At 48.3% G+C, this 72,089-nt stretch overlaps 2 pseudogenes across 1 annotated transcript; one reads left to right on the top strand and one right to left on the bottom strand.

Annotated features, from left to right (window-relative positions):
- Nucleotides 1–14,862: 14,862 nt before the first annotated feature.
- LOC148477783 (uncharacterized) lies at nucleotides 14,863–50,726 on the bottom strand (annotated as a pseudogene). The gene is made up of 10 exons (XR_015872471.1): nucleotides 50,465–50,726; nucleotides 41,447–41,532; nucleotides 38,155–38,295; nucleotides 24,296–24,487; nucleotides 23,709–23,832; nucleotides 23,494–23,591; nucleotides 23,232–23,343; nucleotides 22,378–22,475; nucleotides 22,110–22,221; nucleotides 14,863–16,081 (listed from the first exon to the last, which is right to left on the bottom strand). The product of XR_015872471.1 is annotated as an uncharacterized LOC148477783 (transcript).
- LOC148477782 (uncharacterized) lies at nucleotides 44,338–64,313 on the top strand (annotated as a pseudogene).
- Nucleotides 64,314–72,089: the final 7,776 nt, after the last annotated feature.

The following is a 72,089-nucleotide window of genomic DNA, read 5'->3' as shown; positions in this document are numbered from 1 at the left end:
CCTTTGGCCTTGCCCTGAACCCGAAAGGACCGAAAAGCAGAGCTCCGAACCTTGGTAGGTGCAGAAGCCGAAGGGAGGAAGGCTGATTTAGATTTAGCCAGAGTGTCCATAATTTTGTCCAAGTCTGGACCAAAAAGCAACTCCCCATTATAAGGTAAGGCCTCCAGCCCCTTTTTGGAGTCAGCGTCAGCTCTCCAAGACCTCAGCCACAAGGACCGACGCGCCGACACAGCTGCAGCCGACACCCGAGAGGTCAGCAGGCTTGCATCTAACGATGCTTCCCCAATGTAGGAAGCCGCATCCCTCATTTGACCTATCAACGCTCTCTGGATCTCTGGAGCATCTTCCGGAAAGGTATCCTCCAAAGCATTGGCCCAACTCTCGATGGCCTTAGCCACCCAAGAGATGGCCATGGACGGACGGGCCACCGCCCCCGAGAGAGTAGATAGACTTCAAACAAGTCTCCACCTTCCTGTCCGTGGGATCTTTCAGGGAGGAGACTGACGGCAAAGGCAGCGTAGCGCTTTTGATTAAGCGGGTAACGTGGGAATCCACCGCGGGAGGAGTTTCCCACTTCCTGTAATGAGCCTCCGGAAACGGATAGTTCGAAGCCAACCGCTTCTGCGGTTGCAACCTCTTGCTGGGCAACTGCCAGGCCCCTGCCATATGATCCGTCAACTGATCGGACAGGGGAAAAACCGACGAAGCTACTCTGGCCTTTTTACAATTTGGGTACTTTGACCTGGGGGCCGGCACATCCTCCTCAATGTGAAGGATGGCCCGCACCGCCCTAACCAATGCCGGCACATTAATGGAAGACTTAGCCTCCACCTCCTGGGCCCTGGCATCCGAGTCAGAGTCTTCATGGATCTCCCCGTCATCCGAAGACACGTCCGTGTCCGTGAACTGAGCCGCCAGTGAAGCCGGAACGGAACACTTGGACGCCCGAGGGGACAAATCACTGTGCAACATAGTTTGAAAAGCCGATGACGAAGCCGCCAGGCTCTGAACAGAGCTGGAGAGGACGTCCACCCAAGGCGGGGGTACTGCCTGAGGATAGCCCTGAAAAGGTACCATCGACTGCTGCGGCACCGTGGGGGATTGCACGTATACCGGCAAACCCGCATAAGGACCCACAGTCTGAGACCTGGGAGGAGACTGCACCAGACGCGTCACACCCGGGGAACGGGGGATGGTAGGCTGGGGCAACGCCCTAGAAGGGGCCACAGTCGGGACCGCAAGTCGGTCCGCGATCGACGCCAGCACTTGCGTAAACATCGCCCACGGAGGATCCTGCGCCACCGGGGGTTTAGAAGGTCCAGGTACCAACTGGCACCGCCCACACAGACCGTCCTGAGACAAATCCGCCCCGTCAACTCCTGCCGAACAGCGTCTCCTCATCAGACATGACACAAACTTTTTTGCAATAAAAGTGTCTCACCGAAACGAGGTAAGGCGTATAACACCCACGCACTCCCAAGTATGCAACCCGAAGAGCCCACAAACTGGTACTGAGGAGCACACCGCAGTATGTGACGGACCTCACAAATACGTAGATTTATATAAGCGAGGTTACACAGAAAGAACACCCCTCCCCCACGCACCTGCGGGCCGTAGGAGAAGGAAAGGGATAGGTAAAAAGCTGACAGTAAGTAGAAAAAAAGCACAGACAGCAGCACTAGCAATAGTCACATACCATGCAGAGAAGTTATAGTCACTGCACCTTCCGCTACAATCAACCTCCCAGATTTAGTGTCTGGGAGGGCTATAGCGCTGCGAACACTGTCCTGATCAGGGGAGAGGTACGCAGGGGGACTGGTCCACTGGAAGCCTGCCTGGGAGCTCTGCGATGCTGCCTGAAGATGGCCGCCGGAGAGCACTGAGGAGGAGTGGCCAGGAGGTAACAGCCCAGCGACACCAGCACGCTTGAGAGAAGGCGCGCTGGGCTGAGGGGAGGAGCACTGAAGCAGGGAAGGCTGCCTCCCCTGCTAGTATGAAAACCCCCAGGGAAGCCGGTTCCCTGCCGGTCTTACACCCTGGAGGTCAGCAGACACGCGGGGTATGCCACATAGTGGGGGAGCCCGCCGCCGCTACTAGCGCCGCCGGTCTGTCCCCAGAGACCGGCGGCATGAAGACTGCATTAGCTTTCCCCGCGCGCAGCGCTGCACGCGGCTTACCGGGCCCCTTCAGTCCGGCAGCAGTCAGTGGGAGCTCCCGGAGCCACGCTAGCACTGACTCCGGGGTCCCGCTGCGATCCCCGGATCAGTACCGGCGTCGCAGCGCCAGCGTGGACGTCCAGATGGACAGTCTGATGCTGCCGCTCTGAAGATAGTAAAAATAAAATAATAAAATCTTCTTTTAAAAAATAAAGCTTAAGGGCTGCTTATGCAGCCCCACTGCGCAGGGTGACCCGACTCCGGCCGGGCACCAACTAAAACTGAGGTGCTGTGGCTCGGGGGCGGGGTATAGAGGACGGACCCAAGTGCATCCTGGGAGCAGCAAAGCTTTAACTGCGTGGTGCCCGTGGATCCAGATCCAGCTATACCCCAAGGTCAACCCTGTGGACCCCCTATGGACCCTGAAGTAGAAATGGGAGTTTCCTCCTCCAGTTGAAGTGCATATTGCTTTTCTATAGATTGAAAACGGCTTCCCTTAAGGATCCGACTGATAGGAAGTTGGAAAATGTATGCTCATGGAGGTGCTATCGCACGTCCAGCCTTTGCATCTGCGTGGGCGGCAAGGCAATTGGCTCTTGGGCGCATGCCCTGGAGGAGTCTTTTGTCATAGGCCCATGGCAACTAGCTATTACCTCTGGAGGCACATATTAAGCAGGCCGCTTCCTATATTGAAGAAGCGGCTCTTGACACCTGTATCTTAACCTCTAAGGGGTCAACTTCTTCTGTGTCGGCCAGAAGGGCCTTCTGGCTGTGCGCCTGGTGCTCTGATTCAGACTCTAAGAAGGCCCTTCCTTATTCCGGTGATGTTCTCTTTGGGCCAGAATTGTATAAAATAGTAGCCACTGTTTCTGCATTTCTTCCTTTGGCAACAGCCCCTAGAGCTCAAGCTCGCTAGGGAAGGCCAAGCTTTCCCAAGTCCTAGAATTCTTCCTCTAAAGACCTCCAAACCCAGCAGCAAGCAGTCCTGGCCTACCAGACGACTGGCTGCTAAGCCAGCTGACAAGTCTACCGATTGACGGGAAGGGTCTCTCCCTGGTGGACCCCAGTGTGGATGGCCGGCTTCTGCTCTTCTCCGGCATCTGGATGGTGACCACGCCGGAGGTCTGGGTTTGAGGCGTAGTCTCGCAGGGATACGCTGACTTTCAGGATGCGTCCACCGGCATGGTTTTTTACCACGGGCCTTCCGGGGGATCTGGGAAAAGCAAATGCACTGCGGGAGTTAATTCACTCACTGCTAGCCTCCAAGGTAATAGTTCCTGTCCCACCGGTTCAGAAAGGCTCGGGCTTCTACACCAATCTCTTCTAGGGTGAGAAGGGAATGGTTCATTCCGCCCAATCCTCAACCTCAAGTCCCGCAACAAGTATTTGTGGGTTCCCAAGATCCATATGGAGTCTTTGTTCTCCTTCATTTCGCTTTGGAACCGGGAGATTTCATGGCCTCCTTGGACATCCAGGACACTTATTTACATGTGCCTAATTCGACTCAAGTCACTAGGGCTTCCTCTGGTTTGCAGTCCGGGAGGAGCACTACCAGTTTCGGGCCTTGCCCTTTGGTCTTTTCTCAGCTCCTCGTGTGTTCACGAAGGTCATGGCAGCTCACTTGCGGCACAAGGGTATCTGAATTCTCCCTTACCTAGATGATCTACTTATCCTGGCCAGATCTCCAGACATGCTCAAGGAGCACCTTCATCTGACAATAGAACTTCTCCAATCACATGGATGGGTCATCAGTTGGACTCAGGAGATGCTCCATCTAGAGGCCTTTTTAGATTCAAGAGTTCAAAGAGTGTTCCTTCCAGTAGACAAGATTTGGGATCTGCAGGACAGGATTCGAGGGTTCTTACTTCATCCCCATCTGCCCTGCATGCGGGTCCTGGGGTCTCTACATTCGACATTGTGGAGTACGCCCAGTTCCAGCCCTGGCCTCTGCAGGAGCAGATTCTGGCTCGTTGGAATGGACCCCATCTCCAGATCAAGCTGCAATCGTCTTTTCTTGGGTGGCTTGTCTCTCCCTTGCATGGTGGCTCCAGAGGTCCCATTTGGACATGGGTCGCCCCTTCTGGATTCTGGACTGGGTCCTTCTCACCAAGGATGCCAGTCTTCGCGAGTGGGGAGCTGTGACCTGCCAGCAGTCCTTCTAGGGTCTCCCATCAATGTCCTGGAACTTCGAGCTGTTTTCAGGGCTTTCAGTCAGGCTCAGCAATTCCTTCAGCATCGCCCAGTCCACGTACAGTCCAACAACGCGACGGCCGTTGCTTACAGAAACCATCAGGACGGCACTCGCAGTTGCGGCGCCACGAAAAGGGTGAGTCACATTCTCCGTTGGGCAGAGCGTCATGTTTCAGCTCTGTCAGCGGTTTTCATTACAGGGGTCCAAAATTGGGAAGCGGATATTCTAAGTCGCCAGGACGACCACTCAGGCTAGTGGGCCCTTCATCCGGACGTCTTTCAGCTTCTAGTTCATCGTTGGGGCCTGCCAGACGTCAATCTGATGGCGTCTCGGTACAACCACAAGGTACCAAAGTGGCCCTTCATCCGGACGTCTTTCAGCTTCTAGTTCATTGTTGGGGCCTGCCAGACGTCGATCTGATGGTATCTCGGTATGGATCTTGCACCACAGACCCGGGTGGACGCCTTGGCGGTACGGTGGACTTTCAATATCATGTACATATTTCTTTCGATCTTGCTTCTGTCGAGGGCTCTGTGCAAGTTGAAGATCTTCTGAGCCTCTCCATCAACGCTCCGCTGCATCTTACTCCACAGCCGGATCCTCTGTCTCAGGGCCCATGCTTCCACCCGGACCTGATTCGCCTCACTTTGGTGGGGTGGCTGAGACATCCGTCTTGAGAGCTAAAGGTTTTTCGTCGTCATTCGCACCATGTTGAATGCGCGGAAGCCTTCATCCGCTATAGTTTATCATCGGATTTGGCGGTCATACTTCTCCTGGTGTTCTTCCAGGGGTCTTGACCCCAGATCCTTCGGACTTCCATGAGTTCTCTCATTTCCACAGGCCGATCTGGATTTCGGTCTTCGTCTGTTTTCCTTTAAAAGTGCTGGTCTCGGCTTCTTCGCTTCTCTTTCAGAGACAGATTGCCTTTATTCCGGATGTTTGTACCTTCTTTCAGGAAGTTCTCCACATGCAGCCTCCGTTTGTTCATACGGTGGATCAGTGGGACTTCTCCCTGGTGCTTCATGCTCTTCAGTCCACTCCCTTCGGGCCTTTGAATTCAGTGGGCCTTCGTTGGCTCATGTGGAAGACCATTTTCCTTCTGGCTATTGCTTCAGCTCGGAGTGTCAGCATTGAGCGCACGTGTCGTTCTCCTTTTCTGGTCTTTCACTCAAACCGGGCCGTTCTTCGGACTCGACTAGGCTACCTTCTGAAAGTGGTTTCCAAATTCCACCTCAATCAGGAGATTGTGGTCCCGGCTTTTCAGTCTCCAGAGGATTCATCGGAGGACTCTTTAGATGTTGTAAGGGCCCTCCGCATCTATGTAGAACGTACCGGGGATATCCAGAAGTCGGATTCCCATTTCATCCTCTATGGTTTCCACAAACATGGCCTGCCAGCTACGAAGCTCATACTTCTGTCCGCTTTTATTTGATATCTTCGCCTCTGCAGATGCGGCCTTTGGGCGACGGGTACTCAGAGCAGCTCAGAAGCATCCCGTCCCTTAGGGGAATTGCTTTGGGACATCCCAGCGTACTCAGTGTCCCCTTACGGACTGTGGGGAAGAAAAGGAGACTTATGTCTTACCTGTTAAGTCCTTTTTTTCGAACTCCATAGGGGACACGGGGTGCCTGACTGGCGGGGTTTTCTCCTCATTTTCTGGTTTCCTGGTCTCTTCGGGAGTTTGTGTCTGCACGTGTGCCGGTCTTCCTTCTCCTTCTTCCAGCTCCTGCCTTGGGCTTGCTAAATTGACTGGCCTACTTGGGCTGGGGTATAGGGAATTAGGAGCCTGGGCTGCACAACTCTGAAGATTTTAACTGTTTGGTGCCCAGACTCCATCTGCCAACCTATAGCCCAGTTTACACCCTGTGTTCCCTACGGAGTTTGAGGTAAAACAAAAAGCTTCATTTTATTCCCTACTGCCTATGTCTAAATATCCACATTTATATACAAAAACCACTATCTATTGGTCTAGTGTTTAAATGGGTCACTATGCAGGTTCATTTGTACAGTGTTTTATATCACTCATTAAAGCTTTGTTGATGTCTTAGACCACGAGTAATGGGACACCAGGATTACACTTACTATGTGTCGCCTGTTAGTATGTCATGAATATGTAATGGGTGTATGTGTACAGCACTGGCCACTTAGCGTCAGAGAGATGCATCTACACTGTGGGAACACATCATTGTGCAGCTATAACCCCCAGGGGCTCATGTGGAGTTGGGCAGAAGTTGCGTCTAACTCAAATGCAAAATGTGCTCCATAAAAGGTGCCAGGTGCTGGGCTGCTCCCCTATAGTGAGGAGGTGTACACAATAAATGCGCCTCAGTCGGCATGGCTACACCTACATACAGTCAGGTGCATAAATATTGGGACATTGACAGAATTTTCATATTTTGGCCTCTATTCACCACCACAGTGGCTTTGAAATGAAACAAACAAGATGTGCTTTAACTACAGACTTTCAGATTTAATTTGAGGGTAATTACATCCAAATCAGGTGAACGGTGTAGGAATTACAACGGTTTCTATATGTGCCTCCCACACAAGGGGCCAAAAGTAATGGGACTATCAACTCAAAAGCTATTTCATGGACAGGTGTGGGCTATTCCCTCGTTATTTCATTATCAATTAAGCAGGTAACAGGTCTGGAGTTGATTCTAGGTGTGACATTTGCATTTGGAATCAGTTGCTGTCGACTCTCAATATGAGATCCAAAGAGCTGTCACTATCAGTGAAGCAAGCCATCATTAGGCTGAAAAATCAAAACAAACCCATCAGAGAGATAGCAAAAACATTAGATGTGGCCAAATCAACTGTTTGGAACATTCTTAAAAAGAGAGAACGCACCGGAGAGCTCAGCAACACCAAAAGACCCGGAAGACCACGGAAAACAACTGTGGTGGATGACTGAAGAAGTATTTCCCTGGTGAAGAAAAACCCCTTCACAACCGTTGGCCAAATCAAGAACACTCTCCAGGAGGTAGGTGTATATGTGTCAAAGTCAACAATCAAGAGAAGACTTCACAAGAGTGAATATAGAGGGTTCACCACAAGATGTAAACCATTGGTGAGCCTCAAAAACAGGAAGACCAGATTAGAGTTTGACAAACATCTAAAAACAGGATTTTGGTACTTACCGATAAATCAGTTTCTCCGATTCCACAGGGGACACTGGAGTTCAAGACAGTGGGGTATAGACGGTGGTAGAGCAGAGCCTGGCACTTTAAATAATTTAGAAGTGTGACTGGCTCCTCCCCCTCTATGCCCCATCAGCCCCAGTTTAAGAACTGAGCCCGAGAGGAGACGGAGGACAACAGAAAAACGAGAAGGAGAAGACCACAGAACGGAACAAGACCGACTGAAGGAGAACAAAGGAACCCATTGCAGGGAACCCATGCAGTCACACGACCATAGAAGGAACCAAACAAAGCAGCAGATACGCAGCGCTGGGCGGGCGTCCAGTGTCCCCTGTGGAATCGGAGAAAGGGATTTATTGGTAAGTACCAAAATCCTGTTTTCTCCTTCATCCACTAGGGGACACTGGAGTTCAAGACAGTGGGGACGTCCCAAAGCCAACCTCCTGGGTGGGAAGCGCGGAGAACTTGCTGACCCCTCGGCCAATCCGAAACAGGGCCCGCCAAGAACCTTAGGCCCAGCGGAAGCTGAGGATTAAGTGTCGTAGAGCACAGGAGACAAAACACCACTCCTCGCTAAACAGTCATGGAAACTTCCACAACGTACAGGTTAAGTCAAAAGGAACAGAACGGCTGGCGAGAGAACAAAGACAGTTGAGAAACGTCAGAACCAGTAATCTCAACTGAAAATAGGCCAAAAACGGACCATTGGTAGCAGAGAGCCCCAACAAGAATCCATAGAAGGGCCGTAAACGAGAACAAACTCGAGAAACCGTACTAGAGGCTAAACAGGAAGCAGCAACAGGTGCAGACAGCAGAATTCCAGCAGAGCTGGACATAATCGTGTATACAGAAGTATAACAATATCAATATACAGATATAGAGCTAATCCTGTCCACAGACTCCTAACAGAGAATGCAGGGAGTCAAAAGACTAGATCGAACAGTCGCCCTGAACCATCCTTGAGGTCCAACTACAACAAAGTTGTGAACCAGCGGAAGGGTTAGGCCATAGAAGTCTCCAATGAGTGGAGTTCCCACTGGGCATGAGACATAGGCGAAATAGAGAGGATTGAGACTACAATACCCTTCAGAGGGTCAGACAGCAGTACATCCCATTCTGAAAACAGGGATAAAACTGCCGTAAAAAGAAAACAACAGACAACTTCCAACATGATGGAAGTGCGTAGTCAGGACCAACTGCTGTCTCGAACCCTAGCAGTAAAAGAGCACGAATGCAACAGTCAACCAGGGAGAGCTACCAATATAGGGAAGCATCCCATCAGCAAGGCTAGAGCACTAGGACAACCATGAAGATACTTGTTAGGTACCTGTCGGAGTGATCAAATATCAACAGATATTGAACAGGAAACCCAACCAGGCCCCCAGTGTGGAACATAGTGACTGCTACACTTCTATGCAACATGTGCACTAGCCCGTAGGTGCGCTTCAGTCCCTAACTCAGATTCTAGTAGAATAGTGTCACTGATCCAATGATGTAACTATGCACCCACACACCAGGAAAACTCTAAAGTGTAGAGCCAACTGATTAAAAGAGTGGATGGCTGCTAGGACAGCAGCTAGGGTGCGTAAGGGAGAATAACACTATGTATGTCAGGTTGCATGAAATAGGAGCATCTTCCTAGGCATCAGTGAGGTAAGCTCTAATGGTGCATACACACGATCAGATTTTTTCTTCAGATATGGACGATAACGATTTAAAAATCGTTCAGTCGTTCATATCTGATGGAAAATCGTTCATATCTGACATGCCTGAACGATGGACGATCAACGATGCGCGTTCCCGTTTGTCAGATAACGATATCTGACATCTGATGGGTTTGCAGTCAGCTTTGGACGATTCCATTCATTTTAATGCAGTCAAAAATCGTTCAATCGTTCAAATCGTTCAAAACTTTGGTCAAATCGTCCAAATCGTTTAAATCGTTTAATCGTTCAGTCGTTCATCTGACAAATCTGACAAGTCTGACAAATCTGACCGTGTGTACGCTCCATTACCTGTGAGCGACCAGAAGACCTCTGGTCGCTATGTAGAATGTCACTGACCTTTTTCACCACACAGCGACCCGCCACGTTAGGAATAGAGAGTAGCTTCAGTGGGCTAAGACCAATGCTCTACAGCACAGACAGCTGTCTGGAGATGTGCAGTATAAAATATTGTGGAAACTAGCAAAATGTTAGTGGAGACAAGAAGTTCGTAGAACAGGACTCTATCTTGAGCCTGTTCCATAAGGGATGTGTATCTGTATAGCCGTGGTAGATTATACATATACCCCTAAAACGGTCTGCTAGTGTAAGTACCCTTACATAAATATTTATAATGGTGAAGTGCGTATTATGCCCACCAATCTAATACAACCCAGGCCTGACCCTGCCTATATCGGAGGGTGTCCCTAGGCCTTCATGATATGAATTGTACATAAGGGCCCCTTATAGACTAAGTTTATTGAGATATGCGACAATAATATGGAGTACCGGAATAGATACTGAGAAGGGTACCTGTACTTAAGGGTACCTGTACTTAGACATAGAACGCGTTTGTCATCCCAAGTATTCATACAAGGCTAAAAAAAAATAATACAATCTTACATTTTCGCGCTTGTCCAATATAGATGAAAACTCCAGAAGTTTTCTTTTCAGTCCATATACATAAGGGACATACAAGAAAGCCCCAGGACATGTCAGGGTCCATACTAGAAGCAATGCCTTAGGGAATTGTGACTATCACTATGTAAGCTGCAACACATCACCCTAGTTTATAGAGCCACCATATAATATTATTATGTATGAATACTACCTACAGCTTCTGGTATCCCAGGCGGCTTCCCATGCGTGGAATAATAAGTAAACCTAATGGATTGTAGAAGTATAGGCATCCTACACATATACATAAATATATATATGTATATATACACACACACGCACGCACACAACCCAATCCTCAGGGAGAGAGAGTGTAAAGCGGAGTCATGCACCAACTACCGCCTCAGGCGAGTCCAGCCTCCAATCGCAGCCTCCTTCTATCAATAAGCTAGGTACTAGACAGACTGATGAGAACAAATCCTACCCCTGCTATTACGCAAGGATAAGAAGCGATATCCACATATAGATACGCGTACCTACATACAAATTTAGTAGGTGACGAAAACTTTTAAAATTAGAACATGAGCAATAATTAAAGCCATGGAACACTCCAGCATGTATATGTTATACAGCAGGGCTAGTATAAAATACAATATACTACATAGACTGCTCATGTGCCGCGTGTGGCTGTCATTTTGCTACAGCGTAGGGGCCGGATATTCTAGCAGCGTGTTGTCCCAGACTGGTTACGATCTTAGGACCCTTCTGTTACTGGTGTACTCGCCTTATCAGGTGAACCATCTTAGCGCCAGATGAACCTGTTTATTGAAGTGGGAATCAAAAAGAAAACCTCAGTACTGCGAGGCAGCAATGCCAACAACCACACCAGCCGTGCGTCATTAACCTCTTCCTGTATGTGCTGCCAAAGGGAACACATGAGATATAAATAGATGCACATATGCATACCTTCTCTGGTAAGCATAGAAAACTGGTGAGAGGTTTTAAGACCAGCCTATAATGTAGTATATTTGCTGCCACATATATGCATGGGAAGATACTTCCCCTCAGTAAGGCGAGCCAATGTGAGGCATAAGCCTGGGGATGGGACGCAAAAATGTACTAACCCTGGGTGAAGGGTATGCTATAACCTAAAGTTCTGGCAGCAGCACCAGAACCGTGGAGTTAGTACACCATGAGGCTATGATACTTAACAGGCTAAGATATCAGGCCATTAGATTAAGCTAGGCGCCCTTTGTTACTGAACGAAGGGGAGCCTGATGTGGTAAAACCAAGCGGCGCTGCAATTGGCAGGACTGTGGCTCGTCAGCACATTGCTTCTAGACGTGATGCATCGGTTGAACCACTGGCCTCTTTCCGAACTGCCTAAAGCGGCGTTATAGTGCAAAAGGGGGATTGGGCTAGCGTCCCTAACGCTAGCAACCAGCTATCCACTGTAGCTAGCATTAAAATCCTGTGATCAAGGACAGGCATCCCTTACCTTTTGTGCTGAAGCACTCACAGCGTGGTTGTGTCTAATAAGTTTGCTACCAAGTGCACCATTGTAAATAATAATAGGTCCCCCAAACGGGCGCCGTAGATATAGAATGACGGGAACTGAACTATAACCCCCAGGAGGGTGTAAGTATGTATCTTTATATACATGTGTGGTGCAGGTAGTGCACTGAGCTATACTGCCTGTGTTATGAAATACCACGCTGTGTATGCGCGAACTGTTAAACACCAGTCAGCACAGCGCTAGTCCCCTTAATAGTGTGGAGTAGTTGAAGGTCCGGTCAGTGCCGGGAATACAGGGAGCATTCAAGGCTCCTGACGCAAAGCCACGCATTAACCAACATCTCTCCTGCAAGACAGGAGAGGGGCTAACTCACGGGAACACTGATGTGCTGATGTGGCAGCAGCGTGACGTCATACAGGCATAGGTATAACGTAAGGCTATATCTAACAGGGAAGCCTGCCCAGCCCAGCCAGGAGCTACGGGACAAGGCGTCTCCTCCTGAGATTTAGATGAGAGTAGCTAATAGCTAAGGCAGTGCTGCCAGCACAGGGAGAACATACAAACTCCACACACCAAGGGCCGTGGTGGGATCCGAGCCTTGCGCTGGTACTTAAAGGCTATTAGCCTGTTATTATAGGGATGACAGTCACTCAGCACAGCTAGGAGCTACGGGACGCGGCATCTCCTCCCGTGAGGAGAGCTGCTAATAGACAAGGCATGCAGTGATATGATGGCAAAACCGCTGTTCTAAGTCCAGCCAGTCTGCTCTGGCGGTGGCTGGTCTCAGCTGCATATATTTAGCCCGCATGTTATGTTGGGCCGCATGGACAATGCATAGCAGGAGTACAGGGTGGGCGCAGAGCAACGCTTAGCGCTGCCATCGTGCCACTCCCCATAATCAGTAACCTAGACACTGACCTCTATAAGCTGTGGTGGGTCTCTCTCAACAGCTCCCGCTAATGGTGGGCGTTCAGCGCGCCTACCCCAGCGCTACACATCCACTTTCCTTGCTGAGTGTAGGGAGGAGGACCCGGACCCAGCCGGTTTCAGCTGCGACGGGCCCCTTAATTGGCAGAAGAGGGAGAGCCCGACTACAGAAGGCGCCGCTTGATATGCAGGACGCGCCGGTAATAAGCTCCACCCCCGCTAGCCTTGGCGGATTTCAGCTGCGACGGGCCCCTTCTCTGGTATCTGGCAGCAGCGCCTGAAGAGGGAGAGCCCAACTGCCGATGGCGCCGCTAAATATGCAGGATGCGCCTTATAATTTCACCCCCGCTAGTCTTGCGGGATCGCGCTGTCCTGTCAGCATTACTAGTAACTGGCCGCTAGGGATAAGCTAAGAGACCCGGACGCTGCCTGCTGAGGGCCGCGGCGGGTCTAGTGCTCATGGAGGGAGCTATGCAACAGCCCCTGCAGCATGCCTGTTACCAGATAAGGACTCGGGTGCGTGCGGGGGGGATGGTTGGGTCTCCTAACAGTGACATGCTATGTCACTGAGCCCAGCAATGCTTCCACTGCTCCTGCCATCAGGAGCAGTGGTTATACTTACAACTGCTGCGGCCGGGATGCTGGGCTGAGGGGGCGGCGAGGAACCCGGACAAATGCAGGTGTCAGCAGTGGCGGGTCCTCGCAGGGTCCGATGACACCATGTTTGTGCCCCCTCCTCAGGGTCACCGGACACATGCTGCAGTAGACGTGTGGTGCCCTTCCCGGCGGCTCCCACGTAGCAGGCAGACTGCCACAGTAAGCAGCCTGCCTGTCCTCAGTGCTTGTTAATAAAAAACACTAAAAATAAAATGAGAAAGGCTGGAGACAGCCTGATGTGCGACCGGCTCTCTCGGGCACATTCTAAAAACTGGGGCTGATGGGGCATAGAGGGGGAGGAGCCAGTCACACTTCTAAATTATTTAAAGTGCCAGGCTCTGCTGTACCCTAGTGGATGAAGGAGAAAAAGCCATTACAGTTCTGGAACAACATCCTATGGACAGATGAGACAAAGATCAACTTGTACCAGAGTGATGGGAAAAGAAGAGTATGGAGAAGGAAAGGAACTGCTCGTGATCCAAAACATACCACCTCATCAGTGAAGCACGGTGGTGGTAGTGTCATGGCGTGGGCATGTATGGCTGCCAATGGAACTGGTTCCCATGTATTTATTGATGATGTGACTGCTGACAAAAGCAGCAGAATGAATTCTGAAGTGTTTCGGGCAATATTATATGCTCATATTCAGTCAAATGCTTCAGAACTCAGTGGACGGTACTTCACAGTGCAGATGGACAATGACCCGAAGCATACTGCAAAAGCAACCAAAGAGTTTTTTAAGGCTAAAAAGTGGAATGTTATGCAATGGCCAAGTCAATCACCTGACCTGAATCCGATTGAGCACGCATTTCACTTGATGAAGACAAAACTGAAGGGAAAATACACCAAGAACAAGCAGGAACTGAAGACATTTGCAGTAGAGGCCTGGCAGAGCATCACCAGGGATGAAACCCAGCGTCTGGTGATGTCTATGCGTTCCAGACTTCAGGCTGTAATTGCCTGCAAAGGATTTGCAACAAAGTATTAAAAAGTGACAGTTAGATTTAGGATTGTTTAGTTTGTCCCATTACTTTTGGCCCCTTAAAAAGTGGGAGGCACATATAGAAACCGTTGTAATTCCTACACCGTTCACCTGATTTGGATGTAATTACCCTCAAATTAAATCTGAAAGTCTGCAGTTAAAGCATATCTTGTTTGTTTCATTTCAAAGCCATTGTGGTGGTGAATAGAGGCCAAAATATGAAAATTCTGTCAATGTCCCAATATTTATGCACCTGACTGTATAATGCATGTATGGTAACAAAAGAAGCAAAATGCATTTGAGCCCAACTCTACATGCAGCCCTATATCTCCAGCCCATTGCAGGGATTATATACCACTTAGGGATCTATATACCAAACATGTGTCTACTATTACTGTGATACCAATATCTAATAGAATAATGAGACCGCAATACATTCCGCACCGGAGCGATCTGTTCCAGACATATACTGAGTATTCACATCCCATGTATGTTTGTGGCTGGTAATAACATTGTAACATGTTATTATACTGTGTGACTGTGGGCTAGATTTATTAAGCAGCTGCTTTTGCTGATTCTCTGCTGTTTTCACCCTGAAATATCAAACTGCAATAAATAGAAATTTAAAACCATGTTTGTTTTACATAAGCAAATTTAGTCCTGGAGCTTTTAACACCCTGAACTCAGCAATATACCTTGGAGTATAGACTCTGTAAATATAGCCATGCCTGCTTTATTATTTACTTTAATATGCAGCTTTAACAAAATTTGATGTACCAGTTTCATGTATATCAGCTCATTGAAATTGTATTTATCCTATATGATGCCTAATAAGTTGCAATTTGTATGTAAAACATTTCCCACACTTAGAGCATGAAAATGTTTTTTCACGTGTGAGTTCTCTCATGTTCAGCAAGATGGGATTTCTGTTTAAAACATTTCCCACACTCAGAGCATGGAAACGGTTTCTCACCCGAGTGACGTCTCTTATGTTTAACAAGATGTGCTTTCTGTGTAAAACATTTCCCACACTCAGAGCATGGAAACGGTTTCTCCCCTGTGTGACTTCTCTCATGTTCAACAAGAAATGATTTGTGCGTAAAAGATTTTCCACACTCAGAACATGAAAATGGTTTCTCACCTGTGTGAATTCTCTCATGTGTAACAAGACTGGATTTTGTTGAAAAACATTTCCGACACACAGAACATGAAAATGGTTTCTCCCCTGTGTGACTTCTCTCATGTGTAACCAGATGTGTTTTCTGTGTAAAACATTTCCCACACTCAGAGCATGAAAATGGTTTCTCACCTGTGTGTATTCTCTCATGTTCAACAAGAGCTGATTTACGTGTAAAACATTTCCTACACTCAGAGCATGAAAATGGTTTATCATCTGTGTGACTTCTCTGATGTATAACAAGACTGGATTTCATTGTAAAACATTTCCCACACTCATGACATGGAAATGGTTTCTCCCCTGTGTGACTTCTCTCATGTATAATGAGATGACATTTATATGTAAAACATTTTCCACACTCAGAACACGGAAATGGCTTCTTACGTGTGCGAGATTTTTGATGTGTAACAAGGCTGGATTTATGTGTAAAACATTTCCCAGACACAGAGCATAGAAACAGCTTCTCATCTATGCGAGATCTCTGAAGTCTAACAAAAACTGGCTGACATATAGAACTCTTACCAAATTCAGAACTGGATAATATTGCATCACCTTTATGAGCTGTACTTTGATTAGAGGGACCAGATGATGTATCTGCACTATGAAGTGCTGGGTATATATTTAGGGTACTAGGGTTTTCTGCTGCAGAATCTTGTCTGATGTTCTTATCTTCTATTCTATCATTTAGAGACACGGTGAGACTTCTCTCTGAGGTATTCTTGCTTGTGCCACCATCTATTGGAAACAAATGTATGGTAATAGACGTAATTGTTTAAAAAGAGGAGCAAATAAGACAGTTTTTCTTAAACTTAACATGTCTAAGACTGAGCTGATCATCTTCCAACCAACTGGAGGCAACTAAGACCCTCAACCACTCACTAGTCATCTCTAGACTGGACTACTGTAACCTCCTCCTATTTAGCCTTACCAACTCCCATCTCTCTCCACTCCAATCTCTCCTCAATGCTTCTGCCTGACTCCAAACCAACTGCTTCTAACTCCCCTTCCCTTCACAACCCAATTCAAACTTCTCACACTCACCAATAAAGCCATTAACCAATTGACTCCCCTCTACATCTCCCTCCACACTCCCACCCACTATGCTCTACCAACAACTATGTTCCTCCCATTACTGGCTCCAAGACTTTGCCCATGCTGCTCACCACTGCTGGAACTCTCGCCCTTTCAGACTCTCCACCTCCCTTCAAAGCTTCAGACAGGCTGTCAAATCCCATTTTTGTTTACTAAAGCTTTCCTGCCCTCATTCTAAACCACCTCTCTATGCTGCTTACTTACTGTTACCTCTGGTCACCCCTGTCTGTCAGCTCCACCACATGCTTCAATGCACAGGGTACTCTTCCTTTTTGTGCCCTATCTTCCCTGACTATCATATCCTCTCCAATACCAACAGTGGCACTGACCCACCCTGTTTTTGTGGGTACTGTGACTGCATGTACTGCAATGTTTTTATAACCCATGTTCTACAATTTTTTGTACAGTCAGTTTTTTGCACTATTATTATGTTTGCAATGTTTTCTGTTTATATACTTTGTAAAACACCATATAAATGAGAGTTATGGTAAACTTGCCTTTGCTTCTTTCTTCCAAGTCCATAGGGAGACCTTGGGGGTGTAGGGGGGGGTTGAGGACGGGGCACCACACAGTTAAAGCTTTCAGCTCCCAGGATGCATCGGTCCATCCCCCTATCCTCCGCCCCCGTGCCAGAGGCACCTCAGTTCGTGACAAGCCAAAGGCCGCCGGAGGAGGAGAAGGAAGACTGGTACACACAAGAATCACACTTTTACAGAGAAGGAGACAGGAAACCGGTGACCAGAAACATAGCCCATATGAAGCCAGGTGTCAGGGCGGGGGCCCGGTGGACCCTATGGACTTTAAAGAAAGAGTTAACAAAGGTATATTTTACCACAACTCTCATTTTCCTCTTCAGGGTCCATAGGGCTCCACGGGGAGACCTTGGGGATGTCCCAAAGCAGTCATTTAAGGGTGGGGATGCTCCTGCACTGAAGAGAATCTGGCGCCCAAATGAAGCATCCTGAGAGGCAAATGTATCAAAGGCATAGAACCTTAGAAAGGTATGGACAGAGAACCACGTGGCCGCCTAACAAAGCTGTTCAGCTGAGGCGCCACGACGAGCTGCCCAGGAGGGACCCACAGAACGAGTAGAATGAGCAGTAACAGTAGCCGGTACAGGAAGGCCTGCCAGTGTGTAAGCCTGTGAGATAGTCATGCAAAGTCATCTAACCAATGTATGTTGGCTGTCCATCCCTTCTTGTGACATCCACAGGGCATAAATAAGGAGTCTGATCTCTGAAGGGAACTGGCACGGTCCACGTATATCCTGAGAGCACGGACCACATCCAAGGAGGCCTCACCTACCGATAGGTCTGGTGATTGAAAGGCCGGGACTACAATTTCCTCATTAATGTGGAAACCAGTAACTACTTTTGGAAGGAAACCAGGGCGAGTCCGAAGCACAGCCCTGTCCTGATGGAATATCATAAATGGGGAGCTCCCCTAAATCTGACACCCTTCTGGGGACGCCATAGCCAGAAGAAAGAGAGTCTTAGCTGTGAGCCACTTTAGTTCCCCAGAATCCAGAGGTACAAACGGAGGACCCTGGAGGGCATGAAGCACTACTGACAAATCCCATGGAGCCACTGAAGGGACAAATGGAGGTTGTATATGGAGGACACTCTGGAGGAAGGTGTGGACATCCGGTAGTGGAGCAAGTCTATGCTGGAACCAAATGGATAGAGCAGACATATGCACTTTTAGTGAGGCCAGGCGGAGTCCAAGGTCTAATCCAGCTTGAAGGAAGGCCAGGACTCTGGAAATCCTAAACACTTGGGGGGTCATAGCTTCTGGTACGACACCATTGGAAATATGTATGCCACACTCTGTGGTAGATCCGAGCAGAGGCTGGCTTACGTGCTCTGAGCATAGTTTTAACTACAGAGCTAGAGAATCCTTTGGACCTCAGGAGGGATATCTCAAGAACCACGCCGTCAAAGACAGATGAACCAGGTATGGATAAAGGCAAGGACCCTAACACAACAGGTCCGGTCGTTGAGGCAGCAGGAACGGAGTGTCGATGGAGAGACTCCGAAGATCTGAACGCCAATGACGTCTGGGCCAAGCTGGAGCCACCAGCAGGACAGTGCCTCCACCTTGTTTGAACTTCCAAAAAACTCGAGGAAGAAGGGAGACTGGAGGGAATAAGTATGCAAACTGGAAGGTCCACTTCACTGATAATGCGTCAACGAAGGTTGCCTCGGCATCCCTTGTTCTGGACCCGTACACCGGCAGTTTGTGATTGTGGCGGGATGCCATGAGGTCCACCTCTGGGAGGCCCCATCTGCTCACTAGGAGTTGAAAACCTCTTGGTGAAGAGACCATTCCCTGGGATGCAAGTCATGACGGCTGAGGAAGTCTGCTTCCCAATTGAGAACTCTTGGAATGAACACCGCAGAGATGGCCGGGAGGTGACCTTCGGCCCATGTCAGAATGCGTGACATTTCTGTCATTGCTGCCCGACTTCGAGTGCCTCCTTGATGGGTGATGTAAGCCACTGTTGTGGCATTGCCGGACTGTACCTGGTACCAGGTTTTCCGTGAAGTATGGTCTAGGCCAGTATGAGGGCCCTGTAGACAGCTCAAAGTTCCAATATGTTGATTGGTCGAATTAACCCTGCCAATGTCCAACGACCCTGAAAGGAGTGTGGACCGGTCACTGCGCCCCAGCCCCGGAGACTGGCGTCTGTTGTTAGGAGTACCCAGTCCAGGATCCAAAAGGGATGACCCTTGGTTAGATGAGATGTTTGTAGCCACCAAGAGAGGGACAGACGCACCTCCGGAGAAAGTACCATTGTCTGAGCTTTGATCCGATGGGAAAAACCTGTTCCATCTGGAGAGGATCAGCCTTTGCAATGGCCTGGAATGGAACTGAGCATACTCCATCATGTCAAAGGTGGACACCATGGATCCAGAACCTGCATTGCTGAGTGGATCAACACCCGGCGACTGTGGAGACATCTGCGCACTCGTAGTTGAAGTGTGAAGAAATTGTTGTCACGACTTTAGGAAGATTGGCCGCCTGTGATGGAGCAGGCTTGTGGGCTGAAACCGTGGTGGCAGAAACTGAGGAGGTTTCAGATAGCTTTTCCTCATAAGAGAAATAAGATAGAATCCAGTTGTGATGAAGTATACAGGGTTTTATCGGAACAGACAGGAAACTGCTGGGAATGATGGGTAGTAATAAACTAACAGTCCAGAACGAGCGAACAAGTGAGTCCTAAGAATCTGTGACTTGAAGGTAACAGCGTATAGAGAGTTGAACGACTAGTGTAAGAACTCCACGACAAGCAGGGCACTGGTCAGATGACACTGAATATCCTCAATGGACAGATGCAGGAATCCTGAGTCCGAGTAACTGGGGTACGCCCAGTAAGACGGGTTGAGAATCCTTGGTCAACGTATAGAGGTATATCCAGCTAGACTGTGGTGACTTTGGCTTTCGATGCGTGTGGGTCTTGAATAAACGATGCGTCCAACTCCAGATGTAGTACACTGATGTGTCACAGAGACAGGGGTGCGCCTTAAGGGCCCTTGGGTTAGTACCCAGAGTAGCGACTTTTGACAAAGAAGCGGAACACCGGATTGCATAGAAAATCCAAGGCATAAAAAGGTAAAAGGAGCCAAATACTAGGACTTGAGAAGGCGATGAATGAGCATACAAGAAGGGTTTATATATGCAGTGCCTGCTGCTGATTGGTGACAGACTTATAGCTGACTGGAGACTCAGGAATCACTGGTGGACCATGGCTACGACAAGATGGCCACGCCCATAAACTGAGGACTCCACCGGGAACTCTGGAGGATAACGTCACACTGCTGGAGGAACACCAGTCAGCGTGGAGAGGGAGACCTGCGCCCTGCGGCTGGAGCGTTGCCGCGAAGATGGACAGCGGCTGCCCAGGCACATGAAGCGGAGACCTGAGGTAAGTAAGGCTGCAGGCTGGGCTCGGAGTCGGGACCCGGTAGCGGTGTTCCTGACACTTGTCTGATGTCAGAAAGATTCTCTGATCCTGAGAATCCAACAGGGCTTCTAGATGAATCAAGCTCTCTTAGGGGTAGTGGGAGGACTTTTTCCAGTTAATTAACCATCCGTGCTTGTGAAGGAAAGCAATGGTTAGCTGCAGATGGCAGTGAAGCACTTCTGAGGATCCTACTAAGAGCAGGAGGTCATCCAGATATGGTAGCAGTCGGACACCCTGACCACGCAGGTGGCCCGCCATGATAGCCATATTTTTTGTAAACACCTGTGGAGCTGTGTATAGTCTAAAGGGCAGAGCCTGAAATGGGAAGTGTTGCTGAATTATAGCAAACCGGAGAGATCGCTGATGTGAGGGCGCTATAGGTACATAGGGTACTCGTCCTGAATATCCATAGATACCATAAAGTCCCCAGGCTCCATAGCTAGTGTGGCAGTATCACTAGAGATGGCGCTGGTGAGCAGCAGATTGTGTGTGTGGCAGAAGAGAGCCGTCCACACAGAATACAAAAGCATTCTGGGAGATTGTGTAAGGGCTGCCCAGTGAACTCAGTCCAGGGAGGACTGAGGCAGACCAGTCAGACAGAGACTGTGCTAGCAAGCCAGTGAGGGCCAGGAGGCCTGAGCCTAGACCTGTGAGATACAGGGAAGGCTATCCAACTCTGCGACTGAGCTATGGTACCTGCAAGGAAGCAGGCCAGACTGTGAGAGGCGGCAGCCAACAAGCTAAGGAAACTATACCAGGCCAGTGTCCAGTCCTGCATGTGGCAGGAAGGACCACCAATCTCAGAGACTGTGAGAGACTTTCATGCAGAGTAGCTGCTTCTGTAGAGAGGGTTCAAGAAGTGAGCTAGTGCCCTAAAAAAGGGATAGGCGTTTATTATTTTATGTTTGTTCCTGATTATGTTGGAAGTAAAGCACCATGTTCATTTGTTTTACTGGAATGCCATATGTGGAGTCTGATTCTGCACCTAATCAATGCACCACTGACACTAGTCCACCAAGCTAATTACCCCAAGTATCACACTAGGGTGTTCCATACTGAACCTGGGTAACCTGAGGAATTTGTTCAGGGATTTGAGGTTGAGGATAAGCCGATGAGACCCATTCGGCTTCTGAAACAGAAAGAGAGTAGAATAATAACCAGTCCCCCCGCTGAGATAGCGGGACTGGCACAGTTACCCCTGCCTGCAGCAAGGACTGTATGGTTTTCTGGATTTGTAGGGCCTTGTTCACATTACTATTTTAGGTTGAATCATTCATTTTAGAAAAGCATTGGAGGAAGGACTGTACTATGGGGAGTGTGTGCATACATGGTAGTTTGTTGTGATAGTGCAGTGTGTGTTTAACAGTGCAGGGAGGAGACTGGTCAGATCTCCGGGTTGGTAACACACAGTGACATGATGTGAGAAAGAGAAAGAATCTCATATGGGTTGATGACTTCTGATGTATGAGATACACCAGAGAGTGTGGGGAGGAGACTGGTCAGATCTCTGGGCTGGTAACACACAGTGACATGATGTGAGGAGGGGAGCAGAAGCCTTATGGTGGCTGATAGCTTCTGACTCCCCACTGGGCAGATACATTGTCCTTATTAGTCTGTACTGATAGAGGAGGGTGCAGATTGAGAGACTGCTGTAGTGACAGAACCAGGAGAATATGACACTCTTTGTAATAATTGATTATTACGCACCTGTGCGGATATCTGTAGGGATTTCCTCCTCCTTAAATTGCTGATCACCCCTCACATACGTAGCTTCTTTTCCCTCCATTTCTTCTACCTTATTATCAGTGAGACCTTCACCCTAAGTGACCCACATAACAATAAAATAGTTTAAAAATGGCTGATTTCATCAATTCACATTAAGTAGAATATTGCAGTAAATAACACAGACAGCTTCTCTACAGATCATATAGTGACAGTCACTTTGATATTTGGGGAGATCCTAAACCCCACCTACCTGATCCTCCTGTGGGGTCCTGTGAGTCTCCTCTGTACAGTCCTGTGAATGCAGAGGATGGGGACATCTCTCTGGGGTATCTCTGTTACTGGGCCCATCTGTAGGAGACACACAGTGATAGAAATCACGCCTAAACAATGTACTCTATGTAAAACATTTCCCATACTCAGAGCAGGTAAATGGTTTCTCACCGGTGTGAAATCTCTCATGTGTAACAAGACTGAACTTCATTATAAATTGCTTAGTATAGTTATTATTAATATTCAATATTGCTTACCACGACTAAAAGTTCTCCTTGTGGACACAAAGGCAGCAAACGACAACAGTGGAACAGCCACTATATGTCCCTTTAGCACACTCAGGTGGCAAAGTCCCAATGTCAGAGTCACATGACTATTTTAAGCTGAATCATTCATTTTAGAAAATAATTGGTGGAAGGACTGTACTATGTGTTCAGTTATAGTGTTGTGTGTATGCATATATGGTATTGTTATGATGGGGGCTTGTATAGGTTTACAGTGCAGGGAGGATACAGGTTAGATCTTTGGGCTGGTAACACACAGTGACATGATGTGAGGGGGAGAGCAGGAGTATAATAGGGGCTGATGGCTCCTGATGTATGAGATACACCAGAGAGTGTGGGGAGGAGACTGGTCAGATCTCTAGGCTGGTAACACACAGTGACATGATGTGAGGGGGGAGAGCAGGAGTATAATAGGGGCTGATGGCTCCTGATGTATGAGATACAACAGAGAGTGTGGGGAGGAGACTGGTCAGATCTCTGGGCTGGTGACACACGGTGACATGATGTGAGGAGGAGAGCAGGGGTAAAATATTAAGTGATTATTACTCACCTGTGCGGATAACTGTAGGGATTTTCTCCTTCTTAAATTGCTGATCACCCCTCACATACGTAGCTTCTTTTCCCTTCATTTCTTCTACCTTATTATCAGTGAGACCTTCACCCTAAGTGACCCACAGAACAATAAAATTGTTAAAAAATTTCCAATTTCATCAATTCACATTAAGTAGAATAATTGCAGTAAAGAACGCACACAGCTTCTCTACAGATTATACAGTGATAAGTCACTTTGGGAAACCCTAAATCCCATCTACCTGATCCTCCTGTGGGGGCCTGTGATTCTCCTCTGTACAGTCCTGTAAATAAAGAGGACGGGGACATCTCTCTGGGGTATCTCTGTTTCTGGCTCCATCTGTAGGAGACACACAGTTACTGAGTACATTGATTTAGGTATGATTATCAGATGCTGTGTATGTGTCGGCCTTCAAAACTCTTCTATACTTTACAGTAAAACAAAGTCTCCTCTTACCCAGTGAGGTGAGGGGCCGGTGATTCTCCATCATCACATCCTTGTACAGACCCTTGTGTTCCTCTATATACTCCCACTCCTCCATGGAGAGATAGACAGCGACATCCTGACACCTTATAGGAACCTGACACACACAATGATACAGTCATCACCCAGACACATCCCCTGGTGTTACTGCATAATATCCCATTCCCAGCAGGCACCTCTCCAGTCATCAACCAGACACATCCCCTGGTGTTACTGTATAATGTCCCATTCCCTGCAGTCACCACCCACACACAGCCCCTGGTGTTACTGTATAATGTCCTATTCCCAGGAGTCACCTCTCCAGTCATCATCCAGACACATCCCCTGGTGTTACTGTATAATGTCCCATTCCCAGCAGTCACCTCTCCAGTCATCACCCAGACACATCCCCTGGTGTTACTGTATAATGTCCCATTCCCAGCAGTCACCTCTCCAGTCATCACCCAGACACATCCCCTGGTGTTACTGTATAATGTCCCATTCCCAGCAGTCACCTCTCCAGTCATCACCCAGACACATCCCCCGGTGTTACTGTATAATGTCCCATTCCCAGGAGTCACCTCTCCAGTCAGCAGCTGAATGATCTTGTTGGTGAGTTCCAGGATCTTCTGGTCATTGTCTCTCTCATGTATCAGTGAGTGAGGTGGAGGCACCGTGATGGGGCTCTGGGTCCTGCTCCATCCTCCTGACACACATGGACGCCTTCTGGGTGTTACTTGCTCACCGGATGTCTTCTTCACTACTGTGTAATCCTATGTAATGAGATACATCAATAATAGGCTAAATTAAACTTCATCTATATGGATTTTTTTAAAGTTTATTGTGTATAATATACAAGGAGTTTATTTTACAAATATGACACCTCTATCTGTTAGTTTCCTACATATAGCACATTGGGAAGTATATAGCACCTCTTCTACAGTTCCTGCCATAAATAACTTATTGTGAGGCATGTAATATGTTCTAATGTATAAAGACTGTGGGACAGATGCTATTATCTGAGACTCTATACCTCAGGCCTAGACCTACCAATGGCTCTCTAGGTGCTGTGACTACAAGTGAACCTTATGCTGGGTAACACACTAGACAATTGGTCGTCCGATTCGGCGGATTGAAGCAACATATTGGGCACATCTTTTAGTGTGTACCTGCTAAGTCGCTGATGATGCGCGCTACCGCGAGTCGTCAGCGACATCCTCCGTTGGTCCTACCTGCAGGTCCAATGGGGAATGTCGTTAGAGAGTGTGTATGCACTTGCTGATGTCAGCTACCCCTTCGGGTCCCTTCGCTGAAGATGTCAGGAACACTAGACACTGTCTAGTGCAGAGGTTCTCAAACTCGGTCCTCAGGGCCCCACATAGTTCATATTTTCCAGGTTACCCAGCAGGAGCACAGGTGTAGTCATTACTCACTGACACATTTTAAAAGAGCCACAGGTGGAGCTAATTATTTCACTTGTGACTCTGTGAGGAGACCTAAAAAACACTCACTGTTTGGGGTCCTGTGGACAGAGTTAGAGAACCTGTGGTCTAGTGTGTACCCGGCTTTAGGCTTTGCTGTAAGTAGACCATGAAATACTGTGTGTGAGAGCAGCCTCAGAAATGAGGAGAGCAGGAACCAGATTGCTGGGCTCAGAAAAGAGTGACAGGACAGAAAATGACATCAGCAATTGGCACATAGCGTAAGAGAATTAGTACAGTAATAGGAAAGAGAGGTTGAGGCTAAAGATAGTTGTTATTTAGGAGCCGTGTTACATGGGGGATGGAAATGTACCAGTAGGGAGAGACAGGCTGAGGAGGGGAGATAAAGGAGGACATGCATTAGGGGAGAGGGAACGGAGAAGTTGAGTGATATGATGAGATGAGAGCAGTGACTTCATCCTTAGTTACTGGGGAGGATGAACAGAGGGTGTATTGAGGAGTGACAGAGAAGGTGGGTGGGATGTGAGGGATATGGCAGGAGGAAACACCTTGTTGTATGGTGATGATTTGGGGGGGGATCTCTCACATTGCCATTAAACAGTATTTTGGTACTTACCGGTAAATCAATTTCTCTGATTCCACAGGGGACACTGGAGCTCAAGACACTGGGGTATAGACGGTGGTAGAGTAGAGCCTGGCACTTTAAATAATTTAGAAGTATGACTGGCTCCTCCCCCTCTATGCCCCATCAGCCCCAGTTAAGAAACTGAGCCCGAGAAGAGACGGAGGACAACAGGAAGACGAGGAGAAGGAGAAGTCCACAGAACAGACCAAGTCCGACTAAAGGAAACCGAATAACCCACTGCAGAGAAAACATGCAGTCACATCACCAATTAAGGCTGCCGCGATAGAACTGTAATAGAACAAACCAAAACAAGAAGGCAGGTAAGCAGCGCTGGGTAGGATTCCAGTGTCCCCTGCGGAATCGGAAAAATGGATTTACCAGTAAGTACCAAAATCCTGTTTTCTTCTTCATCCACTAGGGGGCACTGGAGCTCAAGACACTGGGGATGGCCCAAAGCTTCCCTCCTGGGTGGGAAGCGCAGAGAAATTTAAAGATCCTGCGGCCAAATTCAAACAGGGACCACCAAAAACTAAACTCTAGGACAACTGGAAAAGCAAGAGCTGAGGTCCAAGCTCCGTAGTGCTCAGGAAAGAATCAGAACTCCTCCCTGTACAGTCCCAGAATTCCACAAATATACAGCATAAGCTGAAAGGAACAGGAGAATGACGACCCTAGTTGACAACAGGAGACGAGAATCATCAGAACACTCTAAGGTTAGCTGAATAAAGACCAACCCTGACCGTTGGTTGCAGAAAGAACCAACAAGGAAACCGTAGGAGAAGGGAACAACACAATAACAAAACTCGAGAACCTAACCAGATTCTAAAAACAGGAAGCTGCAACAGCCGCTGACATTAAGATCCCAGCCCGCCTGGCAGTAAAACTTGTTATAGATATATAAAATATGAGATATGGTAAGAACTTACCCTTGTTATCTCTATTTCTACGAAGTCCATAGGGTTCCACAGGATACCTTGGGGTATAGGTGTGACGTCAGTCGCAGGGCACCAAAGAGTTAAGCTTTCAGCCTCCCAGGATGCACTAGGTCCCCCTCCTATACCCCGCCCCCGGGCCAAGGCACCTCAGTTAGTTACCAAGCCATAGGCCGGAGGAGGAGAAGGAAGAGAGAGAACAAAGATCTGGACACATACAAGAATCACATTCTCACCAGAGGGAGACGGAAAACCGGTGACCAGAGCAAAGCCCATCTGCAGCACAGGTGCGACAGGGCGGGAGTCCTGTGGAACCCTATGGACTTCGTAGAAATAGAGATAACAAGGGTAAGTTCTTACCATATCTCATATTTTCTACTTCAGGGTCCATAGGGTATCCACAGGATACCTTGGGGATGTCCCAAAGCAGTATCCTTTAAGGGTGGGGACGCTCCTGTGCAGAAAGGAGAATCCGCTGCCCGAAGGAAGCATCCTGAGAGGCGAAGGTGTCAAACCTGTAATACCTCACGAAGGTATGGACAGAAGACCACGTAGCAGCCTTGCAGATCTGAACTGCCGAGGCACCACGTCGAGCTGCCCACGAAGGACCCACAGACCTAGTGGAATGAGCCTTCAGAGAAGGAGGGACCGGTAGGCCTTCATGAAGATAAGCTTCAGAAATAGCCATACGGATCCAGGCTGCCAAAGTTTGCTTTGAAGCAGGCCAACCCTTTTTACGGAAGCCATAGAGGACAAACAAAGCGTCCGACTTCCTAAACGAAGAAGTGCGGTCAACATAAGTCCTTAAGGCCCGCACAACATCCAAAGAGGCCTCACCCACGGAAAGACCCGGTGAGTTAAAGGCCGGAACAACTATTTCCTCGTTAATATGAAACTGGGAAACAACTTTGGGAAGAAACTCGGGCCGAGTGCGGAGCACTGCCCTGTTCCCATAAAAAACCAAGAAAGGGGGTCTACAAGAAAGAGCCCCTAACTCAGAAACACGTCTGGCCGAAGCAATGGCCAGAAGGAAAACAGTCTTAGCTGTTAGCCATTTAATATCCACTGAGCCCAGTGGTTCAAACGGCGGTCCTTGGAGAGCCCTCAGGACCACAGCCAAATCCCAAGGCGCCACAGGTGGAACAAAGGGCGGCTGAATGCGGAGAACACCCTGCATAAAGGTGCGCACATCCGGGATTGTAGCAATCCTACGGTGAAACCAGACAGATAGGGCCGAAACCTGTACCTTCAAAGAAGCAAGGCGAAGCCCATGATCTAGTCCCGCTTGCAGGAAGGCGAGAATCCGAGACAGACGAAACTCCCGCGGTGCATAACCTCTCGGTCGACACCACTGGAAGAACGTATGCCACACGCGATGGTATATCCTCGCGGAAGACGGTTTCCGAGCTCGTAACATGGTACGCACCACAGAGCTGGAAAACCCCCGGGACCTCAGCATGGCCGTCTCAACAGCCACGCCGTCAAAGACAGCCGAGTCAGGTCCGGGTGAAGGCAAGGACCCTGAGACAGAAGGTCCGGTCGTAGCGGCAACCGCAGAGGACTGTCCACGGACAGACCCTGAAGGTCTGAGAACCAGTGCCGTCTGGGCCACGCGGGAGCTATCAACAGGAGCGTCCCTCCTTCCTGTTTGAATTTCCGGATTACCCGTGGAAGAAGGGAGACCGGAGGGAACAGGTATGCGAACCGGAACGTCCACCGGACGGACAGAGCATCCACCAGAGACGCCCCTTCGTCTCTTGTGCGAGACCCGTACACCGGCAACTTGTTGTTGTGCCGGGACGCCATGAGGTCGATTTCTGGAAGACCCCACCTGTCCACCAGTAGTTGAAAAACGTCCGGGTGCAGGGACCATTCCCCCGGATGAACGTCCTGGCGACTTAGAAAGTCCGCCTCCCAATTTAGCACTCCCGGGATGAAGACCGCTGATATGGCCGGAAGATTGCGCTCCGCCCAAACCAGGATCCAAGAGACCTCTACGAGAGCCGCCCGACTGCGAGTTCCTCCTTGCCTGTTTATGTAGGCCACGGTGGTAGCGTTGTCCGACTGGACCTGCACCGGGCGACCCTGGAGAAACCGCTGTGCCTGCTGGAGAGCATTGAAGACCGCACGGAGTTCCAAGATATTTATTGGAAGCTCCGCTTCTGTCGGCGTCCACCTGCCCTGGAACAAGTGTGGACCCGAAACTGCTCCCCAGCCCCGAAGACTGGCGTCCGTTGTCAACAGGACCCAATTTGGAACCCAGAACGGACGTCCCTTGTTGAGGTGGGTCGTCTGTAACCACCACGCAAGGGACAGGCGAACCTCCTGGGTGAGCACAATCGTCTGGGACTTCAGAGACTGAGTCAGCCCGTTCCACTTGGACAGGATCAGGTGCTGCAGAGGTCTGGAGTGAAACTGGGCGTATTCCACCATGTCGAACACCGACACCATGGAGCCCAGTAACCTCATCGCCGAGTGTAAGGACACCCGGCGGCTGTGCAGGCAACTGCGCACCCTTGACTGTAAAGCAGAGATCTTGTCCTCCGTCACGAAGATCCTTTGCTGTCCCGAGTCCAATAAGGCTCCAAGATGCAGAATCCTCCGAGACGGGATTAGAGTGGACTTCTGCCAGTTGATTAGCCAGCCGTGCCGTTGCAGCAGTGCAATGGTCAGGTCCAAGTGGCGTAACAGGAGCTCTGGAGATCCTGCCACCAATAAGAGGTCGTCCAAATACGGCAACATGCGGACTCCCTGCAGCCGCAGAGAAGCCGCCATGACCGCCATCACCTTGGTGAAAACACGTGGTGCTGTTGCCAGGCCAAAAGGTAACGCCCGAAACTGGAAGTGGTCGCTGCGGATTGCAAACCTGAGGAACTGTTGATGGCGCAAAAGAATAGGGACATGCAGGTAAGCGTCCTGTATGTCCAATGACACCAAGTAGTCCCCAGGTTCCAGCGCCAGAATGATGGACCGTAGGGTCTCCATCCGAAACTTCGGGACCCGCAAAGACTTGTTGAGTGCTTTGAGGTTGAGAATCGGACGATATGACCCATTGGGTTTCTGTACCAAAAATAGATTTGAATAGAAACCCTGGCCCCTCTGGGAGAATGGAACAGCCACTATAACTCCAGCCTGGAGCATAGTGTGCAATACCTTCCGCAGCTCCGTAGCCTTGTTCCGGTCTGATGGGAGACCCGTGGTGAAGAAGCGAGCCGGGGGTCTGTGCCGGAAGGAGAGGGCGTATCCGTGGGAAACCACCTCCAGAACCCAAGTGTCTGTCGTAGTGGTCGACCAACACTGGGCGAACTGTAGCAGGCGGCCTCCCACCCTGGGATCCCCCAAAGGGAGGCCCGGACCGTCAGGCCGCAGGCTTGTCATCTGGCTTGGGGGCCGGACGTCTGGTACTCCATGCCTGCTTCCGGGGCTTGACCGATTTCTTAGGGCCAGCCTGTCGAGGAAACGACTGTGGTTTGTGCCTGCCCTGGGCCCTAGATGACCGAAAGGACGATGGTCCCGAACCAGAAGGAGCAGCGGCCGACGGGAGACAAGCAGATTTGGCTGCCGCCAGCGTGGCCACAATCTTATCCAGATCCGGACCGAAGAGAACTTCTCCGGTAAACGGCAACGCTTCCAGACCTTTCTTGGAATCTGCGTCCGCCTTCCAGGATCGCAGCCACAAGGTGCGACGAGCAGCCACCGCTGCTGAAGAAATTCTAGACACCAGAGTACTAATGTCTAGAGCCGCCTCGTTGATGTAGGTGGCCGAATCACGGAGATTGCCAATCAACTCCGACTGTTCGGCCGGACAGTCGGATTCAAAAGAAGCCTCTAATGAATCCGCCCAGCGCTCCATCGCTCTGGCAACCCAGCAAATGGCCATAGCCGGCCGTGCTGCCCCCCCTGCAAGGGAATAAGCGGACTTCAGGCAGATTTCTACCTTGCGGTCCGTAGCATCCTTAAGGGAGGACATGGATGGCATCGGCAATGTGGCACTACGGACAAGACGGGTCACGTGAGAATCCACCTGTGGAGGGGATTCCCACTTAGCAAAATAATTATCCGCGAACGGATAAGCCACCGCCAGGCGTCTCTGCGGCTGGTATCTTTTGCCAGGTTGTTTCCACGCCTCCTCTAAATGGTCCACCAACTGACCCGAAAGAGGAAAGACTGTGGCATCGCCCTTCACATCTTTGAAAAAGGCATACTTAGATTTAGCCGCTGGGGGAACTTCGTCCTCAATCACCAAGGCTGTGCGGACCGCCCGAATAAGTCCAGGAATATATACTTTGGACTTAGCATCAGCGTCCTTAGTATGGAGAGGTTCCTGATCGTAAGGATCCAGAATCTCCCCATCATCAGACGTCCCTTCGTCATCCTCATAAGGAGCGGACAGAGACGCCACCGGCCTTTTATGAGGCCGCATCACAGACTCCCCTTGCAACACATCCGACAAGTGCTGTACAGAACTCGTCAGGGAGTTAACCCACGCTGGCTCCTGAGAACCCGGGAGCGGGGAAATAGGGAGACTGTGGGGTACCACCAATTGTCGTGGGAACCCCTGCATGGGTGACGACACCACAGACTGCTGGGACAAACCCATCGGAGTAAACGCGGGCTGCGGAGCTAACTGGCCCACTAAAGCTGTTAACGCCTGAGCGAAACAAGCCCAGGGCGGCTCCTGTACCGGTGCTGTAACCGTAATAGGCCGCGCCATGGACAAACACTGCCGGCAAAGGCCCTCCGCGCTACCCTCCCCCTCCGCTAACGGTACTTTGCCCGTGGTACACTGTAGCCGGAGGGGAAAATCACTTTCAGACATGATGGCACCACGTATGTGACCTCTCTCACCAATTAAGTATTAAATAGGCGAGAGACCACCCTGCAGCACTGCACCGCAAGGGCTTTAGCAGAAGAACAGGGACAGTAATAAAGCTGACAGTTTAGAGAAGAAAAGTTACAGGCAGCGCTAGCACAGTCACATACAATGCAGAGAAATAACAATTCCTGCACTAACAGCGCTGATTACTCAACTACACAGACACAGGGCCTGGTAGGACACAGCGCTGCATACACAGACCTGAGCCACAGCGGAGGAGAGGTATGCGGGGGGACCCAGACCACGATGCTTCCGTCCAGCGCTTCCAGCAGCGTTCACCATGCGTTCTGGAGAAGATGGCCGCCGAGGAGCAGAGAGGAGGCTGGCCTGGGGGAGGAGCGCTGCCACAGGACCAGTCGGCAGCATGCAGAGAGGGCTGTGTGCAGCGGGGGAGGCGCCGGCTGTGAGACAGGGAAGGCGCGCTCCCCTGGCATGCATTTAACCCCTGGGACGCCGCAGCGCTACCGCTCTGCTGCGGTCCGCTGTCCCAGGGGGTAGTGGAAGCGCAGGTTGGTCGCCTGGCTCCACGCTGCAGCCAGTCCCCAGGGAGCCCCCTGCCTGGGGACTTAGGACCATGTGATCAGCGGGGACCCACCGCGGGACCCCGCTGCTTACCTCTGTCCCCCTTGAATCCGGCCATGGTCCGGAGCATCTGGGGTCACCGCTAGCTGTGACCCCAGACGCCCACCAGCATCCCCGGATCAGTACCGGCGTTCTGGTACCGGCGGGGTGTAGGGAAGACAGCATGGACGTCAGGACTGACAGTCCATGCTGTTCATCCAGATGTGCAGCCACAGCTGCATGAAGAAAAAGCTTCAGGGGCTCTTCTAGCCCCCACTCCAACAGGTGCACCCGACTCCGGCCGGGCACCAAACTAAACTGAGGTGCCTTGGCCCGGGGGCGGGGTATAGGAGGGGGACCTAGTGCATCCTGGGAGGCTGAAAGCTTAACTCTTTGGTGCCCTGCGACTGACGTCACACCTATACCCCAAGGTATCCTGTGGATACCCTATGGACCCTGAAGTAGAAATATACACATTTAGAGCTGTTCCGATCCACATATATTTCAAGCAGAAGAGTATACATGAAGGCCAGAGTCAAGTACAGAACAGTCGTCCAGGACAATCTCGAGGTCTCAAACGAGAGAAGATCCACAGGGCATGAGGTGGAGACTACAAACACCTTGCAGAAGCTCAGACAGCCCATTCTGAAAACAGATGGTTAAGACAGCAACCAGATCCCTTCAGCGAGCCCTGGCAGTCGCGGATAAGAAAAAAATCTCATTATAACCCAAACGACAGACGACTTTGGCCCAAAACATAGTAAGAAACAACCAGGATACCTTAGCAGATAAGAATCACGGATGCGTGAGAACCCTAAAGTAAAAACAGAAGTAGAGCTAGCCAACAGACCACAGACAAGAGCCATCTGCAAGAACTACCAATATAGGGAAGCACCCAATACTGTGAGGTTAGAACACTAGGAGGACACCCAAGAAGGTTGCCCTGAAAGGCGAGCAGTCCATGTCTCGAAGCTATGGACTGGCTGTAATACACCAACTAGGATCTCTGGAGATAAGAATGGGAGTAACTGCTCTTGTCCCAAGAAGAACCAAGGGGCGACAAGGAAAACAAGGTTATATATGAGCAGACACCATTGGAGTCATGAAAGTGTCAACACACCCGAATAATAAAACTAGTAAGATCTACTGCGTGGCAGTCCAGAATGTAGCAGAACCACAACATAATCTAGAGTAATAGTGTCGCTAATCTCTAGTCCAGCCTAAGAGATGAATCAGAAGAAGCCTCCAAAAACAAGTGACAGGCATCACGAAGCAGCACTGCGAGATAACCTTGCGCTCTGAAGAGAGAACTACGGTTCTTTCACCTGGCAGAAAGTTGAATTATATAACAATTCCTGTCTAAGAATAACGGTTCCCCAAGGTGAGGAATAACGCTACTAGAAGAAGCATGAAAAAAAGGACACAACTTTTCAGAGGAGTGGAACTAGAACCAGAGACTTCAAAACATGTGACAGAGCCTCAGTCAACAGTGCTCACACCTATCCGTGATATCATCTCTGGTAAGGTGGTAGGGAGTAACGAACAACCCAGAAGAGGCAGAAGCCGTATCTCTCCTGGAAGTAGGAATAATGCTGTCTTGGAACTATGGACCCACACGCTAGGAAAGCTATAAAGTGAAGAGTCCACAGATATGAACAGGTACTGTGAGAGGGAGGTATGTTGTCTGTGCAATGTCAGATTTGCGTTATTTAGATCATCTACCGAGGCAATAGTGAGGTAAGTCCACTTACCTGTGAACGTCCAAGTCTCTTCGTAGAATTTCACTGACCTTTCACATCTCATGGCAACCAGCCTAGTCAGGTATTGGAAAGTAGCAATAAATTCATTATGTGGTCTAAGACCCAATGTTCTACAGCTCGGACTGCAGCCTGGAGATGTTGCAGTAGAAAATGCTGTAGAAAACTAACATTCTGTGTGCTTAAGATAGAAAGGCCACTCATTACAGTACCTTCTAAACTGTCTTTTCTCGCAAGAATGTAGAGTACGCATCGTTACAGTAACAGTATGGTGAAGTGCTTATAAGCAAAAGAGGCAGAGTCACAGGAAGCATAGCGTAAGAATTAACTGTACCGCTCAAGTTATACCACATATTTGACACTGGAACTTGCCCACCAAGTTTTACTTAATGCCCGCCAATATAAGTCAAACCAGGCCTGCCCCTGCCTAAACGGTTGGAGGGTGGCCCTCAGGTCTGCAGAAATAGCAGTTGTAACTGCAGTCTATGAAAATGGACCTGGGGAGGATTAAAACTCGGATTCTCTAGATTCTTATTGGAACTCACATGTGACTACTGCATTTGAGACTTATCCTGCTGAGTTAGCTCTGGTCAGTCTGTGACAAGACAATTCTATGGAGAACCATGTAAGCTTAAATATTAGTGATCGCAATCAAAGGAGGGATAGACCTGTAGACACCCTAACCCCAGTAATGGGTCTAAAAGCTTTTCTCCAAGAGTATTATGAAAATATTCATACAAGGAATGGGCATAATACAATATAAATTTAGGACACACATCACTACATACACTACTACGCATGTATGAGAAGGCAATCTCATTTTAAGGAAGAGTTGGTGCTAAGCGAAGACAATTTACTGTCATATTCCCGCACCAGTTGAGCCCAAAGTCTCTATCGCAGCATGCCTAATATTACTGAGTACTGAGAATACTGCATTCTTAGAGCTAAAAAGTTGCAATCTTTAATAATAATACTAATAGGCTCCCCAAAGGGGCGTATCAGAATTTAACTGATAGGAACAGTACTACACTATACGTTTGCCCAAGTTGTGATGCGATAGTCCAAGACCCAAGCGATGTCAGGCAGAAATGCCCCACCATTAGAACAGCCTCAGCTGTACCTGGACATCTAGTGCCCCAGGCGCACCCAAGTACATCAAAACTAAATGAATAACAGCGCTGTGTGACACCTACAATTTAAATAAATACTGAATAGAAAATAATGCCAATCCATCAAAGAACCAAGTGATGTGGAGTGATTGTTTTTCAAGCATACCTGTTGGGACAAGCACAGTTGTTGTCTGTGCTGCCCGTGGATTACTAGCAGCAGTCGGAGCGTGGAAAGACCAGACCAGCGTTACCCTGAGGAAACGTCTGTTGGGAGCAAGCTGGGTAAATATACCGGGACCTTTAACATTTACAATTCTGCTGCTGGCGTTATCCCTATTACAGGACTTGCAACTTCTGCTCTATTTGACACACTTCTGCATAATTAATTTGGATATACGCTAATTAAGTCTTCAGTTCTATCAATGGAGATTCTTCAACACATGAACACATGGTTGACGTGTACCTGGGGACTCCAATAATGGACTTGATCTGTGCAACGATACAGGTGGACTACTCCTAATCTCCTATACAAACGGGGCAAACATTTTATACTTCTTTGCAAGTTGTCTCAATCTTCTAAATACCTGCACTAGATTAAGACCTTATAATTATATAGTTGGATCTGGTCTGGTTTTTGAGAGATAGTTTTATTTTAGTCTGTGTTTTATGATAATTTTATGTTGATACATTTTATATTATATATATGTATGTGTTCATGGAATAATTTATGAGCGCTCCCCTTTTTTTGATGTGTATTCATCTTAAATCAATTATTTGGTAACAGCAAGAGGTCGTCCACGTATGGGAATAGTCTGACCCCTTGACCCCATGAATTCCGCCAAAACCACTTTCTGTCGCTTAAAGAGTGGCTCTTTTGTCTTAGGATTGGGCTCTGCATATTCTATTTGAAGATTTGATTTGACAATCCTCACTGGTGCAGGTACATTCAATAAGACTGAAGCTCTTCCAGTGAGGACAATACAGCACGTTTAATAGTTATACTGTGTAAGGGCCACTCACTTTGCAACATTTGTTGAAAAGCTGTAGAAGTAGCCGCTAGACTATGCACTGAGGTAGAGAGCATGTCTACCCATGGAGGAGGCATAGGAGTTACTGGTATCGGTGGGTGTACCTGTTGTGGCAATCCCATAGGGGGAGCTACCGCAGGGACTGCTAGGCGGTCTGCAATTTTAGCCAACACCTGTGAAAAGGAAGCCCAGAAACGTTCCTGAGCAGGGGCTGGAGGGACTGACTGGTCTGGGGCAGTATAACAAGATGCACATAGAACATTTTGAATTAAATCCTCCTGAGTTAATCCTGCTGAACAGGACCTGCAAGAGACCAGTATAGGAGCAGCAGGCTGCTTGTTACCCTTGCCTTTGCTAGACATAGCTGCAAGAACAGTAGAACACACAATATGGCACTGAGCAGTGTGTTAGACCACAGTGTAATGACGTCCTGAGCTGGGGGAGGGGTCGCAGGGAGAGGGCCGACCTCTCCTATGCCGTCATAAACCACCGGGTCCCTGGCCTCTGTTTATTCCCTGCACCGTATCATCTTATGCCCTGGTGGTCTAGTGGAGTCCCAGACGAACCGGTGTTTATATCAGCACCTCCGGTCTGTCTCCTGAGACCGGAGGTAAGACGCACAAGCGGGAACCCGCCTTACCTGTCCTGTGTCCTGACTGCAGTCTGGTGTCCGCCCGTGGAGCCACGCTAGCCAGGCTCCCCGGTGCCCTGCCGTAAGTACCAAAGCCTGGGGCTGAAGTCGTGGCGTCGCGGAGGGGTGATGGAGCAGCAATGCTCTTCAGTAAAACCAGATCAAAGAAAAAACAAAATAAAGCTTGGGCTGCTTAAAAGTAGACCCACTGTGTAAACGGGGATCCAGCTCCTGCTGGACACCAACGACAAACTGAATTGCCTCAGTCTGTGGGCGCGGTATAGGGGGGGGGGGGGGGGGGAAGGAGGCTGGATCCTACCATCTAGGCACTGCCTGGACATGAACATCCAACAAAGTTCAGTGTAAGTTTAAAGCTCATAGCTGAGACTGCAATGAGGGTGCACCAGCAAAATATAGCAAGAACTCTGCATACAAATGGCCTGTATGGGAGGGTGGATAGAAAGAGGCCATTACTAAAGAAAAACTCAATCCAGTTTGTCAGTCATCCACCTAAAATGTGGGACAAGGTTTTGTGGTCAGAGGAGACAAGAATGGAGCCTCTTTGTCCTAAATTCAAAACACTATGTAAGGCGCAAACCTAACACGACCCATTCCTCAGTAGCCACCATCCCAGCAGTGATATATGGGGCTGGCAGCATCATGGGGCAGGGGCACTTTCCTTCAGCGAGAACTGGGCATTGTCAGAACTGAAGGAAGGATGGATGGATGGTGCAACATACAGGGAGCTCCTACAGGACCACAGCTTCAGTCTGCTAGATAACTAAAGCTTGGGAGCTCCTCCATGCAGCAGGACAATGATCCCAAGCACAAGGATAACCCAACACTGGTTCTACAACACAAAGGTGAATGTTCTATAATGACCAAGTCACTGTCCAGGTCTCAGTCCAGTTGACAATCTGAAGCACTACATGAAAATTGCATCCAAAGCCTCATCCAACCAACTTTAGTCACCTGGAGAAAATCTGAAAAGAAGAATGGGCAAAAGTCACTCCCAAACTGTGTGCAGACCTGGTAGTAACGTACCCAACAGACTTGGGTACGTTAGACTTGGTAGAACCACCAACAGCTGTTATTGCAACAATAGGTGGTTATACCATGTACTAGTCTGCAGGGGGTGAATACTTATTCAAACATAATAATCAGGTATTTTTTTTAAACTGCAGACAAATAATGAATTATGAGTTAAGTGTCATTTGTAACATATAGATATAATGAATATGAAGTAGGATGGCTACTTTTGCACTCACTGTACATTCCCGATATACCAAGTGGTTTAGGAATATAATCAACAAAGCCATGCGGGTGTGCCATCTCTGTAACCAGAGTCTGGAATCACAGAGGTCTTCTAGGACTGGAGGTCACAGGTGGTGCCCCAGAATTCCTCACCTCTCCCATCAGTTTACTGTTTAATAATATCAGCAAAAGTGATGCCACTGTGACGTTCTCAGAACCCCTCACCTCTCCTGTCATTAAGTAGATGATCTCCAGGGTGAGATTTACTATCCTCTCAGTCACGTGACTCCTGTCCCTGTCCATCCTCAGTGATCAGCGGCAGAGCTCATCCTCACGTGAAATTGACGTTGTTCAAAGCTCAATTGTCTAGAAATACATATATAAAATTAAATTAAACATCACATAGTGTATCATATTTGCATATATAACATGTACTGAGTTATTCCCAAGTCCTCCTCTTTTCCCTGAGCCATACAGTCTTGGTCAGTGTTTGTAATAATTTCCTATAAAGACTACTCAGTCACAGATACACAATAATATACCTGGGCACACATTATATATCCATATACTGTATACAGCACAGTCACTGCCCAGCATTACACCTCATACATACAGACCTGGACACACATCATACATCATCATGTCCAGCACATATACCTCCCATACCCACAGTCACTGCCCAGCATTACACCACATACATACAGTCCTGGGCACCTTATATATCTTCATGTCCAGCACATATACCCCCATACCCACAGTCACTGCCCATCATTACACCTCCTACATACAGACCAGGGCACACATTATACATACTCATGTCCAGCACATGTACCCCCAATACCCACAGTCACTGCACAGCATTACACATCATACATACAGACCTGGGCACATATTATACATCCTCATGTCCAGCACATATACCCACAATACCCACAGTCATTGCCCAGCATTACACCTCATACATACAGTCCTAGGCACATATTATACATCCTCATGTCCAGCACATATAACCCCAATACCCACAGTCACTTCCCAGTATTACACCTCATACATACAGTCCTGGGCACATATTATACATCCTCATATCCAGCACATATACCCCCCATACCCACAGTCACTGCCCAGCATTAAACCCCTATACATACAGACCTGGGCACACCTTATACATGCCCAGCACATATACCCTCATACTCACAGTCACTGCCCAGCATTACACCTCATACATACAGACCTGGGCACACCTTATACATCCTCATGTCCAGCACATATACCCCCAATACCCACAGTCGCTACCCAGCATTACACCTCATACATACAGATCTGGGCACATATTATACATCCTCATGTCCAGCACATATACCCCCCATACCCACAGTCACTGCACAGCATTACACATCATACATACAGACAGACCTGGGCACATATTATACATCCTCATGTCCAGCACATATACCCCCCATACCCACAGTCACTGCCCAGCATTACACCTCACACATACAGACCTGGGCACACATTATACATCCTCATGTCCAGCACATATAACCCCAATACCCACAGTCACTTCCCAGTATTACACCTCATACATACAGTCCTGGGCACATATTATACATCCTCATATCCAGCACATATACCCCCCCATACCCACAGTCACTGCCCAGCATTACACACTCATACATACAGACCTGGGCACATATTATACATCCTCATGTCCAGCACTAATCCACCCATACCCACAGTCACTGCCCAGCATTAAACCCCTATATATATACAGACCTGGGCACACCTTATACATGCCCAGCACATATACCCTCATACTCACAGTCACTGCCCAGCATTACACCTCATACATACAGATCTGGGCACATATTATACATCCTCATGTCCAGCACATATACCCCCCATACCCACAGTCACTGCACAGCATTACACATCATACATACAGACAGACCTGGGCACATATTATACATCCTCATGTCCAGCACATATACCCCCCATACCCACAGTCACTGCCCAGCATTACACCTCACACATACAGACCTGGGCACACATTATACATCCTCATGTCCAGCACATATAACCCCATACCCACAGTCACTGCCCAGCATTACACCTCATACATACAGTCCTGGGCACATATTATACATCCTCATATCCAGCACATATACCCCCCATACCCACAGTCACTGCCCAGCATTACACACTCATACATACAGACCTGGGCACATATTATACATCCTCATGTCCAGCACTAATCCACCCATACCCACAGTCACTGCCCAGCAGTAAACCCCTATATATATATATATACAGACCTGGGCACACCTTATACATGCCCAGCACATATACCCTCATACTCACAGTCACTGCCCAGTATTACACCTCATACATACAGATCTGGGCACATATTATACATCCTCATGTCCAGCACATATACCCCCCATACCCACAGTCACTGCACAGCATTACACCTCACACATACAGACCTGGGCACATATTATACATCCTCATGTCCAGCACATATACCCCCCATACCCACAGTCACTGCCCAACATTACACCTCACACATACAGACCTGGGCACATATTATACATCCTCATGTCCAGCACATATACCCCCATACCCACAGTCAAAGCCGTGTAAAGCAGCTAAATCCATCCAAAGTACTGTGTAGTGTTCTTAAACCGCAGTTTGTGTGCCCAAACAACGGACTTTTCGCGGATTTCTGCTCACCACATCAGGACATTGCAAACTGAAATACGGGCATTCACACCCGATCACAGCAATAATTGAATAGCTCCTGCATACAGGGCCTGATTCAGAGCCAGACGCTCTGACCAGAGCGCTCGCTCTAAATCAGGGCCAGCCTAGCTGAAAATGGTGCGGCCTCCTGGCCGCTCGCATAGCTGTGGGTGACCTCCCACAGCTTATGCGAGCGGCCAAAAAGATGGTCGCGATGGTCAAGACCATCGGGCTTGTGACGAGACCCTTGCGGTAGAGTCTCGTCTGCCGCAAGCCCGGAGTGCTTTTGGCTCTATCAGAGCCAAAAACACGCCCACTGACATCACTAGTGATGTCAGTGGGGCCGGACCCAGACGGTAGGCGTTCCTATGGGAACGCCTCCGTCTGGGCAGTCACGCCCCCGGCATGCCCACCAAAGGGGGCGTGCTGTCACTCACCATCGACAGCACGCCCACTTTGGTGCGAGACCCCGAGCGACGACTTCCCCGTCGCTCGCCGGGTCTCGCGCATGCGCACGACGGAGGCGCCTCAGTCGTGCGCATGCGCATTTGGGTAACATCGACCCGCTTGCGAGCGTACAGCGCTCGCGAGCGGCTCTGAATGAGACCCACAGTCCAGCCAGCAAAGCGTTACAACGACTAATTGAAGGACTGTGTAAGATATCTTAGCACCCTAGGCAGAGTTTTAACCTATAGCATACTCCTATACCAATACCCACTCCCCAGCCCTTCAGACACTCCACATTTGTAAAATAGAAAATAAAAATAGTAACTCGTACCTGTTTCTAACAGGCTGTCGCTGCTGCAGTCCAGATGCAGAATTGTGTCCAGGATACACTGCTGCCAAAGAGCAAATGCAGGATTTCTAGAAGTGGATACCAAATGTTAGAATTTGAAAAAATATGAGATATGGTAAGAACTTACCCTTGTGATCTCTATTTCTACGAAGTCCATAGGGTTCCACAGGATACCTTGGGGTATAGGTGTGACGTCAGTCGCAGGGCACCAGAGAGTTCAGCTTTCAGCCTCCCAGGATGCACTAGGTCCCCCTCCTATACCCCGCCCCCGAGCCAAGGCACCTCAGTTAGTTACCAAACCATAGGCCGGAGGAGGAGAAGGAAGAGAGAGAAAAAAGATCTGGACACACACAAGAATCACATTCTCACCAGAGGGAGACGGAAAAACCGGTGACCAGAGCAAAGCCCATCTGCAGCACAGGTGCGACAGGGCGGGAGTCCTGTGGAACCCTATGGACTTCGTAGAAATAGAGATAACAAGGGTAAGTTCTTACCATATCTCATATTTCTACTTCAGGGTCCATAGGGTATCCACAGGATACCTTGGGGATGTCCCAAAGCAGTATCCTTGTGGGTACGCTCCTGTGCAGAAAGGAGAATCCGCCGCCCGAAGGAAGCATCCTGAGAGGCGAAGGTGTCAAACCTGTAATACCTCACGAAGGTATGGACAGAGGACCACGTAGCAGCCTTGCAGATCTGGACTGCAGAGGCACCACGTCGAGCTGCCCACGAAGGACCCACAGACCTAGTGGAATGAGCCTTCAGAGAAGGAGGAACCGGCAGGCCTTCATGAAGATAAGCTTCAGAAATAGCCATACGGATCCAGGCTGCCAAAGTTTGCTTTGAAGCAGGCCAACCCTTTTTACGGAAGCCATAGAGGACAAACAAAGCGTCCGACTTCCTAAACGAAGAAGTGCGGTCAACATAAGTCCTTAAGGCCCGCACAACATCCAAAGAGGCCTCACCCACAGAAAGACCCGGCAAGTTAAAGGCCGGAACAACGATTTCCTCGTTAACATGAAACTGGGAAACAACTTTGGGAAGAAACTCGGGCCGAGTGCGGAGTACTTACCTGTTCCCATGAAAAACCAAGAAAGGGGGTCTACAAGAAAGAGCCCCTAACTCAGAAACACGTCTGGCCGAAGCAATAGCCAGAAGGAAAACAGTCTTAGCTGTTAGCCATTTAAGATCCACTGATCCCAGTGGTTCAAACGGCGGTCCTTGGAGAGCCCTCAGGACCACAGCCAAATCCCAAGGCGCCACAGGTGGAACAAAGGGCGGCTGAATGCGGACAACACCTTGCATAAAGGTGCGCACATCCGGGATTGTAGCAATCCTACGGTGAAACCAGACAGACAGGGCCGAAACCTGTACCTTCATAGAAGCAAGGCGAAGCCCATGATCTAGTCCCGCTTGCAGGAAGGCGAGAATCCGAGACAGACGAAACTCCCGCGATGCATAACCTCTCGGTCGACACCACTGGAAGAACGTATGCCACACGCGATGGTATATCCTCGCGGAAGACGGTTTACGAGCTCGCAACATGGTACGCACCACAGAGTTGGAAAACCCCCGGGACCTCAGCATGGCCGTCTCAACAGCCACGCCGTCAAAGACAGCCGAGTCAGGTCCGGGTGACGACAAGGACCCTGAGACAGGAGGTCCGGTCGTAGCGGCAACCGCAGAGGACTGTCCACGGACAGACCCTGAAGGTCTGAGAACCAGTGCCGTCTGGGCCACGCGGGAGCTATCAACAGGAGCGTCTCTCCTTCCTGTTTGAATTTCCGGATTACCCGTGGAAGAAGGGAGACCGGAGGGAACAGGTATGCGAACCAGAACGTCCACCGGACGGACAGAGCATCCACCAGAGACGCCCCTTCGTCTCTTGTGCGAGACCCGTACACCGGCAACTTGTTGTTGTGCCGGGACGCCATGAGGTCGATCTCTGGAAGACCCCATCTATCCACCAGTAGTTGAAAAACGTCCGGGTGTAGGGACCATTCCCCCGAATGAACGTCCTGGCGACTTAGAAAGTCCACCTCCCAATTGAGCACTCCCGGGATGAAGACCGCTGATATGGCCGGAAGATTGCGCTCCGCCCAAACCAGGATCTGAGACACCTCTACGAGAGCCGCCCGGCTTCGGGTTCCTCCTTGCCTGTTTATGTAGGCCACGGTGGTAGCGTTGTCCGACTGGACCTGTACCGGGTGACCCTGGAGAAACCGATGTGCCTGCTGGAGAGCATTGAAGACCGCACGGAGTTCCAAGATATTGATTGGAAGCTCCGCTTCTGTCGGCGTCCACCTGCCCTGGAACAGATGTGGACCCGAAACTGCTCCCCAGCCCCGAAGACTGGCGTCCGTTGTCAACAGGACCGTTGTCAATTTGGAACCCAGAACGGACTTCCCTCGCTGAGGTGGGTCGTCTGTAACCACCAAGCAAGGGACAGGCGAACCTCCGGAGTGAACACAATCGTCTGGGACTTCAGAGACTGAGGCAGCCCGTTCCACTTTGACAGGATCAGGTGCTGCAGAGGTCTGGAGTGAAACTGGGCATATTCCACCATGTCGAACACCGACACCATGGAGCCCAGTAACCTCATCGCCGAGTGTAGAGACACCCGGCGGCTGTGCAGACAACTGCGCACCCTTGACTGTAAAGCAGAGATCTTTTCCTCCGTCACGAAAATCTTTTGCTGTCCCGAGTCCAATAAGGCTCCAAGATGCAGAATCCTCCGAGACGGGATTAGAGTGGACTTCTGCCAGTTGATTAGCCAGCCGTGCCGTTGCAGCAGGGCAATGGTCAGGTCCAAGTGGCGTAACAGGAGCTCTGGAGATCCCGCCACCAATAACAGGTCGTCCAAGTACGGCAACATGCGGACTCCCTGCAGCAGCAGAGAAGCCGCAATGACCGCCATCACCTTGGTGAAAACACGTGGTGCTGTCGCCAGGCCAAAAGGTAACGCCCGAAACTGGAAGTGGTCGCTGCGGATTGCAAACCTGAGGAACTGTTGATGGCGCAAAAGAATATGGACATGCAGGTAAGCGTCCTGTATGTCCAATGACACCATGTAGTCCCCAGGTTCCAGCGCCAGAATGATGGACCGTAGGGTCTCCATCCGAAACTTCGGTACCCGCAAAGACTTGTTGAGTGCTTTGAGGTTGAGAATCGGACGATACGACCCATTGGGTTTCTGTACCAAAAAAAGATTTGAATAGAAACCCTGGCCCCTCTGGGAGAATGGAACAGGCACTATAACTCCAGCCTGGAGCATAGTGTGCAATACCTTCCGCAGCTCCGTAGCCTTGTTCCGGTCTGATGGTAGACCCGTGGTGAAGAATCGAGCCGGGGGTCTGTGCCGGAAGGAGAGGGCGTACCCGTGGGAGACCACCTCCAGAACCCAAGTGTCTGTCGTAGTGACCGACCAACACTGGGCGAACTGCAGCAGGCGGCCTCCCACCCTGGGATCCCCCAAAGGGAGGCCCGGACCGTCAGGCCGCAGGCTTGTCATCTGGCTTGGGGGCCGGACGTCTGGTACTCCATGCCTGCTTCCGGGGCTTGACCGATTTCCTAGGGCCAGCCTGACGAGGAAACGACTGTGGTTTGGGCCTGCCCTGGGCCCTAGATGACCGAAAGGACGATGGTCCAGAACCAGAAGGAGCAGCGGCCGATGGGAGACAAGCCGATTTGGCTGCCGCCAGCGTGGCCACAATCTTATCCAGATCCGGACCGAAGAGAACTTCTCCGGTAAACGGCAATGCTTCCAGAACCTTCTTGGAATCTGCGTCCGCCTTCCAGGATCGCAGCCACAAGGTGCGATGAGCAGCTGCCGCTGCTGAAGAAATTCTAGACACCAGAGTACTAATGTCTAGAGCCGCCTCGTTGATGTAGGTGGCCGAATCACGGAGATTGCCAATCAACTCCGCCTGTTCGGCCGGACAGTCGGAATCAAAAGAGGCCTCTAATGAATCCGCCCAGCGCTCCATCGCTCTGGTAACCCAGCAAATGGCCATAGCCAGCCGTGCTGCCCCCCCCGCAAGGGAATAAGCGGACTTCAGGCAGATTTCCACCTTGCGGTCCGTAGCATCCTTAAGGGAGGACATGGATGGCATCGGCAATGTGGCACTACGGACAAGACGGGTCACGTGAGAATCCACCTGTGGAGGGGATTCCCACTTAGCAAAATAATTATCCGCGAACGGATAAGCCACCGCCAGGTGTCTCTGCGGCTGGTATCTTTTGCCAGGCTGTTTCCACGCCTCCTCTAAATGGTCCACCAACTGACCCGAAAGAGGAAAGACTGTGGCATCGCCCTTCACGTCTTTGAAAAAGGCATACTTAGACTTAGCCGCTGGGGGAACTTCGTCCTCAATCACCAAGGCTGTGCGGACCGCCCGAATAAGTCCAGGAATATATACTCTGGACTTAGCATCAGCGTCCTTAGTATGGAGAGGTTCCTGATCGTAAGGATCCAGAATCTCCCCATCATCAGACGTCCCTTCGTCATCCTCATAAGGAGCGGACAGAGACGCCACCGGCCGTTTATGAGGCCGCATCACAGACTCCCCTTGCAACACATCCGACAAGTGCTGTACAGAACTCGTCAGGGAGTTAACCCACGCTGGCTCCTGAGAAACCGGGAGCGGGGAAATAGGGAGACTGTGGGGTACCACCAATTATCGTGGGAAACCCTGCATGGGTGACGACACCACAGACTGCTGGGACAAACCCATCGGAGTAAACGCGGGCTGCGGAGCTAACTGGCCCACTAAAGCTGTTAGCGCCTGAGCGAAACAAGCCCAGGGCGGCTCCTGTACCGGTGCTGTAACCGTAAGAGGCCGCGCCATGGACAAACACTGCCGGCAAAGGCCCTCCGCGCTACCCTCCCCCTCCGCTAACGGTACTTTACACGTGGTACACTGTAGCCGGAGGGGAAAATCACTTTCAGACATGGCACCACATATGTGACCCCTCTCACCAATTATATATTAAATAGGCGAGAGACCACCCTGCAGCACCGCAAGGGCTTAGCAGAAAGAACAGGGACAGTAATAAAGCTGACAGTCTTGAGAAGAAAAGTTACAGGCAGCAGCGCTAGCACAGTCACATACAATGCAAAGAAAATCAATTCCTGCACTAACAGCGCTGATCACTCAACTACACAGACACAGGGCCTGGTAGGACACAGCGCTGCATACACAGACCTGACCACAGCGGAGGAGAGGTATGCGGGGGGACCCAGACCACGATGCTTCCAATGCAGGCTTCCAGCAGCGTTCACCATGCTTCTGAAAAGATGGCCGGCGAGGAGCAGAGAGAAGGCTGGCCTGGGGGAGGAGCTCTGACACAGGGCCAGTCAGCACAGTGCAGAGAGGGCTGTGTGCAGCGGGGGAGGCGCCGGCTGTGAGACAGGGAAGGCGCGCTCCCCTGGCATGCATTTAACCCCTGGGACGCCGCAGCGCTACCGCTCTGCTGCGGTCCGCTGTCCCAGAGGGTAGTGGAAGCGCAGGTTGGTCGCCTGGCTCCACGCTGCAGCCAGTTCCCAGGGAGCCCCCTGCCTGGGGACTTAGGACCATGTGATCAGCGGGGACCCACCGCGGGACCCCGCTGCTTACTTCTGTCCCCCTTGAATCCGGCCATGGTCCGGAACATCTGGGGTCACCGCTAGCTGTGACCCCAGATGCCCACCAGCATCCCCGGATCAGTACCGGCGTTCTGGTACCGGCGGGGTGTAGGGAAGACAGCATGGACGTCAAGACTGACTGTCCATGCTGTTCATCCAGATGTGCAGCCACAGCTGCATGAAGAAAAAGCTTCAGGGGCTCTTCTAGCCCCCACTCCAACAGGTGCACCCGACTCCGGCCAGGCACCAAACTAAACTGAGGTGCCTTGGCTCGGGGGCGGGGTATAGGAGGGGGACCTAGTGCATCCTGAGAGGCTGAAAGCTTAACTCTTTGGTGCCCTGCGACTGACGTCACACCTATACCCAAGGTATCCTGTGGATACCCTATGGACCCTGAAGTAGAAAAGAAACAACAAAAAAATTGCAATAACCCAGCAACAGTAACATACAATACAAAGAGCTTCCTAGTGCATGATTTACAATACAGAGCGCAATCTAGTGACCGCCCTACAATACAGATATCATCCCAGTGCCTGCCATTAAATAGAGAGCATCCTAGGGCCCTCAATGCATTATAGAAAACATTGTAGTGACCACCAGACTGCATATCTTAGTCATTAACCACCTCCTCAATAATGTTACTCAACCTCCTCACACTCTTCTCCACACTTGTCATTCTTAAGAGAGAGAACTAGCGGTCGCTACTGCGGTCACAGTATTAAATGTCTGGGACTGCCAAAGCCAGCATGCTGTAGATCAGTGGTGCTCAAACTCGGTCCTCAGGACCCCACACAGTTCACATTTTCCAGGTCAAACAGCAGGTGTATTCATTACTCACTGACACATTTTAATAGATCCACAGGATACACCCAACCTAATTATTGGAGCTGACTTAGGGGGTCATTCAGACCCACTCGCGAGCGGCAGTACGCTCGCAAGTGGGTCGATGTTCCCCACTGCGCATGCGCACGACGCAGGGAGCTCTGTCGTGCGCATGCACGAGACCCGGGGAGCGACGGGCTTTCCATCGCTCCGGGTCTCGCACCAAAGGGAGCGTGCTGTCGATGTTGATTGACAGCACGCTCCCTTTGGTGGGCGTGCCGGCCAGACGGAGGCGTTCCCATGGGAACGCCTACCGTCTGAAGCCGGGCCCACTGACATCACTAGTGATGTCAGTGGGAGTGATTTTGGCTCTGATAGAACCAAAATCACTCTAGGGCTTGCGGTTGAATACCTCAACCGCAGGCTGTTGCTCGCAGTGGCGGTGGTCGCGATGGTCAAGACCATCGCGACCATCTTTTTGGCCGCTCGCATATGCTGTGGGTGGTCACCCACAGCTATACGAGCGGCCAGGAGGCCGCTCCATTTTCATGGAGGAGGGCCCTGATTCAGAGCGAGCGCTCTGGTCAGAGCGTCCGGCTCTGAATCAGGCCCTTAATACCCTACATGACATTTCTTTAGATCACTCAAGACCTCCACTCGATCTTTCAGTTCATCGCATAATGGCATACCTTTATTATGCTCCCACCACACTTTGATTGATGCCTGGAGATTGAGGGAAGCATCCAGTCGGGAATTTACACACCACTCTCGGGTTCATGACTCATTCACCAGAATTGATTACATACTGGTTGCGGAGACTTTATTTCCAAGAATTGCGAACACTTTCATAGATAATATTATAATCTCAGACCATGCTCTGGTTGTCTTAGACTACCTCCTACCTTTGGCGCTTCCAATCCTTTCTTTCACAAAGAAAAGACTTTCAAATGTATCTAAAGGCAAAATGGCAAGATTATTTGGATGATAACATAGAACACTGGGCCTGATTCAGAGCCGCTCGCTCTGAATCAGGGCCAGGCTTTTTTTTTTTTGGAGCGGCCTCCACCCACAGCTATCGCAAGCGGCCATGATGATGGTCGCTATGGTCAAGACCATCGCGACCAGCGGGCTTGCGACGAGACCCTTGTGGTAGGGTCTCGTTCATCGCAAGCCCCAGAGAGCTTTCGGCTCTAACAGAGCCGGAAGCTCTCCACTGACATCACTTGTGATGTCAGTGAGGCCGCCCCCAACGGCAGGCGTTCTCATGGGAACGCCTCCGTTTGGACAGCCACACCCCCGGCCCACCCACCAAACAGAGCGAGCTGTCACTCACCATCGACAGCTCGCCCCCTTTGGTGCGAGAGACCCGGAGCGACGGAGTGCCCATCGCTAGCCGGGTCTCGCACATGCGCACGACGGAGCCGGCGCTGTGGGCCACCATCGACCCGGTTGCGATCGCTCAGCACTTGCTACCGGGTCTGAATCAGGCCCACTGGGACAACCCGATGCTACTCTGTGAAGCGTCCAAGGCAGTCATGAGAGGGCATATTATATCTTATTTGGCCAAGCTTAATAGGGACGGGAAGGAAAAGTTGCACTCTTTAAATAGTAGACTCCGCCAGTCCCATCAACAATTCTTATCTTGTAACACAGAGGTAGATTATCTTCACAACAAACAAGTTTTGGAGACCTTTCTCCTAAAGGAAGCCAAGCTTAAAACGGATTATACTAAAAACAACTATTTTAGATGGGGAGGTTAAAGGGGCCTATCCATTACCCGACTATGTGAACAATCCGACCAAAACCAGGAGGTTTTGGTCTTATTCAGAGATAGGAGGTCTTCTCATGGGAGGAGGCAGATAGGAGGCAGGCGTTCTCATGGGAACGTCTCCGTTTGGGCAGCCACCCCCCCGGCCCGCCCACCAAAAGGGGGCGAGCTGTCACTCAACATCGGCAGCACGCCCCCTTTGGTGCGAGACCCGGAGCGACGGATTGCCCATCATTAGGCGTGTCTCGCGCATGCGCACGACGGAGCCGGCTCCGTTGTGCGCATGCACTGTGGGCCACCATCGACCCGGTTGCGAGCGCTCCGCGCTTGCGACCGGGTCTGAATCAGGTCCCGTGTGCAGAGCTGCCGGGGAGAGTTTCAAGGGAAATCGTACACATCGGCTGATCGTGTGCACATCGGTATGTGTGTGGGCACCTTAATGCGGAGTACACACTGGCCGATATATCGGCTGCTCAATTGAATCGGTGATATATCATGTGTGCATCAGCCAGTGTGTAGTACAGAGCAGACGATATGTCTGTGATATAAGGTGCAGCCAGTGAGGGTGGGATGGGAATAATGAGCCGGTGATATAAGGTGCAGAGAGTAACGTGAGGCGGGAGGTATGAGGGCAGGACCTAGACCATGATGCCACAGCCTAGTGATCCCTACTCCACAGCCGCAAGGTGCAGCCGGATAATGGTGACATTACAGCGCATCAGCCATGTATCTGCTCTATCTGGAGCTGCAAGCGCCTAATTATGCCTCTGTATAGGCAGGAACTTACCGACAGCTCCCTCCCAGTCACGGCTTCTGCAGCTGCTTTTTGTTGCCCGGGAGATAACCACTTACACACCGCACTTCCGGCCTGTGGGTTACCTGAATTCGGGGATAACCGGGTGTACACACAGGGCTTCCAGTTCCTCCTAATTTCCGCCCCCTGCGGTGACATCATCCGGGTGACTGAAGCTGAGTAGGCGGCATCGCTGTGTCTGGCAGCGGGTAATGTTATGTTATATGTATTATATAACACAGTAGCAGCAGGGCCCTCTCTTCTAATGTTATTATTGTTTTACAGGGGAGCCGTCTCTGGTGCCCCGTTATATAATCACAGCTGCAGCGCCCCCTGGTGTCCTGTGATTATTATATGAGGACTTATGTCCTATTAACAGTGGAGCAAACTATGCAGAATTGTTATTATAATATAGGTGGAGCAGGCTCTAGTGTCCTGTTATTATAATATAAGGAAGCTGACCCTAGTATCCTGTTATACTGATGGAGCAGGCTGTGGTGTATTGTTGTTATTACACAGCTAGCACATGTTTATTACAGCAGGTGCTGTAAACAAATATTAAACATATTGTACTCTTGTTTTCCTTGTTCCCCTCTCCCTGTGTCTGGACCCCTTCCGTCCTCCAGTGTACTCTCCCCTCCCACCCCTGTTCCCGTCTCCACATGTCTGTACCCCTACTGCTCTCCTGTGTACTCTCCCGTCCGCCCCTGTGCCGCCTCTTCCCGTCTCCATGTCTGTACCCCTCCTTCCTCCTGTTACTCTCCCCATGTCTGTACCCCTTCTGCTCTCCAGTGTACTCTGCCCTCTCATCCCTGTGCCCCTATATTCCCCTCAAGTGATAGCATAGAGACCTCAGACAGCTCCTGGACGTCTGATGCTAGTATTCCCTGCACACTGTGGGCTTTATTCAGCAGAGCATGCATGTACACTGCTGAATGCAGATTCCAGATGATCGGTAATCTGCGCAGGCGTCGGACCTGTAGTGCGTATGTGTTTCGTGTTATCGCACGCAGAGGGGCAGCAGACTGTCAGTGATTGTTGCTGTTTGTGGGCGGCAACGGCCTCTGTTGAGGGGGAGAGAAGAGGCCATAATCTCCTTTTGGATCAGATTTCATGGCTTCTTTCTTGTATCTGCGCCGCCCGACATGCGCAACCCCACGGCGCCAGGTGCGGACAGCCGCAGGGGGAGAGGGTTAGGGACTCCCGGGGGGGACATAGGGTTAGGCTAGGGGAAGGGGGGGGGGGGTTAGAGTTAGGCACCCCCCCCGGGAGTGTTAGGTATAGGCTGCGGGGATGGGGAGGGGGGGGTTAGGCACTAGGGGGGAGGTTAGGGTTAGGAACCCCTAAAGCAGGGTTGGGGGGGAGGGTTAGGGATAGCAGAAATACTTACCCTGTCGGGATCTTATGGTGCCAGTCTTCCAGCGTCGGGATTCATACCGATCCCCACCAGAGGCTGTGTCTGGGTGATGCCTGTATCATTGTGTGTGTCAGGTTCCTATAAGGTGTCAGGATGTCACTGTCTATGTCTCATTGCAGGAGGGGGAGTATATATAGAGGAACACAAGGATTTATACAAGGACGTGATGATGGAGAATCCCCAACCACTCACATCACTGGGTAAGAGGAGACTAATGGGGAGCAGGTTCTCTGATTACCTATATACACATCACCTGATAATCACATATATACAATGTATTCAGTCACTGTGTGTCTCCTACAGATGGACCCAGTAACAGAGATACCCCAGAGAGATGTCCCCGCCCTCTTTATTCCCAGGACTATACAGAGGAGAATCACAGCACCCCACGGGAGCATCAGGTAGATGGGATTTAGGATCTCACCAATATACCACAGTGACTGTCACTGCATAATGTGTAGAGCAGCGGTGTATGTCGTCTACACTGATATTGTTCTGATCACCCTCAATTAATGTAATTATATAATCCTTAGAAAAAGAAGCATATAGCACAATAAAACATGCTTTATATAGCCCTCATTGGGTATAGTATCCAAAATAAAAAAAAAATCTCTTCAAAGAACATGATGGCATAAAATATTGCCCAATAGTTGCACCGTGTGAATTTGAAATAGTGTATGCCCACACTATTGTTAGTAAAAAACAGACATTTTTTGTATAGAAAATGATGACTGAGCGAATAGTACCATATCATAAAGATTAGTAGCAGAAGAATGCAGAAAGTGCTAGTGCAATTGAAAGATATCCATTAAATATACTTATCAACCGGTATTAAATGGATATAAAGCAGCAACCAATATGAGTCAAAGTGCTAGTGCTATTAATTACACCAGTGGTTCTCAAACTCGGTCCTCAGGACCCCACACAGTACACATTTTCCAGGTTACCCAGCAGGTGTAGTCATTACTCACTGACACATTTTAAAAGATCCACAAGTGGAGCTAATTATTTCACTTGTGATTGTGAGGAGACCTGGAAAACATGCACTGTGTGGGGTCCTGAGGACTCAGTTTGAGAACCTGTGAATTACACCAACTGATTATATTCACAATTATGTCACTAGAAAAAAGGGGAAAGTGCAACATGCAAACATACATGAATCACATGAAAATAAGATAAATTAACCCCTCTATCGGCTAACAAGTTCACAGGGATAAGCAATAGAGTTAATTGAAATGCTATACTAAGTTGTTATGTTTATTAGGAGACATGAAAAAGTTATGAGGTGAAAATGAAATAAATATGGACAAAATGTAATCAATTGATAAATGAATCACTGCATATATCACCAATAAATGCAGTGATAACACGGACCTCACAGTTCTGCGATTGTTGAATATGAATTAAATTTGAGGCGTCCCTCAATGTACAATGATCACATATAATGAATCCTCATAGGAGAGTGCTGATATTGAAAGATAGTGCCTGTGTACTTACACGGAACAGGGATCTACTGTTGCCAATCTCACATAAGTATTGGACTGGAAATGAGAGTCCCTGACCAAAGACACAGTGAAGGAACAAAAGGTACTTTCTCTGCTGTCCGTGCGGGCAGTGTATTCTCCCTGTTACCATGGCATTGCAGGGTAAGAAATACATAGGCGGCAACTGATGAGAGTCTCGTGAGAAGAGATAGGAAAAGTACCTGACAGCACGACAACAGGGAGAGGGTGAATGTGCCTGGAACTGCAGTCCGTGTGTGTGGAGTTCCTGTGCGCACAGAACTCCCATGGCCCGACGCGCGTTTCGCTTTGAGGCTTTTTCAAGAGGAGCCAGTCCAATACTTATGTAAGACTGGCAACAGTAGATCCCTGTTCCGTGTAAGTATACAGGCACTACCTTTCAATATCAGCACTCTCCAATGGGGATTCATTATATGTGATAGTGTTCACTCTGGCGGCAGGCAGGGCGCCGGAGCTGGAGAGGGCAACTTTGTGTGCGCCCGAAAAAGGGGCATGGCCATGAAAAGGGGGCGTGTCTATAAGACTCGTCCCCTTTTCGGCATTCTTGGGGGCGTGCCCGGCACTTACGGACACGCCGGGCAGCCTCCAAGCACTGCAGACAGTGAGAATAGATGCCGGGCGCATGCGCCCGGCGTCTATTCTCTGGCGGTGACCGGGTCACCGCACATTTCTCTACCTGCGGGACACTGCGACCCGTGGGTGAAGATGGCACCCGCAGGCTGTGTGGGCAGGGCGTTTTTTGCCCTCCTTCTGGAGGGCAGAGTGCTTTTTGCCCTCCAGAAGGAGGGCAGGGTGCCACGCCCCGCTAAAACAGCCTATCGGGAACGCTATGTGATCATTGTACATTGAGGGACGCCTAAAATTTAATTTATATTCAACAATCGCAGAACTGTGAGATCCGTGTTATCACTGCATTTATTGGTGATATATGCAGTGATTTATTTATCAATTGATGACATTTTGTCCATATTTATTTAATTTTCGCCTCATAACTTTTTCATGTCTCCTAATAAACATAACAACTTAGTATAGCTTTTCAATTATCTCTATTGCTTATCCTTGTGAACTTGTTAGCCGATAGAGGACTTCATTTATCTTATTTTCATGTGATTCATGTATGTTTGTACGTTGCACTTTCCTTTTTTGTAGTGACATAATTGTGTATATAATCAGCTGGTGTAATTAATAGCACTAGCACTTTGACTCATATTGGTTGCTGCTTTATATCCATTTAATACCGGTTGATAAGTATATTTAATGGATATCTTTCAATTGCACTAGCACTTTCTGCATTCTTCTGCTACTAATCTTTATGATATGGTACTATTCGCTCAGTCATCATTTTCTATACAAAAAATGTCTGTTTTTTACTAACAATAGTGTGGGCATACACTTTTTCAATTTCACTCGGTGCAACTATTGGGCAATATTTTATGCCATCATGTTCTTTGAAGAGATTTTTTTTTTATTTTGGATACTATACCCAATGAGGGCTATATAAAGCATGTTTTATTGTGCTATATGCTTCTTTTTTCTAAGGATTATATAATCACAACAGTATTTTCTCTTATTTAATTTTTTGTTTCAGTCTATTTTTATTATATTAATAATAAAAGTAAATTTTTAACTACATGTGACATAGTGTGCCTCAAACACAGGAGTTTTCTCTTTCTCTCTTACCTTTAAAACAAGTTAACTTACTCCTTGGGAGCACCTTATCACTACGGCATACCTATTAATAGATTCTCATTAATTTATTTACACCTCTTATTCCTAAATTGGGGAATATCTCTTCCAATTACCTGTGCTGCGTCCCCTTTTTTCCACTATCCCCCTTTCCCATATATATATATATATATATATATATATATATATATATATATATATATATATTCACCCTCAATTAATGAAATAAGACATTATTTAATTAAATAATTGTTTTGTGGGTTATTTAGGGTGAAGATTTGACTGATATTAAAAAGGAATATATAGAGGGAGAAGAAGAGACGTATATGACTGATATAAAGGCAGAAGAAATAGAGGGAGAAGAAGAGACGTATATGACTGATATAAAGGCAGAAGAAATAGAGGGAGAAGAAGAGACGTATATGACTGATATAAAGGCAGAAGATATAGAGGGAGAAGAAACGTATATGACTGATATAAAGGCAGAAGAAATAGAGGGAGAAGAAGAGACGTATAATGCTGATATAAAGGCAGTAGAAATAGAGGGAGAAGAAGAGACATATGTGACTGATATAAAGGCAGAATATATAGAGGGAGAAGAAGAGACATATGTGACTGATATAAAGGCAGAAGGTATAGAGGGAGAAGAAGAGACATATGTGACTGATATAAAGGCAGAAGATATAGAGGGAGAAGAAGAGACGTATGTGACTGATATAAAGGCAGAAGATATAGAGGGAGAAGAAGAGACGTATGTGACTGATATAAAGGCAGAAGATATAGAGGGAGAAGAAGAGACGTATGTGACTGATATAAAGGCAGAAGATATAGAGGGAGAAGAAGAGACGTATGTGACTGATATAAAGGCAGAAGATATAGAGGGAGAAGAAGAGACGTATGTGACTGATATAAAGGCAGAAGATATAGAGGGAGAAGAAGAGACATATGTGACTGATATAAATGAAGAAGATATAGAGGGAGAAGAAGAGACGTATGTGACTGATAATAAGGCAGAAGAGATGTATGTGAGGGGTGATCAGCAGTGTAAGGAGGAGGAAATCCCTACAGGTATCAGCACAGGTGAGTAATAAACACTTATTACAGAACAGAGGGGCTGATTCATTACGGATCACTCTTGCGATCGCAGCTCCATAATCGCACGCAGATCTGCTGCAATAATATGCTAATGTTTCAAATCACAAAGCCGTTGCACGGCCATCATAGAGACGCCCACTTCCCCTAACTCACATCCGTAATACCTTGCAGTCCTGCGTATACATCTATACCATCAAGGAACATCGGCCCCTCACGCACAGTTACAGCAGGTCTGACCTTACTTAGAATTGCTAATCTCGTCGCACACAGTAAGTACACAAGCTGCGTATGCCGTCGCAGTGGCTAATTTATGAACACCACTGTAACTGCGTTCAAATAGACAGGCACTTCTCCGTTACCCTGACCACTCCCCTGTCCCCACCCCCAAATGCTCACTGACTGTCACTCACTCTGCGATGTCTTACTGCGCTCTGTGTGATCGCAGTTCAGCCAATGCACACTGCGGTGCATGCCCAATAGGCAATAATCAGACGTCTGCATGCATATGCGGTTGCAATTGTGATCCATGATGAATCAGCCCCAGAGTCACATATTCTCCTTGTTCTGTCACTACAGCAGTCTCTTATTCTATACACTCCTCTGTTAGTACAGCAGTCTCTTAGTCTGCACCCTCCACTGTCAGTACAGACATGAAAATACAGTGCAGTGCCAAAAGTCATGGGACAGCTGCATGTAAAGGTAACGGTAAGTGGCGTCGCCGTACTGTAACGTCTTGGAAATACCCAGACTTGCATCAGTTAGCCGCCGGAGCGGCGCTGGTCCCAGGGACCAACATTACACCTGCTTGTTCCATTTGTCTGTGAGTCGCAGGAGCAGTTGGTTCCTAGGGAGACTTTGGAGCTTTGAGTCCACTGGGACAGGTGAGATACTGGACTGCGGGTTTTGGTCTGGAGACCTCCCGCTATTATATTCACCGTACCAAGTTTTTGTTAGCTCCACGGCTCCGCAACATAAGGAGTCACTATACCCTATATCAGGTTTTAACAGAGTGAATATACCTACTTTACAGATTGATATCATTCTGGTTGCTAATAGCAACATATGCTGATTACCATCAAGGCTCTACATAGAGTTTAACACATCTATCTTTTTTTTCCTATGATATATTGGAAACAGTATGTGTTTAGATTATTAATGTAACATTCAATCTCTTTTTTACATTCAATGTGCAATGTTTATATATGTTTTTAGAGTTGAACTGCAGTTCATTTTTTTTTATATGTTCAATAAAATAATAATATATTTATAATTTTCACAGCCTATGTTTTTTATATAGTGATTAGCGCAGACACCTTATTTGTATTTTTTTGTTCCTTTTCGAGGGTGATTTGCAGGTATCCCTCTGGTGTCAGCAGCAAGTCTCTATATTAGACAACACCTGAGTGATTAGCGCACCAGTTTTTCTTTCTCTTGCATCCGTTGTAATCTGACATTTCGTGAGTCAGTTTGCTCATGACACGGCGACATGAATTATCGGATTTCACATGGGGCATGATAGATGGTGCCTGATGGATGGGACATTCCATTTCCAAAGTTGTGCTGACAATCAACATTCCTCGGTCTAAAGTGCCACGTGTGTACCAGGAATACCTCATGGATGGCATTACCACCCACCGTGGACAGAGCACTGGCCGACCATGGTGCTTAATGATCATGATCAACAGTGTCTGATCAGATTTGTCTGTGGTAATAGACAAGCGACACTGACTCAAATCACATCCACATTCAATGCAGGAGATACCAGAAGCCTATCCAGCGGTTCAGTGCTGTGTTCTTTAGCTTCCATGGGATATTGGATCCGTAGAACCACCAGAGTGCCCCTGTTCACACTACAACACCAGACACAGCACCTCACCTGGGCTCGTGTCATTGCTAATTGGACCCTGGAGGACTGGCAACATGTGGTTTGGTCCGATGAGTGCCAGTTCCAGGTTGATGGTAGGGTTAGGGTGTGGCGCAGACCCCATAAGGGCCATGGACCCCAGTTTTCAACAAGCCACCGTGCAGGCTGGTGGTGATTCCATAATGGTGTGGGGTGTGTTCAGCTGACATGGGTCGGGTCTGCTTGAACACGTCATTGACCAGTAAACACTAAGTCGCATTGCTTGATAACCATTTGCAGCCCTTCATGGACTTCAGTACCCCCAAAACTACAGCAGTAGAATGCACCTTGTCATCAGAATGGTGTGGCCACCACGTTCGACCAACATGAACTCATTTGAACGTTTTTGGGACGTGGTGGAGAGGTCTATTCGCAATAAAGATCCTGCACCTACAAATATCAGGGAGCTGTAGGAAGCTATCCAGACAGCATGGTTCAACATCTCTCCAGTGGTCTGTCATCCACTTGTGTAATCGTTGTCAGATCTAGTTGCTGCACTTCGCCGGAGTAGATGGGGTCCTACATGATACTACGCATGACTTTTGGCACTTCTGTGTATATCTGCCAAGTGGGGGTGTCAGGAGACATCAGCCCCTATTAGATTTCACTGGCTACTTAATCACTAGGTCAGAGGAGACTTTCATTTATTGTAATGAAGAGTAGTTGTGTTAGTCGCATATGTACAATGTACCCAGTCACTGTGTGTCTCCTACAGATGGACCCAGTAACAGAGATACCCCAGAGAGATGTCCCCGTCCTCTCTATTCACAGGATTGTACAGAGGAGAATCACAGGACCCCACAGGAGGATCAGGTAGGTGGGATTTAGGGTCTCCCCAAATACCAAAGTGACTGTCACTATATAATCTGTAGAGCAGCTGTGTGTGTCTTATACACTGATATTGGTCTGATTACTCTCAGTGAATGACATCAGACATTATAAGGAGGTTGGATACAGATGTACTTATGCGCTTCGTGGTTGTGATGTGGGCGTGTGCACTGACAACACTGTGTACTCCAACTACTACTGAGCGGTGTATTGTGTGGTGTCTTCATGTCCTGTAGCAGGATCTCTGGTGATGAGCCTCCTCCGTACGGATATGGGGGGAGCTGGAATAATGATGATGAATATGCTGCAGAAAATGTATCGCTGTTACATGCAGTGCAAGAAGGATTACGTATGAGCGCCGCCATAGAGAGTCGGGAAGTGGGAGAGGGTCATATAGGGCAAGTGTTAGCGTATTAAGGAGGTGGAATAGGAAAGCAAAACTGACCAGAGGAATAGGATGGAGAAGTAATTTCATAATAGACACGAAGATAGAAAGGGTAAGTACTACGGGCACACAATGAAATCCGTAATGTGGTATAAACGGAATGAAATATAAGATAAAATATACATAAAATAGAGATAAAAATAGGGATAAATGGCATTAAGATGATAGTAATAAGAAGTTATATTGGTGGAGACTTGGAAATGGGGTTAGTAAATATGGAATAGCGTAGGTAATGTGGTTACATTACACTGATAGGTTATAAGTGGAGCAAAATCTAGTAAATTAGGACAGATAATAGTTATTTGGAAGGATGAATACCATTAGATATGTAATTAATAGTAGCAATGAGGACAGTTGCTGGCTATGATCTAGACCAGGGATGGGGAACCTCAGGCACGGGGGCCGTATAAGGCCCCTGGAATCATTTGGTCTGGCCCTCTGAGCTTTTTTCCATTTGCCTCATCTGGCTAGCAGGGTGCCTAGAATCTATGCAGCAGTGCCGCTTGGAGTATCCTTAGGACGCTTCAGACGGTCACACAGCTGCTCTTACAGCTCTCCGGGAACAGCCTCAGGATGCTCCGGGCATTGCTGTTATCACTGGCGATTGTGGCCACGCCTCCATCTGATGTCACACAGAGGGGGCGTGGCCTGCAGCTGGCCCGCAGATGACGTTATATATATCAAAATGGCCCTCGGCAGAAAAAAGGTTCCCCACCCCTGATCTAGACTGACAAGGAACTAGTGATGGGTGCAGGTACGTGAATAGAGAAGTAACTGAGATACTGAAAGCTGGGGGTCCGTGTGACAGGTGAGAGATGGTGGTCTATGTATAGAGGAGCGGTGATATGGATGGGAAAGCTGTGATAGTGTAGCTAGTGGGAAGCTGTGGGATAGAGAGATTGGGGTTATATATTGTGTGCTAACAATATGGGATGTATGTCAGTAAGTGAATTAAAGTTTATAATGTGCAGTATAAGGAAAGTGCAGGGCGGATTATATGTAGGAAAGTGCAGTTGTGCCAAGCAGGTAAAGGAATAAGAAAGGAGAACACAAGAAAAATGATCTACATTAAAAAATAGAAGTACAGATAAATAGTGGGTCAATATAATTAAGCAGGAAGAGTGCAGACAGTGTAAGTAGTCTTCCGTAGGCTGTAGAGAGTGTCCTGAACGCGTTTCACCATCAGTTTGAGGCTTCCTCAGTGAGGTCTCTTTCAAGGCTGACATTTTACTTTGTTTTTTGTTTTTAGGGTAAAGTTGTAACTAATATTAAGGAGGGAAATATAAAGAAAGAAGAAGAGACGTACGTGAGGGGTGATCAGCAGTGTAAGGAGGAGGAAATCCCTACAGATATCAGCACAGGTGAGTAATAATCACTTATTACAGAGAATACTGTCCATGTCTGTGTCTGAGGTACTTCTGTAACTATTTTATTTTTGTATATTTATGAGGTGAATTTTATTCTAAGCAATGTCTGCAAAGTGCCGTCTGAGCCCCTTGTGGAAGCCAGGACCGGGCGCTCACCAACGTTGCACAGTTTCCCTCACACCCCATAGAGACGTGCAGGAAAATGTGCACTGTAAATCCACCATGTTCTACTGTGATGTGCTCTGCTCCTGTTCACCGTGTAGAAGAGAATTTCCCCTATTTGAGGAACGCTGTGTATACTAATACAGCCACCTATACATATATAATGATGCACATTCTGGATGGTTTCTAGAAAGCTACGTTAAAGATGTGCCTAGAAAAGGACCCCGATCAAGAGGATATCAGTGATTTCTCCTGAGTCTCCAGGTAGTGGAGACATCTCGCCAGCAGACTTAGCTGATGCCCACACACTCCCCAGCTTCCTATTTTCCCCCTTCCTATGGCCTTGGCATTGTGCGCAGGCCCTCACCATCGACCCACTTGCGCGCGCATAGCGCTTGCGAGCGGGTCTGAATGAGGTCCCTAATCTTTAATAGAATGAAATATTCTCATGATGAAACTTGTACGCTAATTAAATGCAGACACTACGGTGCGCAATAAGTGGCCCTCCAGCTGCTGTGGGACTAGACATCCCAGCATGCCCTGCCACAATTTTGCTATCAAGGCAAGCTAAAACTGTGAAATGACAGAATAATCAGGACCATAAGAAAGGAGGTAGTTGTACGTTGAATGCTTAGCATGGCCTTAACCTTGGGTTCGATTCCTGTTGAGCACAGGGGTATTGAAGAATAATTTTGAATTTGATTTAGTTAATCAATATTATATTCTATACAGTATATTTTTAAAATGTACATTTTGGATTGCTCTACAAGTGAACAATGGTAAAACGAAAACTTGCAAATGTCGCAGCCACATACAAGTCACTGCGACATTATTGCAAGCAATAAGATACTGTACTGTAAACTGTTAGAGGATATGTCATTTAGTACAAGTCTTATCATGAGAACATCGACTGCGCATGCAACATATTAGCAGCCATGTTTGTGACTTTTACGCAACAAAATCCCCTGTGCACAGCTGCTATGCTGGTTTGCCGTACTCTACATGTGCAGCTTTATAGCAGCTACGTCCACGAGCAGTAGGCCTGTCAGGGCTTGTTATACTGTAGTGCCATCTCCATCCACTGCTATTGTATTCAGGAGCTGATTCAGAACCGCTCGCTAGAGGCGTTCACACGCAGCTGTCAGCTGCTAATATATGCAAAAGCTGCGATCACACGGTAAGACATTAGTACGCCCTCTGTGTCTTAGCGTGCGATCGCGGGCTGTATGTAAGATGCCCTTAGCCAGTCATAAGCTGCCCACTTTTCCTTAGTAGCACACGTCATCTCCAGGAAGTGTATGCAATTATCAGTAACATCGAGTACCATCGGACCCATACGCAGCACTTGTGGTTGACCATTCCTCACCTCAAGCAATTTGATTGCTGCAGTGTGAAACACAGCCAGGTGACGTGTCCTATGACACTGCGTGTAAATTATGCACACCCCTGAAACGTCGTTAGAACGCACAGGCATACCTGCGTTCACACCACCACACCCCCGTATTCATTGACTTTCACCTGTCACCACCCACAAATGGCTCGTCCTTTCACTCATTCTTGCGAGCCATCTGTGTACAACGTGCAATCGCTTCCCGATCGCAATGACAGGTTTGCGCACACGCACTGCGTCTTATACGCAAGCGCAGATAATGAAAATCGGCCAGCTACATGCGAACGCAGCCTAGCGAGCGGGTCTGAATGAGCTCCTGAGTTCCATAGTTTTCGTCAGTGGAGCAGTGGCCACCCAGTGGTTATTCTGTGTATTGCATGCCGTGGATTCAGTCACGGCTCACTGCACGCTTCCACGGTATTTCATAACGTGACTAAGCCGCCTTTATGACGCCACCTGACCAACAATGAGAGAGGACACATTTGTACCTGTTCTAAGTGCAGGGCTAAATTGTCACGTAGCTGCACAGAACCGTGTGCCCGGTGGGCAGCTTGTGAGGCCGGAGACAAAAGGTGAATCAGCCGAGGGAGCATTGCCAGAATGGGCTAAGTCAATGGTCAGCACTATTGCAGAACTTACCCATGTGCTGGCACGTCAGTCTGTGGCAAATGATGTTGCCCCACCCCCCTTTCCAGGCCGAATTTCAAGTTCTTATTCCTTCTGTTTCCCAGTGAAGGGAGGTAGCAGGTCTAATGCCACGGATCTAACAGCAAATGTGAGGCCATTCTCAAGGCTGTTTTTCCTGTTTCACTGCTCACCATGGTTGGCTAGAGGGGTCCACAGGAGCTGGCACTTATAGATGTGTCCTTGCCACCTTTGCTGCAGCCGTGCCAGGTCCCGTGAGACTCTGCTTGCACCAAGTGTCTTTTATGCGTCTGTTTTTGCTGAAGATGCATCCAAGTCGCAATGCGACGTGGCGAGGACGCACCAGCAGAAACTGCTGATTAAGGCCCTCATTCAGACCCACTCACGAGCGGCTGTCCGTTCGCAAGTGGGTCGATGGTCTGCACTGCACATGCGCACGACGGAGGGAGCTCCGTCGTGCGCATGCGCGAGAGGCGCTGAGCGAAGGACTTTCCTTTGCTCGGAGTGTCTCATCAAAGGGGGCGTGCTGTCGATGTTGACTGACAGCACGCCCCCTTTGGTGGGCGTGCCTGCCAGACGGAGGCGTTCCCAAGGGAACGCCTACCGTCTGAAGCCGGCCCCACTGACATCACTAGTGATGTCAGTAGGAGTGATTTTGGCTCTGATAGAGCCAAAATCACTCCTGGCCTTGCGGTTGAAAACCTCAACCGCAGGCTGTTGCTCGCAGTGGCGATGGTCGCGATGGTCAAGACCATCGCGACAATCATCCTGCACGCTCGTATATGCTGTGGGTGGTGACGCTCTGAATCAGGGCCTAATTCTTCTATATCTGTGTGCGACTGAGTCTCTAAATCTGTAAATAAGTGCTACATGCAGCTGCTGGAGCTTTTTCCATTCTAAGTTCCGTTGTGCGTCATATACAGATTCAGGTGCACACAAATAATCATGAGTCTCCTCAAGTTAATCAGCACAGTCTGCTGGTGCATCCTGGTCATCACATTGGGATTAAGGCACATTTTCAGCAAAAAAGACGCCCAATGCTAGCAGAGTACCACGGGAGCTGGCGGCTCTCTCCAGTCGTGCTGCGTGGCGTATTGAGACTAGATGTTTGAGGACACGTCTGTACATGTAGATATATCATTAAGACACAAGCTCCTCCCCTCTGCAACATTGGTCTCCCGTGTTCTTTAAGTGCCCATGGGAGCTAAGCTTTATCTGCAGTGACTGTGGTCTGGTGCAGTCCTTCTTTGTTGGGGTAAGGTTTTATTACATGTAAGTTTTCTGCTCATTGTTACTTAGGTTATGTGATGCAGGCTTGTAAGACCGCGGCACTCCGAGAGCTACCACAGTGGTGGCCACAGATTCTCCCACCAAGGAGATGAGTCCTGGGCTTCTCTGTCTCAGACCTTCCCCCTCATAGGGGAAGCCGCAGGATGGAGGCTCCGGATGTCGCATCTCTCTACGTGTACTTTATATTGAGTCCTGATATACTGGCTAATGTGTGATGTCACAGTACTCTCTACGTGTACTTTATATTGAGTCCTGATATACTGGCTAATGTGTGATGTCACAGTACTCTCTACGTGTACTTTATATTGAGTCCTGATATACTGGCTAATGTGTGATGTCACAGTACTCTCTACGTGTACTTTATATTGAGGCTTGTTATACTGGCTAATGTGTGATGTCACAGTACTCTCTACGTGTACTTTTATATTGAGTCTTGTTATACTGGCTAATGTGTGATGTCACAGTACTCTCTACGTGTACTTTATATTGAGTCCTGATATACTGGCTAATGTGTGATGTCACAGTACTCTCTACGTGTACTTTATATTGAGGCTTGTTATACTGGCTAATGTGTGATGTCACAGTATTCTCTACATGTACTTTATATTGAGGCTTGTTATACTGGCTAATGTGTGATGTCACAGTATTCTCTACATGTACTTTATATTGAGTCCTGATATACTGGCTAATGTGTGATGTCACAGTACTCTCTACGTGTACTTTATATTGAGTCCTGATATACTGGCTAATGTGTGATGTCACAGAATTCTCTACGTGTACTTTATATTGAGTCCTGATATACTGGCTAATGTGTGATGTCACAGTACTCTCTACATGTACTTTATATTGAGTCCTGATATACTGGCTAATGTGTGATGTCACAGTACTCTCTACGTGTACTTTATATTGAGTCCTGATATACTGGCTAATGTGTGATGTCACAGTACTCTCTACGTGTACTTTATATTGAGTCCTGTTATACTGGCTAATGTGTGATGTCACAGTACTCTCTACGTGTACTTTATATTGAGTCCTGTTATACTGGCTAATGTGTGATGTCACAGTACTCTCTACGTGTACTTTATATTGAGTCCTGTTATACTGGCTAATGTGTGATGTCACAGTACTCTCTACGTGTACTTTATATTGAGTCCTGTTATACTGGCTAATGTGTGATGTCACAGTACTCTCTACGTGTACTTTATATTGAGTCCTGATATACTGGCTAATGTGTGATGTCACAGTACTCTCTACGTGTACTTTATATTGAGGCTTGTTATACTGGCTAATGTGTGATGTCACAGTACTCTCTACGTGTACTTTATATTGAGGCCTGATATACTGGCTAATGTGTGATGTCACAGTACTCTCTACGTGTACTTTATATTGAGTCCTGATATACTGGCTAATGTGTGATGTCACAGTACTCTCTACGTGTACTTTATATTGAGGCTTGTTATACTGGCTAATGTGTGATGTCACAGTACTCTCTACGTGTACTTTATATTGAGTCCTGTTATACTGGCTAATGTGTGATGTCACAGTACTCTCTACGTGTACTTTATATTGAGTCCTGATATACTGGCTAATGTGTGATGTCACAGTACTCTCTACGTGTACTTTATATTGAGTCCTGTTATACTGGCTAATGTGTGATGTCACAGTACTCTCTACGTGTACTTTATATTGAGTCATGTTATACTGGCTAATGTGTGATGTCACAGTACTCTCTACGTGTACTTTATATTGAGTCATGTTATACTGGCTAATGTGTGATGTCACAGTACTCTCTACGTGTACTTTATATTGAGTCCTGTTATACTGGCTAATGTGTGATGTCACAGTACTCTCTACGTGTACTTTATATTGAGTCATGTTATACTGGCTAATGTGTGATGTCACAGTACTCGATGCTTCATACATGTTGGGAATGCTGCCTGTATGTTTGTTGATGATCGGGAACCTGCGCAGGCGCATGACCTGTTCTGTGCATGTGCAGAACAGGTCTGCGAGCCCGCACGTTAACTGGCAACAGACTGTCAGTTATTGACAGTCTGCTGCCGATTGTGGGTGAGGATGGGGCGGCGATGGCCTCCATTACCTGAAACGGAGGCGCTTCGCCGCCGTTGGGGGGGAGGGAAGAGGCCAGGATCACCGTCGGCTGGCGGAGATTTCCTGGCCTTTTCCTCGCAGCTGCAGCGGCCGGCTGCGTGCCCCCATGGGTCTCCTTAGCCGGCAGATGGTCCGCAGCGCATCCGATTCTGCGTTGGACAATGCAGCTCGTTTACGTAATGCAGCAGGAGGCGTGCTGCATTACAATAACAGCACAGACGGAATTCCGAGCAGCTTTGCATTTCTGTCTGTAGCTGAACCAGGCCCACAGTGAGGCCGCATCACCTGTCATACGCCTACCACATCTGGCCCTGGTACATGTAATGGGAGGGAGCCGCAGCTGTAATCTTGTGCATGCGCGCAACTCTGAGTAGGACGCAAATATGTGCTTACGCCCAACTCTAAACAAGGCCCACACTCTTCATATTGCACACATCACATATTACATGTAATCCCTGCTATATGTGTAGTGCATCTTACATGTAATTTACTGACTTGTTACTCTGCTTTTACAAAGCACTAATTGTCCGTATTACTTAATTGATGTATGTATTTAGGGCCTGATTCAGAGCCGGACGCTCTGACCAGAGCGCTCGCTCTGAATCAGGGCCTTCCTATCTAAACTTGGAGCGGCCTCTTGGACGCTCGCATAGCTGTGGGTTACCACCCACAGCTTATGTGAGCGTCCATGATGATGGTCGCGATGGTCAAGACCATCGCGACCATCGGGCTTGCGACGAGACCCTGCGGTAGGGTCTCGTTGCCGCAAGCCCTGGAGTGATTTTGGCTCTATCAGAGCCAAAATCACTCCCACTGACATCACTAGTGATGTCAGTGGGGCCGGACCCAGACGGTAGGCGTTCCCATGGGAACGCCTCCGTCTGGGCAGCAACGCCCCCGGCACGCCCACCAAAGGGGGCGTGCTGTCACTCACAATCGACAGCACGCCCCCTTTGGTGCGAGACCCTGAGCGACGGCTTTCCCGTCGCTCGCCGGGTCTCGCGCATGGGCACGACGGAGCTCCCTCCGTCGTGCGCATGCGCACTTGGGCACCATCGACCCGCTTGAGAGAGTACAGCGCTCACGAGCGGGTCTGAATGAGACCCTTAGTTTCCAATGTGGCAGATATATACCACTTCCTAGTATATATTATTATACCGAGTGGTCATAGACATATGTTCTCATATCAAGGCTGCCATACATTTAATCAGCGTGCACATCGCCTGCTAGATTAGGATGTGTGTGTAATAAATTAAAATATATCAATATTCAGCCTTCATCTGGCGTTTGTTTGAGGTAAGTATTCAGCCCTTAAATCTACATGTATACTCATATAGCTGAATTAATTAGTATATAGGCATACAGGCTGTAATGGGTATATAGCTGCAATGTTAAATATATCAAGGAGATATACAGACAACTAAACGATGAATAATGTTACAAACGCCTCAATTTTAATCCCACAGCCATCTCTAAAAAAGAATTCCAGAAAATAATTAAAAGAGCACTGGATAGAGAAATCATTAATCAAGATGAATAAGATTATCTATGGATGGAGAATCCAAAGATTCCCACCCTGTATGCCCTCCCGAAAGTACATAAAAACAGAACATGTCCACCAAGAAGACCCATAGTCTCCGGTATGGGAAGCCTATCAGAGAATGCCAGCCGTTACGTAGATGCACATATTCGTAAATTTGTATTACAGCTACCCTCTTACATCAGAGATGCAACTGATATCCTCCACAAAATGCAGAACATGACCGTGTCAAAGGATACCTGGCTGTGTCAGGGAGACTTAGGTTTAGACTTGCGGGAAAGGGGGGGTTAGATTTAGATACTTACAGGGGGGGGTTAGGGTTAGTCACCCCTAAGGGAGGGTTAGGAGGGGGGTTAGGTTAGTGATAGTTTAAATACTTACCTGCCGGGATCTTCACTGACGGTCTTTAAGCATCTGACGGTATTTCATACCGATCCCTATTTGATATCTCCATTTATTACACACATCCTAATCTAGACGGCGATGTGCACGCTGATTAAATGTATGGCAGCCTTGATCTGAGAACATATCTCTAAGACCACTCGGTATAATATATTAGGAAGTGGTATATATCTACCACATTGGAAACTAAATACATACATGAATGAACTAATAAGGACAATTAGTCATTTATAATAACAGAGAGTCTGATAATAGAAGTGATCTGTACAATACTAACCAAAGCCTATTACAGCAAGCTTATTGAACTTCAGGTAGTGTGAATACTAACGGCCGTTATCAATTAGAGGCGAAAAAAGCCTTTTTCGCCTTTTTGTTTGGCGAAAATATCGCCTAAAAACTTTTCGCCTAATTCAATTCCATGACGATTTTGCCTAAGTGGAAAATTGATGCATTGAATGCGGCAAAAGTTTCTCCAATGATTAGCAGGTGAGGAGAAATGCTAAATCTTTATTTTGGGGTGCAAACATGGGGAAACGACTCAGAACCTTTGGGACAACCCCCCAATGGACAAATCTGCAAAAAAAACCTAAACACCCCCCAAAAAAGTTATTTTTGGGTTACAAAATTTAAAGAGTGGGGGGACAAGCATAAAAACTAGCGAAATAGGGGGGCGTGGCCTGGCATCCATTGCAGTGAGACGTGTAGCTGGAGAGCTCCTGATATTTCCTGCTGGGAACAGCATACTGACCCATCCAGTGGCTAATCAAAACTGCCTAAATTGCCCCCACTGTGTCCCTTGCCCATGAGGTGTCCGGCAGTGGCGATTGTGGAACGGAGGTGTCCTGCTCTGCTCATTTGCAGACTAGGGCCTGTCATCTGCCCTGAAGCCGGGACCTAAATTTTCTAGCTTCCCTGTCATTCAGCACTGCGCGGCTGCGAGTGCCTGCCGCGATTTCCGGATTTCACAGCACCGCACACTATTAATTGAGGTACCCTGGGGACTTACCTATATAATATGAAGATCCCCTCCCTGGACCCCTGGTGTGAGAGAAACTGATCCACGGAGCTCCGGGAGGACGCCATCTTGCCAGTGTCTCTCATAAGCAAAATACTGCCAAAGAGTGTGAGCTCCATCTAGTGGTGGTTTTCGTTTATTACATGTCTCTCTCATGAGCTCTGAATACTAATCTGTTCAGTGAGCTCTCTTAAGCCCATTGCTGCTTCTTTACTAAATCTACTATAGAGATGTAGGTTGCTATATTGGACCATTTAATTCAATGTCCTCTTTCACCCTGATATCTCAAAGGCCTAACTTCTACGTGAAATAGTGGAGCATATGTTCATGTGATACATGATTTTTTTTTTTTTTTTTTGCACACCCAGAAAGATTGAGCTGATTTTACTATGGGCCCGAAGAAGGTTAAAGTATCCAAACCTGTCTCTAAAGTAGCTTTTTTCAAACCCTCTCCTCAACCTACTAAAGCAACGTCGGTGACGTTACCCTCCCAGAAAACTGTATTGGCTACTCCATCTACAGCAGGTTCCTCTCCAACACATACCGATTCTGCATTGAGTTCCCCTAGGGACTGTGACTCTCTCACAGTTGGCACCATGAAACAACTCCTTTCGCAATTTAAAGTAGAAGTTGCGGCAGAATTCCGTGCCACTCTTCAAGCTTGTCAACAGTCAATTGATGACCTCGGTGGTAGAACTGATCATCTCGAGAATAAAATGGAGGAAGTAATTGGCTCGCACAACGATCTCATAGGTTTACATGAGTCTCTCCAATCTGAAGTTACGGCTCTTCGTGAGAAAGTCGGAGATTTGGAAGACAGATCTAGACGCAATAACATTAAACTCCGAGGAGTACCCGAGACAGTTACCCATAGTAATCTCCAAGAATATACCCTGGGCATTTTTCGAAAGCTCCTTCCTGACGCACGTTCGGACGACTTCCTTATAGATCGTATCCATCGACTCCCGAAAGCTAGAAACGCCCCAGACGGTGCATCCAGAGATGTATTGATGCGGATGCATTTTTTTCATGTAAAGGAGGCCCTATTGAAAGCAGCTAGACCATCGGAAGAGTCAACAGAGGCCTTGAATGGACTTCAACTTTTTGGCGATTTATCCCAAGCAACACTGGCTAAGCGACGCTCCTTTTATCCGATTACCAGTGCCCTCAGGAAGGCTAATGTGCTATATCGATGGGGATTTCCTACCAAGCTCATAGTGTCACATGATGGCTCCACTGTCACGATTAACAACCTGGAGGAGGGGTGGAAAACCCTCTCTAGGTGGAACATTGCTGGAAATTCTCCTGATCCATCGTCTGCTCAAAACTTACAGAAAGACTGGTCCATAGCGGGATCCCAAGCATAAGTATTTCTGATAATTTTTTTCTGTATTTATGCTACTCTGTATATTTTGAGAAAATTATTTGAGTGTTTCGGTTCGTTCTGAGTAGCAATAATATGTTTATATTGCACTATTCTATTTCCAGCATAAGTTCCATGTAATGTTAGGCCTTCTATATACGTATATGTACGTATCTCTATATATATATATATATATATATTTAATAACAGGTGATGTTTAACCTTGCTCCCTTAGAGTGTTATGACAAATTATGTTCTTGGGTTGGTCACTTAGTAATGTTTTCCGCCTTTTCCCCGTGAATATGGGGGAGGGGGTTGAAAATATACGTTATTTTTGTTTTTTTGCTTCATCTGGGTGACCCTAAATGTAGGTGGAGCTACGGAAATGCACCTGGTTTGTTTATAATGTTTATTAATCACTTATAAGGGGGATTGGGGACAGGCTACTACCCCCCCTTTTCAAACTTTTAAGAGTCACAGTTTTTATACGACTCTTGTTGGCTCCAAGTGGGGTCATTTTTGTTTTCTTAAATTTTTTCCTATGTCTGCTGTTTTTTTTTTTTCTCTTTGTTTTCTTCTCTCTCTCTTTATCTTTACGTTACCCCCTTATGTGTTTGTTTTTTTTTTTTTTATTCAGCCAGATTTGCAGATACAAGATTATACTATATAATGTTGGTCTATGTAAAGTACTTTATATCTCGTCTTTATAGTTATGGTTAATTTGTTGTCAATCAATGCAAAAGGATTGAACTCTCCCCAAAAGAGACGATTAGCACTGAAATATTTCCATAGGCTTAAAGCGCATATTGTGGCAATACAGGAGACCCATTTTCAGCAGTCTGCCCCTCCGAGCTTTGGTAACGCTAGATTCCCTCATTGCTACACAGCTAATGGGCCTCATAAGAAGGCAGGAGTAGCCCTCCTTATTTCCCAACATTGCTCTTTCTCATTGATTTCGCAGCACGCAGACCCACAGGGAAGATATTTAATTTTGGTAGGACTATTAGACGCCGTGGAAGTCACCTTAGTTTCATGTTATGTCCCCAACACTAGGCAACTATCCTTTTGTAGAAAATTTTGTTTGACACTGCAGAAGTACTCTAAAGGAGCACTGCTACTCCTCGGAGACTTTAACATGGTTCTCGACCCAACTATGGATAGATCCCGTCCAACGACCTCTTGTTCAAGTAGACCACAGGAGTTTTCCAAGGGTTTTCAGCAGCTTTTAGCAGAGTACGTACTGTTCGATGTCTGGAGAGCCAAACACCCTACAGTAAGGGACTATTCCTTTTATTCACATGTCCATAGATCGTACTCTCGGATAGATTTGGCTCTCTCTGATAAATGGACTTTGTCTTCTATTATAAGTATTAATATTCTTCCCATGACATGGTCGGATCACTCCCCCCTTTTTTTGAAATGGGACATAGGGAGTA

This window comes from Taudactylus pleione, unplaced genomic scaffold (genome assembly GCF_031769625.1).
Source record: "Taudactylus pleione unplaced genomic scaffold, aTauple2 ptg000689l, whole genome shotgun sequence".
Classification (NCBI taxonomy): domain Eukaryota; kingdom Metazoa; phylum Chordata; class Amphibia; order Anura; family Myobatrachidae; genus Taudactylus; species Taudactylus pleione.
This window is presented reverse-complemented; position numbering and strand designations above follow the sequence as displayed.